The 66,668-nt window shown below is 45.2% G+C and overlaps 2 long non-coding RNA genes across 2 annotated transcripts; both read left to right on the top strand.

Annotated features, from left to right (window-relative positions):
• The first annotated feature begins 32,641 nt into the window (after positions 1 to 32,641).
• Positions 32,642 to 42,885, top strand: LOC140899320 (uncharacterized). The gene is made up of 3 exons (XR_012155284.1): positions 32,642 to 32,689; positions 42,368 to 42,456; positions 42,815 to 42,885. It is a non-coding gene; the product is annotated as an uncharacterized LOC140899320 (long non-coding RNA).
• Positions 42,886 to 50,828: 7,943 nt separating this feature from the next.
• LOC144929514 (uncharacterized) lies at positions 50,829 to 56,878 on the top strand. The gene is made up of 3 exons (XR_013634772.1): positions 50,829 to 50,940; positions 52,293 to 52,358; positions 56,510 to 56,878. It is a non-coding gene; the product is annotated as an uncharacterized LOC144929514 (long non-coding RNA).
• The last annotated feature ends 9,790 nt before the right edge of the window (positions 56,879 to 66,668 follow it).

Raw genomic sequence — 66,668 nt, 5'->3', positions numbered from 1 at the left:
ACGTTGCATGTTGAATGAGGGTGTCAATTCAGAAACGTCATAAGTGCCATTCGTCATAGATCGAGGACTGCCTGTAGACCTGTAGAGCTAAGGCAGTGTCATTCGTTGGTTTATGATGAGACACTGCCTAGTTGTTAGCCCCTGCCTGTTTCCATTCCCTTTTACACAATGCAAATGGTAGAACTGCCTTTCACTGAACCATGTCTGCTAATTTAAAAGTGACTAAAGTCAGAAATAACAACAACAGGCTGGTGTTGTGTGTTACAACCCCCAACCACTGGAATAAACTACCTGGTAAATTTAAAATAGCATTGACGTGGTCTGATTCACAGAAACTTTTCAGCTTGCATCTCAGGAAGCTTTTAGTATGAAAACTTGAGGCTGCTGCTCACTAGCTGCTGTTTGAGAATCAATGTCCTTACTGTGTTTAGTGCTGAAGTATAGGGCTTAATGCTACAGTCTCTCACCAGCAAGGAGACCAGACAAGATGTGGATCTCAGTAAAAGTCTCTCTCAGTCAGCAACAGTTCTAATGAAATACTTTCTGGCTCTGAATCTCTTATTTAATTGTAAGAACTTACCAGGGAAGCCAAGATGCTGCAATCACCTCTTGTTCTAATCCTCAGTGGGAAAGAAATAAAGATCTTTCTATTCCACCAAATTTCTACTGTTCTGCAAATCATTCTTAGATTTAAGGCCCTGATTCTTGATTCCTCTGATACTTGCTTCAGGAAAGAATCCCTTGTCAAGACACCACTAAAGCACATGCTAAATCTTAGGCATTTCCTGAAGCGGCACCTAAGTAAAAATATGGCTTTGAAGAAACCCCAATAGAAGCCACGGAATGGTGACCCCCAAAGACAAATAAGAGCACCCACATTTCTGGCTGTTTTTCCAAGTATCCAAATCTTTTAGATCTCTAAAATTGGGCTTCAGATCTCAAGAAGAGGGTTTTCCCCCTCCCGCCCAAGATTTCTCAACTTCCTGCTTCTGGCCAGATACCACCTTCCCAACTTTTCCTGCAGTATTTTCTTACATTTCCTTTGATGAAACACGTAAGTACAGAAAATGAAAAACAATAGGAAGGTGAGAATGAGTTTAACTAACTTTTTCAACTCTCCAAAAAGGGACGTGTTGACACCGTGGGTTGATTCTTATTTTATATCCAAATCCATTTCACCTGTAAAATAATGATTTGCTCAAATCTATGTAAAGCAACAGAGATAAAGAAATACAGGGTAACTGGAGCAGTTTCTCCACATCCACACTCAGTTGTATCCCAAAATGATCTATTCCTTCCATCCTATCTCTGTACACACTTAAATTGCACATGGAAATCCACCATGTACATAAAAAGTGCAAAAGACAGGCCTGTGAATCAGGTTCCAGGGCATTGCATTCTTGCTGGTTGCGAGACCCATCTGTTGTTTTATCAGAACCTGGCACCATGCAGATGGGCATGATTTCTTTTGTAAGAGTGAAAATAGATGGCAGCCATTAGTATTCAGCTATTCTTAATTCAATATTTTTCCTCATTAGAATGAAATACGTATTCGCACTTTCATTCTATTTCATTTGCTCTGACAGCCAGTATTAGAAGACTGTCAAAGACAACCTAGCCTCAACCAATTGTAAGCACGACCGTATGCTATTTTCATAATGAAGCTATTTGTATGGCCCATGGAATTGTGAAGGAATTATCACAGCTAGCATGAGGTGCCACTGGCTTCCGAACAAAATAGTTAATTAAGTGAAGATCAGTTTTTATTGCAAACCACTGAAGAACCTGGTAGGATGTAAGGCTGAATAGACTGTACATAATGAATTTTAAGAATATGAGCTAGCCCTGTTAGGACAATGATCCATAAGCATTCAACTCAGAAGAAAATGATGTAATGCCATTTTGGACATAGTACTACTCACTCCCACTCCCATTTTGCCCACTTGATCCTTCCTAAATAGATTAGGACCATTGATTTTAACATTCCAGTTATACAAATCATCCCATCAGTTTTCAGTAATACCAACTAGATTGAATTTATGCTAATAAATGAGCAGTTCCAATTCCTCATTTGTTCTCAGACTCCTAACATTAGCATATAGACAATTTAAGGATTTCTTCATTTCATGTTCTTTGGTTTTGTTCTCAACATCTCAATTCTGTGCTGACTGAGTGCTTATATCTTCCCTCTTTTTATCCTCCCTGTAACAGGGTCAGCACTCACCTCTCATGAGTGCCCCTCTTCTGGTTGGTGGTTTCTTCAGCAGGTCTTCAGCTCTCTGGCTGAGTCACACACACTGTCTGTAGATGGAACAAACAAACCCACCCCTTCCGGGGTATACAACCTTTACTTTCTCATGACCCTGGTATGGGGCAGTACCGCCAAGGCTTCCTCCCTGGAGACACTGCCTTCTATAACTGTCCAACAGGGCCCATCACAGTACCCTCAGTTGGTGTGTCCTTTTCAGCAGCCCTCCCTGGGCTCAGTCTTTAAACAGACTAGCAGGGCCCATCACGGTATCCTTGCCTGCTCTGGCTAGGTTCTGAGCTCAGGTCTTGCTTGGTCCCCTCAGCCAGCCAGAAGCACCCTCTTAGCTCCACTGGTCTTCAGAAATCCTCCCTGGACTCAGTCTTGCCTGCGCTGTGCTGCCCACAGTCCGCTGCTCCTCCAGCCACTGCTTCCTCTTTCAGCTCCAGGTAGCAACTGACTGCTCTGCCGCTGCTGCTCCTTTTAATATGGCCCTTCTTGCCCCTGATTGGCTGGTTCCCCTGCATCCACTCTACACTGCCTGGAGGACTTTTCCTCTGCTCTTTTCTGACAGGCGGGGGGGTGAGGCATGGCCACGAGGCCTCCAGCAGGGGGCCTCCGGACCTAGTCCACCCCATCACATTCCTTTTTTGTTATTAGTTTAATCCCCGACTACTCTAGCCAGCCTGTGCCTGAGGAGATTGGGCCCCCTTCTACTGAGGTGGACGCCATCCAAACTATACAGATCCCTTTGAAGGTGGACCAATGTTCCACAAAACCAAAGTCTTCCACACTACACCACTTACCTAGCCAGCAACTCACTTGCAGAATTTTCTGCCTTCTGTCTTCCTTTGCTCATGGGACAGGAAGGATCTCAGAGAGGATAGTCTTGCTTGGGTAGTCTTTTTCAGCACATTTCCCTGAAGTCATCTACTATCTACCAGATAATCCTTGATGCAGTGTCATGAGTGCCAGTATGAATCACTAATGGATCCTTACCCATAGACTTCAGAAGCCTATCCAATCTTAGAGTGACATCTTGTGTCTTGGTTTGGGAAGGCAACACACTATTCTCTTGTCCACCTGTTATCTGCCTGTCCCTTGCAGAATGTTCATTTATGAAACCTCACAACACTTCTAGGAAATACATGAGTATTGATACCTCTAACAGATGGGTAAACCATGAATCCCGTGAATTATTATTTCATAGCACCTGAGAGCATGACTAAGTGGTGTGAAAACTTCCCACCCAGTGCACCTCAATCCTGATTGGAACACTTCCTGCTACTAGAGTCCTTGGTCTTTCTTGACTAGAGCCTCCCAACTGTGCCACACGCTCTTTAAAAAGCAGATCAGTATGTGTTTGCCATGTGCATTTGGACTTGTAACTTGAACTTAGTTGTAAATCTGCATTTTCCCAGATTCATGGTAAAAATGACCCTCATCCCAGTGCACTTGCTACCCGGACCATCTGCTCTGACTAGAGTGACTACCTGATGGAACTAGCTGTGGCTTCTCTTTTATGATATGGCAGTTGTCTTTTGAATGCCTGAATCATGTAGGTGTGCTAAAACAAAATACTCAGGTGCATTCTTTGTGGATTGTTGGTTTTAAAGCTAGTCAGATCCTGCTGGAGAAGATAGTAAGCTTTAAGTATCTTGGCCAAGGTCATGTAGCAAGTCAGTAGCACAACTGGGGGTAGAAACCAAGAGCTCCCTGTTGCCTGCTTTTATAACCAAATTTCTCTTTTTATAAAGGTTCAAATGTATTTACTCAACAATAGTACCACTGGGCTGATAAATAACATTTTTAATGCAGACAAAGCAAGGTTGTCTTTTCTTTGACGTATTGCACAGCTGCACTTTGACACGTGTCTTTCTGAAATTTAAACTCTTAGGCATAAACAAAGATTTTCTTTTCCTTCACCACACCAGGCTTTGGAGCAGCTTATATAGAGCAGACAGCAAGCTGATTAGGAAATAGAATTCACCCAGAACCAGCTATAAGAGGAAAATCAATGTGGTAACCTAATTATTGTGATTACACGTCTACAATAAAAACCATATGAGACAAATCACAATAACTCATAACTTTTTTCTTTTTAACATTGGCTCCAACTGGGACTGCCTGCTTTGCAGAGTCATTTAAAAGATTGAGACAAAAAGAGTAGGTCTGCACTAGATGAGATACCGTTTCAAACAACGTTGATTTCATAAACTGGTTCTCTTGTTCTTCTGCCTCTCTCTGTTTTAAGGGGACAAGGCTAGATTGGTTCAGCCAGACCACAGCTCCAGACCTCCCACAAGCATTGCAACTAATTGGCATAAATGTCTTCTGCATATGAGTATGACAGATTGTACAGGTGGAGGAACCTCAAGGGGTTCCAGTCAATAGTTTAAGGCACACTTTTGCCCAGCATAGACAAGATGAAACCAAGATGTCTGCTCTCCCTTGACAAAGATCCTACAGAAATTTTTACAACAGCAAAGGTTAGCAGCAGTGACTTTTGCAAAAGCTCTCTTTGCTCCTTCCACCCTGGTGGATGTTGGGTCTCAGGTGATGGGGGGAGTCATTCCGGTGTGCATATAGTTTGTACAGTGCTTTTAAGATATGCTACTATTTCAAGGCCTAGAATGGACTGACTTGTATTTGAGAAGCATTGCTGGTAGCCACTAGATGGCATAGCTAAGTAGGAAAAGGAGTATTGCCTGCTCTGTAGATTTCTTTAGGGGGTCTTTTCACGGATTCAAACTAACACAGCTGCTACTCTGAAACCTGTCTTTAGGGGGTCTAATTTCCAAGTGCTTGCTGTAGAATGATCCCTTAGAAACTCTGGTTTTCCTCTCCCACAGCTTGTCTGGAGGGCATGGCCATCATGTCTACAGTTTTCTCCTGTAATCCCATTTGGAAAATATTTAACTCAACAATTTGGACTAGAGGGACAGCTAGAAATGTGTTGCATGTGTGAGCCAGAGGCTCTTTGAGAGCAGCTGGTACAGTTTTATAAGGGATCTCATGAAAGCTTAATTGCAGTTATGTAATAGGAGGGCATAGCTCACCTGGAGGTTGTTGGCACTGAGCTTTCAAATTATAAAAGCCCAAATTTAGGAACTCTAAGAGAGCCAGTAAGGGCTTTGTCTACTTACTATATAGAAGGCATCTTCCATGTGTAGGTTAGGTATTACCTCCATTGTACAGAGGAAATAGCACAGAGCTGATGTAACAAGGTCACACCATGAGTCAGTGGCTGAGTCAGGAGTAGAACTCAGACCTCCTGACTACTAGCTCCACATGCTGCCCTGCCTAAAAAAATCCCTGTAAAGAGCTCTGAGATGCTCAGCTGAAAGGAACAAAGTTATTCTCTTTGCCCAGCAAATGGGGTTCTCATTGGAGGCTGCTGTCTTAATGACAACACAGCATTGTACTGCCCAACCTCATGATTTGGGCAGAGTCAGAATTCAGCTCCCATTTAAAGCATGCAAAAAAATCAGAGTGCACTTCAGAGTGATTATAAGGTAACTTCTCCTCTATTCTTTGAAGTGTAGATGGGGAGCAGGGGTTGTCCAGGAGGGCAGGAGAGATTCCAGTAGTGGGGCTCTTCAGTGCCTAGAATCTGGCATGAACTCCATGGGTAAAGTAACTCTGGAGGCAGGACTTCTCTTAAGAAGCTGTAAGCTGCTGGCCTGTCTCCCCATCCCACAAAAGACTCACTGCACACCCAGAGTCACTTAACCAAACATAAAAAAAAAACCTCAGATATTTTCCAGAACACCCTGGGCTGCAGCTCCCACTGGATTCTCACCTTTGCTCACAGTCCCTACTGCAGAACCTGTCTCCTTCCTCTAGTCTAATGGCATAGGAGTTATCCTTCTCCAGGACCAACCACAAGCACCATCCTCCTGTAACTCTCCATTCAACTGAGGCCAGGCTTGCTGGCTTTTATAATCACTTTCTTTCTTCCCAGCTGGGTCTAAGAATTGGCCAGTGCTGGCTGGCCCCAGGTCCCCCAGTCCTTAAAGGGGCAGACTATTCTGTTACACACCCCAATATTGGTAGGGTTGTACATTACTCCAGACCAACCATGCAGGTCAGGGGAAGGAGTTCCACTGGCTTGGTAAATTGCCTATTGTACATTAATATGCATTAAGTTATAAGTTTATTTGGTCATGGGCCTCCAACCACCTTTTAAGTCTATTTGCAATATGGCCAGACCAAGGCCACGTTAGCTTCTTCACACTCTTCAAACCTGTCTTGCACCTCCATTTGTTCAATCTTGTGTCTTTCTCTCTGACACTATCACCTTTCAGATTTCCACCACAGCTCTGTCTTTCTAGCAAGGCTCTATTCCTATTAGGGACAGAAAGACAGGAAAGGTGGAATTGCTTGACATCTGTTGCTGAGATATACAGCCAGATTTGTTGACGATTGTCCTGTCTGAATACACAACATACTGTAGGGAAAAAGCTTCTGGCAGATCATGAGTCAGAAATATGTTTGGACATAATTTATTGCAGAAATGCACGTACTGACACTGAACCATCAGAAGGAGTGAGTTGCAGAAGCACTGAGTACTGGCTATTCCACATTTATCGAAACAGAATCACCAGAGGTCAGTGGGAGACACTATCATCAGTTCACAGCTGGGCAAAGTTTTTCAGCCGAAACTTTTTTTCTGAAAAATGCAGATCAAACAACAACAGTTTGCAAATTCATGTCAACCTCAGTGAATTGTTTCAGTTGAAATGAATGAAAGAAAATTGGAAGTGTCAAAATGGTTCATTTTGATGTCTTCAAAGTGAAACATTTAGATTTTTTTCAGGCTAGATTCCAGTGCCATTCACATGGCCAGATAAGGAAGCTGTGATACTGCTGCCCCCAATTTTGTCCACTATCCCACTGGTTAGGGCACTCACCTGGGACATGAGACACCTCCCACGCAGCCCCTGCTCTGGAATAAGAATAGTTTAGGACCTTGGGAATGTCTACAGATGTTCTAATCTGACCTCCTGATTACAGTGTAGATATACTCACAGATTGTCAACAACAGGTCAGTGCTGGGATATTAGTCTCCATTCCAAAGCAGCAGGACAGCAGTGGTTTTAACTGTCATTTAAAAGTGAACAATTTAAACTAAAAAAGAAAAGGAGGACTTGTGGCACCTTAGAGACTAACCAATTTATTTGAGCATAAGCTTTCGTGAGCTACAGCTCACTTCATCGGATGCATTCAGAGTCTGTATTTTCCACTGAATGCATCCGGTGAAATGAGCTGTAGCTCACGAAAGCTTATGCTCAAATAAATTGGTTAGTCTCTAAGGTGCCACAAGTACTCCTTTTCTTTTTGCGAATACAGACTAACACAGCTGCTCCTCTGAAATTTAAACTGAGTATGTCATGTAATGGTTAAAGAATGGGATTAGGAGCCAGGACTCCTGCATTCTGTTTCCTGCTCTGCTGCTGGTTTGTGTAGAGTTCCTTTTTGTGCTGCATAGTTCTTCTCCAGGCCATTTCTTCTACTTGTAGAGGTGGGAATACTCCTCACCTAGCTCAAAGTGATGTTGAGAGGATTCATTACTTGTTTCTGACCGCTTTCTTCTGAGAATCTCAAAGCACATTAAAGTATTACCTAATTCTTTTGGTTGCTGCTCTTAACTCTAGTTGTTTTAGGCCTCCATTGTGACATAAACCAACATCACAGAAACTAATAGGTATTCTGTCACAGATGTTAATAAGTATCACGGGTTACTATTATGCATACTTCACTTTGTATCTTGGAACAATTTGCAACACTACTAAAAGATTGGCCTGATGCAAAGGTGAACAGTCAGATATTGGGAGCACTTGACTACAGCCAAATCCACTACCCTAGAAAAAAATTTGCTATGAGATTTTTAACAAAAGAATCCATGGATTATTATTTCATAGCAGCCGAGAGCATGCACAAGTGGTATAAAAACTTCCCACCCAGTGCACCTTAATTCTGATCGCAACACTTCCTACCACTGGAGTCCTTGGTCTTTCTTGACTAGACCCTCCCAACTGCGCCACATGCTCTCTAAAAAATTCAACAACAGATTAGTATGAGCTTGCCAAGTACATCTGCTCTTGTGACCCAAACTTTGTTTTAAATCTGGATTTTCCCAGATTCGTGTTAAAATGACCCTTATCCCAGTGCACTTGCTACAATGATCAACCGCTCTGAGTAGAGTGACTACCTGATATAAAAGAGAAGCCACAGCTAGTTCTGAGATGGTAGCTGTTCTTTGATTGCCTGAATCATATAGGGTTGGTAGAACAAGAATGCATCTGGGTATGTAGGGAGCCAGGGTGGCTTCCCTCCAAACCAGAGGGTAAAGAGCCACCCTTGCAGCCTGAGTGGGCGGGGCCAGGCCAAGCTTCCGCCAATCCCAGGAAGGGGAAGGGTGGGACAGGAAGTACAAAGGGCGGGGCCCTCTGCCCAGTGAAGAGAGCACCAGGGAGGGAGACAGACACAGGCTGCTCCCTCGCGATCCTGCTGCTGACCCAGGCGAAACCCTGGGCAAGGAGGAGCCTGACCGGGAGGAAGGCCTGTGGCAACCAGGGCTGCTAGCTGCTGAACCAGACTTCGTCGAGGTGCTCCAATCCCTACCCACCAAAGAGGCGTTTGAGGGAGCCCCGCCTGAGAAGAAGACAGGACCTGACTCAAACTCCGACCCTGGAGTGGAACCAGGCCCCACCCCCGGGCAGGACGGCCGGGAAATGGCGGGTCCCCCTCCTGACCTGGTGGACTTTAGCCGAGATCAAAGGGAGGATCCTACGCTCCGGTTTGCCTATGAGCAGCTGGCCCGGGTGGATGGTGAGGTCGTGGAGGCGCAGCGCATCACCCAGTGGCCCAGGTTTGAACTCAACCACGAGAGGCTCTACCGTCTTGACCGAGACCCCCAGACCCAAGAGGTCCGGACCCAGCTCGTGGTCCCCCGCATCCATCGTTGGGCTGTCCTGAAGCTTGCACATGACATCCCGGCTGCCAGCCATTTAGGGCAGGAAAAAACGGCGGCCAGGGTCCTGGCCAGGTTCTTCTGGCCCGGCGTCCACCGTGAGGTGAAGGAGTATTGTGCGTCATGCCCGGACTGCCAATATGCAGCCCCGGCCGGGGTATGGAAGGCCCCCCTGGTCCCGTTACCAGTCGTAGGTGTGCCATTTGAGCGGGTAGCAATGGACCTGGTCAGGCCGTTCCCAAAAAGCAAGGACATCCTTGTCCTGATGGACTACAGCACCCGCTTCCCGGAGGCCATCCCCTTGAGAAGTATCACCGCCCGCACTATCGCTGTGGAGCTCGTGAAGATCTTCGCAACGGTGGGCCTCCCACGGGAGATACTCACTGATCAAGGGACCAACTTCACATCTAAGCTGTTCCGCCAGGTATGTGCCCTATTGGGGATTAAGAAATTGCAGACCTCGGTCTACCATCCCCAGTCTGACGGATTGGTCGAGCGGTTCAACCGGACCCTGAAGGGGATGTTGCGGTGTTTCCCCACCCAGGACCTCCGCCAGTGGGACCAGCTGCTCCCTCCTTTACTACTGGCGATTTGAGAAGTCCCACAGGCATCCACGAAGTTCTCCCCGTTCGAGCTCCTCTATGGGTGGCGACCCCGCGGGGTGTTGGACCTCTTGAGGGAGACTTGGGAACACAACCCGTCCGCAACACAGGGTCTCTTGCAATATGTCTTACAACTGCAGGGGCGGCTGGCGCGGGCGGGTGAGCTCGTGAGGGAGAACTTAAACACTGCCCAAAGAGCCCAGGAGCAACACTACAATCGGGGTGCCCAGGCTTGATCATTCGGGCCAGGGGACCGAGTACTTCTCCTGCTCCCCTCGGAGGAATCAAAGCTTTTTGCCCACTGGCAGGGTCCGTATGAGGTCCTCCACCAGGTCGGGCTGGTAACTTATGAGATTCGGCAACCTGGTCACCGTAAGGAAAAGCAGATTTATCACGTAAACCTCTTAAAACCTTGGCAGGACCAGGAAGGGCTCCTAGTGGCCCCATATCTCCCCGAACCAGAACTGGGGCCCCAACCACTCGAGGAGTCGGATAATGGTGAACCCCAGCTAGCAGAGACACTCACCATCGAGCAGCGAGAACAGGCCCTCTGCATTCCCCAAAACGTTCACCACAAAACCCGGGCGGACTACGCTCACCTACCATGTGATCCAGATGGAACCCGGGGTGGTGGTCCAAGAGACAACCCGGCCATTGCCTAGGCGAATGCAGGAGGCTGTAGAGGAGGAAGTCCAGGCGATGTTGGAGCTGGGTGTTATTGAGCCCTCCCAGAGCGAGTGGCGGAGCCCCGTCGTCCTCATACCGAAGCCCGATGGGAGCCGGCGGTTTTGCATTGACTTCTGAAGGGTCAACGCCATCTCAAAATTTGATGCCTATCCGATGCCGCGCGTCGATGAGCTCCTCGACCGGCTCGGGGAGGCCTGTTATATCACCACTTTAGATCTCACCAAAGGGTACTGGCAGATCCCCTTGGATCCCAGGTCCAAGGAGAAGACCGCGTTTGCCACCCCTTCAGGGTTATACCATTTCACCCGGATGCCTTTCGGCCTACATGGGGCCGCAGCAACCTTCCAGCGTTTGATGGACCGGGTGTTGCAACTACACACGAAATACGCGGCAGCCTACCTGGACGATGTGGTCATCTATGGGAATAACTGGGAGGAACATCTTAACCAAGTAGCAGCGGTCCTCCGGGACCACCGCCCCCGAACTCCCCGCCCCTAACTGCTCCCCGCCACCCCATCTAACCCCCCTTCTCCTTCCTGATTGCCCCCCTGGGATCCCTGTTCCATTCAACCCCCCTGTTCCCGGCCCTCTGACTGCCCTGACCCCATCCACACCTCCAGCCCCTCTATCCAACCCCCCTGCTCCTTTCCCCCTTACTGCGCTGCCTGGAGCACCGGTGGCTGGTGGTGTGGCTGCACCAGGACAGGTAGCTGTGCCGTGCAGCACAGAGCACCGGGTCGGGCCAGGAGCTCAGAGCCCCGCCACCCAGAGTGTTGCACGGGCAGCGCGGTGCACTCAGGCTGCGGGGGAGGGAGAACAGCAGGGGAGGGGCCAGGGGCTAGCCTCCCGTGCCAGGAGCTCAGGGGCCAGGCAGAACGGTCCCATAGTTTGCCCACCTCTGTACTAAGGGTACATCTACATTTAAAATGCTACACAGGCATAGCTGTGCCGCTGTAGCACTTCAGTGTAGACATTGCCTATGCCGACGGGAAGTGTTCTCCTGTCGGCATGGATAAGCCACCTCCTCGAGAGGTGGCAGCTAGGGCAATGGAAGAATTCTTCCGTCAGCCTAGCTCTGTTGACACTGGGAGTTAGGTCGGCTTAACTACACCACTCAGGGGTGTGGATTTTTCATGCCCCTGAACAATGTAGTAAAGCAGACTTAATTTTCTACTGTAGACCAGGCTGCCTAAGACACACTGCCTCCACCACACTAGTCTTCATTTTCTGGTTTTGGCCCAAGCAGGCTACTGCAGGAGAGAAAGCTCTAACGCTGTATTTAGCCACTTTCGCTTGAGAACTGCTGCATCCCAAAAAACGTGTTCGCAGTTGACCAGAAGCACGTTACACAAAAAATGAGGTGAAGAGATCAGATCGGCCATCTTGAGGCTGTGTTACAAAATCTCCTCTGACAGCAGTCTAGTGACTTGAGAGGTTCCTCAAAACCAAACTACTAGCTCAAGATGTTCTCAATATGAACTTGGTGCTTTTATTAGCAGATTTGGAGGAATGGTGGAGAGGAAAAAAAAACTCTATACCTTTTAAGGGGACAACCATCTTCCCAAATGGAGAGGAAGTAGAGTCCATTCTGGAGGTTAAAATTGGCACCTTCCCAATCCCCTGAGAAGTATCTTTCTTCAACCCTTTCTTCAGGAACTTTCTACAGCCCTTAGAATACGTTCTATGTGGAATCAGACACTGGAGTGACGTGGGTCCCTTCACCCCCATTCCTTTGTTCGAAACAGTGCTACATATTTTTGGACGCTACAGCAGCCTTTTACAATTGGAAACTTTTGGCAGCATGATCAGGAAGGCCTGCCAGGAAGCCAGTTCCAAGACAACAGCATTCAGCAACAAATCTTCCTTTCAGTCCTTGGCTGGTTGGGAAAGTATTTCTCTCCACCTCTTAGCTCAGCTGTGACTGGTCAGCAGGTCTGAGTGTTTGAACCCAATGTTTGAGCATGATACATAGTCAGGAGCTAGTAAGAGCTCTGGACATGGTGGTGAAAAATGAAAACAGAATTGATATATGTATTCTAGGGAGGATTACAAGTGACCCAGGGGGAAAAAACCCTGAAAACTTTCCATATGAAATGGGTCCCTCCTCCTCTGATGGGATTTTTTCTTCATCAGTGGAAGATCTTCACTCTAGGCAAAGTTTCACTACAAACAGAAACACAGTTCAAACACAGCAAGTGCATGGAAACAGTCTGGGTTCTTTTCTATTACACTTATAAATGGTTTCAGAGTAGCAGCCGTGTTACTCTGTATCTGCAAAAAGAAATGGAGTACTTGTGGCACCTTAGAGATGAACAAATTTATTTGAGCATAAGCTTTCGTGAGCTACAGCTCACTTCATCAGATGCATTCAGTGGAAAATACAGTGGGGAGATTTATATACACAGAGAACATGAAACAATGGGTGTTACCATACACACTGTAATGAGAGTGATCAGGTAAGGTGAGCTATTACCAGCAGGAGAGCTGGGGGGAAAAAACCTTTTGTAGTGATAATCAAGGTGGGCCATTTCCAGCAGCTGACAAGAACGTCTGAGGAACAGCCGGGGGGTGGGCGGGGGGAATAAACATGGGGAAATAGTAGACTGCTGAATTGGAACTAACCTGCAAACTGAACACCATCAACCCAGGCCTGAACAAAGACTGGGAGTGGATGGGCCATCACACAAAGCAAAACCATGGAGTTTTACTAGTTCAGCGTTCACCAGCAACTGATACAAAACCCACAACCTCAACTGTCTCAACCTAATGACACATTTTGCTTCCTCATTCTTGGCACCCCAATTATGGTGTACTTTTGCAAGAGTGTAGGAGCAGTCTCATCTGTTTAGATACTTACTCTGGTCATAAGACCTAGATGTTGCTGCAAACTTTAGGTTAGAATCAACTCAGTTTCAGAGTGAAACTGTCAATCCACCCCCATCCCCAAGTTTTGCCTCATTTGATGTCATAACTACTGTACAGGATTGAAATAACTTCATGCAAATACATACTAAAGAACCTTTTGATGGCCCTACTGAGAGTTGCTAATGAAACATGCAACCATGTGGCATTCACTCCAAAACTAGATACATTTTCTTGCAAATATTTTGAAGAGTTGTAATTGTTACATTATCATTCCAAGTAAACTGTCTGCTTTACTGCTAGTTTTGATCCACACTGAATCTTTTAAGGGTTGGACATCTGGTAATCCTCTTTAAAAAAAATCTTATTGGCAGCAGTATGGCAGAGTGTATGGAAGGGGCTGGGGGAGAACCTGTAGCCATTTGGGTTAACCCAAAACCTGTTAAATAGGTTCAGAATTGAGATTAGTTCCCAGGCATAGTTCAAGAGCAAACAAGAAACAACAAGTCCAGCATGTGAGGCTTTCAACATTACAAAAAGCATGAATTTTATAGCACCTACACGTGTTCTGCATACGTCATGGAAAATCTAGAAAGCCCTCAAAAGCTCAGTCTCAGGCTTTGTCATGATATGAAACAGAGGTAACAGATGGAAGCAGGAGGAAGGCTACAGTAAGATAGTTATGTAGTTGCTCAGTTTAGGAACATGCCCCTTTTAGCAGTTCAGTTAAGGTTTTTGGGTTATTTTTTATGAGCAATAGAAGAAGTGTGTAAAATACATTTTGGAGATTCCAAGTGTTTCTAGTTATTCCTGATATTCTGTAGGGTCGTTTACCAACCTCCCCTTCCACATCATGAAGTGGATCTTCCAGGTCTTCCACCAATGGGAACAATTCTGCATTTAAAAAACAAGTCAGTAAGTCAGTCTTCTTTCTTTGCCCAGTCACATTTGTTGCTTGTACTAAAATGCTAATCTTGCCTCAGGTTTCAGAGTAACAGCCGTGTTAGTCTGTCTTTGCAAAAAGAAAAGGAGTACTTGTGGCACCTTAGAGACTAACCAATTTATTTGAGCATGAGCTTTCGTGAGCTACAGCTCACTTCATCGGATGCATACCGTGGAAACTGCAGTAGACATTATATACACACAGAGACCATGAAACAATACCCCCTCCCACCCCATTGTCCTGCTGGTAATAGCTTATCTAAAGTGATCATCAAGTTGGGCCATTTCCAGCACAAATCCAGGTTTTCTCACCCTCTGCCCCCCCCCCCCCCCACACACACAAACTCACTCTCCTGCTGGTAATAGCTCATCCAAAGTGACCACTCTCTTCACAATGTGTATGATAATCAAGGTGGGTCATTTCCAGCACAAATCCAGGTTCTCTCGGTGAGGAAAAGTACTCCTTTTCTTTTTGCAATCTTGCCTCAGACTCTCCCACCACTGAGCCAAACTCATCATCTGCAAAGCGGGCCACATGCAGTGTGGGCTTCGTTACCCCTACGAGTTTTCTTGAGCAGTCTAGGCAAGGTGTGCACTTACTCTGTGCATCTGGGGTTCTTTTTGTCCATTCCATAGTCCTTCAGTGCCAAGTGTCCAATGCCCCCCATCAAAGAAAAAAAATTAGGAAGTGCTTTCATTAACACCTCTAGATTCTTCTGGTCTCACTCTTGACATGGCTGTCACTGAAATAAGATCCCTCTCTGAAGTTGTAGGCTGCTCCTCCTGGGCCCTGACAAATTGCTGTCAACTGACTGACCATCAGTGCCTAATCAGAGACCTATGCTCTTCCTTTGAATCCCTGAACTGTGATTTTTTTTAAAAAATGGATTTAAGAGTTGACACACCCTGAAGATAACTTATCGGGTAAGAGCATCAAAATCAGATACCACAGCACTCATAAAAATAAAGCAGATTCACATTGTGACTGATTTTAACAAGCAAAAGTCTTATTTTTATAATAGAGTTTGTAATATATTATAGGTTTCAGAATAGTAGCCGTGTTAGTCTGTATCCACAAAAAGAACAGGAGTACTTGAGGCACCTTTGTTAGTCTCTAAGGTGCCACAAATACTCCTAATATATTATACACACCCAGCCCTATGAAAGAAGGCTGCTGAATGAGCCACTTCTCTGCTTTCTAGAGCCCAGCCATCAAGGAAAAACAGGGTAAAATATGTGTTTGGAAATTAGGTGCTGTGTTCTACTCAGATTACTTCCAAATCAGGATCACGGCATTGACATTGATGTGAAAATCATGTGAAAATGATGTGAACAGAAAATGCAGGCTTTGAAAACAAAACTAACATGGCTTTGACTCACTACCTCAAACACTTTCTGTTTGTGCAGTTAAACCTTTAGGATTGTACAGCAGGATAAAAGATTAGAGCAGCAAGATATGAAAAGGACCTATTAGCTCAAATCCACCTCCTTGCCATAGCAGGATACATTCCCCTAACAGAGAATATATCTGAGACCACCACCTACTGAGGTGACTAGAGGAGCCACCTCACCCTAGATGCTACGAGGGCCCACTAAACTATGCAGGAGCTTCTAGGATGCTAACTGATCTCCAGATTCAGGAACTACTCTGGGAAGTGAGGATGCAAGGTTTTAAAATGAGTGATGAGAATCTTTAACTCATGTATCTTTGGAGATTAATAGGGAGTGAAGCAGCGTTAACAGATGGTTGATAGCAATTTTCATATGCTGGTCTGGAAACTGGTTTCAAGAGGTTTTTTTTAAAGTGACTTACTTAAACACTGCCTTAAATACACTAGCAGATTAATAAACCAGTTATTGAAATAGTTCTGCTAGCAGATGTGAAGATATCAGAAAGTACTATAAATGGAACAAATACATTGTGTAATCACTGGACTGGATGTAGTTGCATTTGTTATTGTCAATTAATTTTGTGCTGAAGTTTGAACACACTTCTGAAAGCAAAAGTTTGTTCCAGTACATTTCCACCCCCTGCTGCTGAGGTTACACAGTTAACCACTGATATTTAACTCATGCTACAAAACAAATTATAAACAAAAAACTGCTGCTGCCTTTTTCCTGTTTGCAGACTGTGATGCAGGAAAGAGTCTGGTAACTGTCAAATAAGAAAAGTGAGAAGGGATAAGAAATGCCAAATAAGGCCCTAAACTATGGATACCATCAGGCAAACTTATTTTCTGATCCTGGTCACAGAGCTATCTAAAAGTTACAATATATGAGGTCTAAAAAACAAAAGCTACTAGCTACAGCTATTCACACTGAGGAAAATTAATTTGTGTCAAAAGCCTGTCACTGAGGAGGCTCTGCCCCAGGACACTTCACATTCAGGCATTTTAAGCGCTCTAGAAAAAAGAAAAGGAGTACTTGTGGCACCTTAGAGACTAGCCAATTTATTTGAGCATAAGCTTTCATGAGCTACAGCTTACTTCATCAGATGCTGTAGCTCACGAAAGCTTATGCTCAAATAAATTGGTTAGTCTCTAAGGTGCCACAAGTACTCCTTTTCTTTTTGCGAATACAGACTAACACGGCTGTTACTCTGAAACCTAAGCACTCTAGTACATTCTGGTATGAGATCTCTGCCACTTTGCCCATATTTCTAAGTGGGAAGGAGATCTAGAAGAAGGGGAGAACGATTGTTTATATGAATAGAAGTGTTAGAATAATGAACCATTAATGTGATTAAGGGTCTATGTTTATTTGCTTGTTTACTCAGCATTCTCTACATAAAGCAGAAGTCTCTGCAAAACAGAGTTTTCTCCCTTAAGTTATATTTTCTATATTGGGAGGGTTTCTGTGCAGATATTTAGTCATTTATGGATGTTCTCCTGATGAAGCTTTATACTATAAACTTGCAGTTTGATGGTGATAGGCATAACTATTTATATGAAGAGGGTACATTGAATATGAAATAAAATTGTTGAACTATGCAGAAGGAAAGAAATGTTAAAGTTCTACATGGCTTTTACTAGACTTTTGCAAAACACTCAGCTAGAATGCTTTCTTGTCACTGTAGCTTTAGAATTTGCCTACATTGATAGTGAGGTTGGTAAGCCACAGTGTTCATATTTGTTTGTACAACAATTAGTAGAGCTAGGCTCCAGTCTACATTAGGGACTTTGGAATAGTACCCAATCGCTCTCTTTCCTTAATTTAGATTAGAGTAGCATCCAGAGTCAGGACTTGAAGCCACTAACATCTGTTATTCAGCTTCTGATACTAACATCTGTGATCTCAGTGTCTCCATCAGTAACATGGAGATGATACTCTCACACTTTCACAGGGATATAGTGAGGATCAGCTAATGCTTACCATATGCTTTAAGATGGGGAGCACCATATATATGCTATTGAGATGCCATGAGACCGTCCCCCAATGAGGGAAAAACTGTCCCCCTGCCTTCGTATGGCTTACATTGAGAGAGGATTGGGTATCATTTTAGTCTTTATGGAAAGCTATTTTGAGATTTTCTGCATAGTTGGTCTGTTTGGTACAGAGATGTGTATAAAGCAGCGGTTTCCAACCATTTTTCATTTGCGGACCCCTAAAAATATTTGAATGGAGATGCAGACCCCCTTTGGAAATCTTAGTCTGCAGACCCCCAGAGTCGACAGACCACAGATTAAAAGCCACTTGGTAAAGCATACAGTTAAAGCTTTGATAAAGTTAACATACTTCAGCACTTCATTTTCAGTATTACATGGGATTCATAAATCTACAGTACTACTTTGGTAGTTGACTGAATTTTAAAATCAGATTCCAGCCTAGAGAGAAACTACAATCCCAAAGTGCTACACTTACACTAAACTGAATTAACATGAGTGCGTAATGAAAATGCAAGTCTTAGCCCTCCACAATAGAAGTAGAGTCTTTTTAAGAAGACAAAGAGATAAGTGGCTTAGGGTTCCTATCCAGAAAATAAGATTCCTATCCAGAAAATAGCTGCTAGCCAGTGAAAGCTCAGATTTCTGAGCACTAGTGTCATGGAGGCCATTCTGAAGTTCGAAGGGATTTTCTTAGTTTCCAACTGCCACAGAAATCTGCCTGAGATATCTGCAGCTATCTACAACAACTAACTCTCAGGTCGGGAGTCTGACCAGCTTTTTCAGTGTTGTTAATCATGGGCTTACTGGGGATGTCATTGAAGGGATTGTCACAAACACCTTCAGTATTCTTGTATGGAAATGGATTATTCTTCCACAGCTAACCAATCAGTAGTTAGATAGTGAAGAACTGCAGAGAAGCACCAGACCAAAAAAATTAGATCTCATGGCAAGCAGCTCCATTTTGTTACAACCATTCTCCTGACGTAACCAGCATATTTGTCAAGCAGGCATGGGATGGACTTTTTGTGGAAAAAGGGCAGCAGAAAAGGCCCTCTTCTCTCAACAATTGTGTTTTACCTTTCTTTCTCTTCCTGTTCTAGGCCAACTACCTCCTCTTCTAACTATTACCTTCTCTTCCTTTATTCACTCAGAACTTGCCAAAGGAAATTATAGAACGCTGAAAAGACTGAAGTCTATAACAGTTGAGAGAAGCCAGGAATAACCCTTAGAGAAAACTAGAGAGTTCTTTCCCCATCTGTTTTTCTAGCCCAGTTCACCTGCGGGATTCTGTGATGCGCAAGTGAGATGCAGTAGTTTGTTATACATTTTAAGAGACTCCCCCCCTTACTCTTTTAGGAATTTTAAATAGATGAATAATTAGTTAAGTGAAGGAGCCTGCTGGCCTTGGAGAAGTAAGGTTGGTTGAATTCTTACCAGGAAGGAACAAAGGTCAGAACAGGAGCATGAAGCAGGCGGTAGTGCTGTACTCAGTAAGGGAAGAATTTAGTGTTAATCAAAAGTAGTTCCATTAACATCAGCGAAATGAAGTTAATCTGGATTTCAATGTTATAATCAAAGCAGAATTAATCGGTTTTCAAGCAGTTGGGAAGTTAGGATGTGGTTGCTACATGCTACAGGAGAACTCTTAAGAAGCAGGGTTCCTAAGAATGACTGAGATTTTATCTTTGTATTTATAGTTGTTCATTAGTTGGGGCTGTGGTGTTTTCTGACACTGCCAGAGACTTCAGGTCACCATGACTGACCAGTCCTTGGAAAACATTAGAAGAACTGAATATATCTGCATAACAGAATCCCAGAGTCAAAAATGCCTAAGTGAATGGGACCTCAAGCGGTCATGTAATCCAACCCCCTGCACTTAGGCAGGAGTAATTATACCTATACCACCCCTGCAGGTGTCTGCCTAACCTTTTCTTTAAAACCTCCAGAGATTCCACAGCCTTCCTTGTTAGCCAGTTCTAGTGTTTAACTATCCTTGTAGTTGAAAAAAGTTTTCCTAATCTCCAACAGAAATCGCCCCTGCTGCAAACTGAGCTAGTCACCTCTTGTCCTACCCTCGGTGGACACTGAGAACAATTGATCGTTGCCCTCTTTATAACAACCTTTTACATAGTTGAAAACTATCCTGTTCCCCCTTAGATGTCTTTTTTTAGACTATGGATGCACAATTTTCTAAACCTTTTATTGTTTTTGTTGCTCACCTGTGAACTCTCTCCAATTCGTTCACATCCTTATTTAAGTAAAGTGCCCAAAACTGGACACTATATTTCAGCTGAGGCCTCACCTATGTCAAGAGGGTGAACAATTACTGCCTTTTGTTTTACATACAACACTCCTGAATGCCTCCCCAAATGACATTAGCCTTTTTTGCAGCATTACTCATATTCAATGTGTGATTCACTATAGCCCCCAGCTCCTGGTTCTGCAGTGCCGCTGCCTGAACAGTGATTGCTGCCGGACATGCAGGCTTGTTGCCACTTGATCTGCTGATGTGTGGCACCATAGGCATAGCTTGACTTCTGTACTGGGGGGCAGGAAACTTAATACTAATAGGTATAGGTCTAATTTCCTCTTTTTTTTAAAGTAGTACTTAAATAGCAAGTCGGGGTGGAGGTGGCACTCTCGCCCCGAGCCACATGTGGCTGACCAGCCCCACCACGCAGCAGGACTCAGGAGGGATTGTCATCTCCACATGGCGTCGCCACTTTCCCCCCAAACATTCCATCCTGTCACCCATTCCCAGCTCCTGGCAAACAGAGGCTAGGGACACCATCCCTTTCCATCCCAGCTAATAGCCATTGGTGGACCTATCCTCCATGAATTTATCATGAATGGAAGCATGCTGAGGAGGAAAATGAGGCTGCCCACAGGAGAAAAATGGAGGCAAAGGAAAATGAAATGGAGGCTGCCCACAGGAGAGCTATGGAGGCAAAGGAAAAAGAGAGGAAGCATACACTGGAGATGGAGAAGGCAAAGGCTCAGCAGAATATACCAACAAACCCTAGCAATCCTTCTCCAGGTACCACTTCCCATCCCAGAAATTTCCCCACCTACAAGGCAGGCAATGATACTGAGGCCTTCTTAGAAAACTTCGAAAGGGCCTGCTTTGGGTACAGCATCTCTACAGACCAATACATGGTAGAGCTGAGGCCGCAGCTCAGTGGACACTTAGCTGAGGTGGCGGCTGAAATGCCTAAGGAACACATGAACAAGTATGAACTGTTTAAAACCCAGGCGAGAGTCAGAATGCAGCTAACACCCGAGCATTCCTGTTGGCGGATCAGAGCCCTAAGGTGGAAACCAGACGTGTCATTTACCCGACATGCCTACCACATTGTGAAACACTGGGATGCCTGGATATCAGGAGCAAGTGTTAAATCTCCAGAAGATTTGCCCTTCCTAATGCAAATGGAGCAGTTCTTAGAGGGTGTTCCTGAGGAAAAAGAAAGATACATCCTAGATGGGAAGCCCACAACTGTAATCGAGGTGGGGGAGATGGCAGAAAAGAAAAAAACTAGTAGCAGTTGGGGCAAATATCAGAAGGGGCAAACCGGAACAAAATGGGTGGAGGGAGGAGAAAGGAACAATCCTGGTCACAGTTGGAACGGGATACCAGAAGGGACAAACTCAGACCACACCATACTACCAGGGGCAGCCCAAGGCCCCAACTACAACCCAAGGAACACTCCAGACACCTTATCGTCATGCCACACCGTTCTCCAGCAACCCACCTCGCCCCAGTGACCCGTCAGCTGAACGATGTTTTAAATGTAACGAGCCGGGGAGTGTAAAGGCCAACTGCCCCAAGAACCCCAACAGATTACAGTTCATTGCACTGGAATCACACCAGAGGTCCTCAGGCCCAGATGCCTCCCAGATACCCTCGGAGCAGAGGGAAACTGTGAGTGTGGGCAGGAAGAAGGTCACTGCGTGGAGGAACACTGGAGTGCAAGTGTCGGCTATCCATGCTTCCTTAGTGGACCCCAATTTAATCAACTCAGAGATCCAAGTAACAATTCAACCCTTCAAGTCCAACTCTTTCAATTTGCCTACAGCCAAGTTGCCTGTCCAGGAACGTGGACTTTTGCAGTCTATGATGATTATCCCATCCCCATGCTGTTGGGGGAAGACTTGGCCAATCATGTGAAGCTAGCCAAGAGGGTGGGAATGGTCACCTGCAGCCAAGCTAAGCAAGCTGTCATGCCTAGCTCTGTTCTGGAAACTTCAACCAGGACCCGGTCAGAGGTAATGGAACCGGACCCCATGCCAACATCTGCAACGGCAGTAGTGGATCCAGTCCCAGAGACCCAGACAGAGCCAGTCCCAGAACTGGAACCAGTGGAACAACCAGCACCAGAACCATTGCCGGCACTGAATCCAGTACTTGCAACCCCAACACCAGCGGGCCCCACCGAACCTGCACTGGCAGCAGCAGATAACCCTACACAAGAAGCTCAGCCGAAGCCTAAACCCCAATGTAGTGCACCAGTGGAAAGCAGTTCACAGTCAACGGAAACAGCCCCATCCCCTACATCGCTTCCAGGGGGACCAAGCCTAGGTCCACAATCCAATGATTAACAGTGAGATCTTGAATTTGCTTGGTGTTCTGTGCAGAGCCAGTGTTGTGAGTGGAGCTCCAAAGTGATGTGTTTTCATTCACCAGTGTTGCTGAGAAGGCAGGCTGCTACCTTCTGCACTGATTGGGACAGATTTTCAAAAGTTCATCACCCACAATCAAGGACGCATTTTTGAAACCAAACATGTTGAGCAATTTTGAAAGTCTGGCATGAATTGTAAATGTTGAACACTTGAAAATCTGGCCCTATGTGCTCAGCAGCAGTAAGGAGTCAAGGAGATCTGATTTCCCAGTCTGGGAGTAGATCCTCTACAGTGGAGGGTGATCTGGTATTGGTTGCTAGGACTTCCAAGAGATTCCCCTTCTCCTCCAATATCATCTCCATATTGCCTGGGTTCAGCTTCATTCAAGTACTGATTCTAAGCAAGACAGTAGGGAGATGGTACAACTGAGGTTGAAGACAAAAGAGTAGCAGAGTGTGGTGTCATATTGAGGGATTTGAGACCCTGGTGTCTCACAAAGACGCCCATTGGCTCCATGAAGACATTTAAAAGGATGTGGGAGAAGACTGAGCATTTCAGGATTCCCCTGGGGAGTATTTAGGAGGTAAAAGTACAAATGCCATTCTCTGTGAGAATCCTATGTCAGCCTGTCAACACGGGCTCCATCTCCGAGCTGAGATACTAGAATGCCATGGTCAGCAGTAGGAAATATCACCAACAGATCTAAAAGGACAAATATTTTTTATTATTTAACTTGCTTATTATAGTAGATCGTAACGGCCAATAACGAATGGGGCCCCATTGTGCCAGCCACTGTATAAATGCAAAGTAGTAGATGTGCCTGTCCCAAAGAGCTTGCAATCTAAATACACAAGACAGATACGGGTTGAGGGAGGGGAATAACACACAAGTAGAGTGAACAATGTGACAGCAGCAAATATCACACTAGTTCAACTATTTTTTAATTCTTGTTGTTGGTTTTGGTGGGGTTAGTTAGGAGCGGGATAAGCTAAATGGAAGAAAAAGTTGGGGGAATCAGTGCAGGGAAGAAGAGGGTAAGAGGGGTAGGTGCAGAGGTGAAGAGACTGCAGGGGAGGAGGAGCAGGAGGGCTGGAGCAAACAGCCAATCAGCACAGGGCAGAGAAAGTCCACATAAAACTGCAGAGTTCTCTGAATGAGGGGAGGTCCAAAGGTCCCTTCCTGGCTGGAGAGTCTGGCTAGCTCCTCTCTACAGCCCATATGGGGGTGGGGAGGCACTTCCTGGGTCCTAATGTCCCAAATCCTATGTGTGTGTTTGTGGGTATTCTGCACAGTTCTGGTCTGGGGGAGGGGTGTCCCAGGCTGGGCCCCATTTTACTCCCTCTCCCCAAGTGCAGAAGTCTCTGCTTTGCCTGCTTCTGCCCCTACCCAGTGAACTCTCTGGCCCTGTGCCTATTTTTATTCAGCTCCCTGATCTGTATACTTTCCTGGAATATACTTCCGGGATTTCACTCTGTCCCTCCTCCAGTTCAGCTGTAACGTCTGTCCTATGCCTTTGAATCCAAGGATATGGTTCTCCTGTTGCTTCCCTCCAGGGAGTCAAAACTGCTCACCCGAGGGCAGGGGCCCTAGAAGGTTATCTGCCAAGTGGGACCTGTTTAACTATGAGAACCAGCAGCTGGCCAAGAGAAAAAAACAACAAATTTATCAAGTAAATGTCCTGTAATCCTGGCGGGATCGGGAGGGGTTGCTCATTGCCTCATATAGCGCTGACCCGGAATTGGGTCTGCAGGCCCCAGTCCCAACAGACACTGAGAAACCGCAAATTGGAGATAGCCTGAGTACCGAACAAGAGAAGCAAGACAGCAGTCTGCTGAAAGCCTTCCCCAAGTTCTTTACAGCCCAACCAGGACAAACCTCCCTCATGCAGCACACGATCCTGACAACCCTGGGGAAGATCATCCATGAGAACACTTGGCCTCTGCTGCAGTAAATGTGAGGGAGAGTGAAGAAGGAGGTCTGAGCCATAATAGAATTAGGGGTAATCAAGGCACAGCCCCATCATTCTGGTTCCGAAACCCGATGGAACCCTCAGGTTCTGTATAGACTTCAGGAGGGTGAAAGCCATATCTAAGTTGACGAGTACCTGATGCCTTGGGCCCATGACCTGTTTGACCAGGTGGGTGACGCCAATTACATTACCACTCTAGACCTCACAAAAGGATACTAACAAATCCCACTGGATCTGACCTCCAAGGAGAAGACAGCCTTTGCCACCCCAGCAGGACTATACCAATTTACCAGAATGCCCTTTGGGCTCTATGGGGCACCAACCACCTTGATGGACCACATCCTATGACCACATGCACCTATGCTGACACCTACTTGGATGATGTGGTTGTGTATATCAGTAACTGGGGGGACCTTCCCAACGAAGTAGTGGCCATCCTCTGAGCCTTACACAGCGCTGGGCTCACGGCAAACCACATCAAATGCAAACTAGGCTGAGAAGAGACCACCTATCTAGGATACACCCTGGGCGGCAGTCAGATCCACCCCTTTGTTGGTAAAGTCCAGGCCCTACAGACTTATCTACCACTGTCAACCAAGAAGCAGGTGCGACAGTTCTTGGAGTTGGTGGGCTATTATTGCCACTTTGTCCTCAACTTCTTACTGCTCGCGGCCCCGTTATTGAGCTTCTGAAGAACAGCCCCCAATAAATTTCACTGTATGGAAGATTGCATCTGAGCCTTCCAGGCACTTATAAACTGCCTGTGCCAAGAACATGTGCTGTTCAGCCCTGTCTTCTCTTGAGAGGTTCATCCTCCAAACAGATGCCTTGGAGGTGTGGCTGGGAGTGCTCCTTTCCCAAGAAGTTCAGAGGGTGGAGCACCCCATTATAGGAGGCCCTCACTGTCAAGTTGACTGTAGATACCTTGCGGTATTATCTGCTGGGAGCCCCTTTTACACTAGTGACTAACCATACCCCATTGAATTGGCTGCATACTACAAAAGAGACCAAGTACCATGAGGTGGTACTTGACCTTTCAACGATTCACCTTTTCAGTTTGACATCAAGCTGATAAGACACCCCTAAATGCAGATTTCTTTTCCAGGGTTGGGGAAGGTAAAACTGCCATCTCCAATGCCTCAGAGATTGACTTAAGGGGTGTGTTTGTGTAATGAGATGTAGTGGCCTCATTTTGTCCATTAATTCACTGTGTTGGACGCGGTTAGCCCCGCCCCATCCCACTCGCAGGAACCATAAGGGCCAGGCTCTGCAGCTCTGCAGTTGAGGTCAGTCCAAGGAAAGAGTCTGACGTCCGTTCCAAGGAGCCAAACTACCTGTGGAGCCCACGACTGGCTGGGGCAGGTGACAACACTCACAAGCCAGCCTGGAGAGAAGGCAAGCCGTGGCCCCAGGAGACAGAGGAATCCAGAGGGAGCTGCTCGGCGTGGAGACAGGGAACCAGGTCCCAGCGGTTGTGGAGCAACCCAGCCAGACACCGGTAGGAAGCAGCCCAAGTAAACGAGACACTGGACCTGTTGCATTGCCAAGACTTGAGCCAGCAACCTCCAGCAGGTGACTGGACTAGATGACCTCTTGAGGTCACTTGCAGTCCTACAAGTCTATGATTCTATGATTCTTTGTTTCCCCATCAGCCCAGCTTCAAGGGCCCTAGGCTGGGACCCAGTGGAGCAGTATGGGCCAAGTTCCCCCTATTCTTTCCCCCACACTCAAGGTTGGATGAGCACTAACCCCTAGGCCAAAGGGCCTGAGCTAGTGACTGTGTTTGCTCAGCCCACACCCAGAAGGTCTGAGCCTTTGACTATTTATCAGTTTAACAAGGGATGGGCAAACTTTTTGGCCTCAGGGTCACATTGGGGAATAGAAATTGTATGGCGGGCCATGAATGCTCATAAAATTGGGGTTGGGGTACCAGAGGGGGTAAGAGCTCTAGGGTGGGGCTGGGGATGAGAGGTTTGGGGTGCAGGAGGATGCTCCGTGCTGGGATCAAGGGGTTTGGAGAGCAGGAGGAGGATCGGGGTGCGGCAGGGAGTTGGGGTGTGGGGAGAAGCTCAGGAGCGCAGGCTCCGAGGAGCGCTTCCCTCAAGCCGCTCCCAGAAGCAGTGGCATGTCCCTTCTCCAGCTCCTACATGTGGAGCAGCCCCCCACCCTCAGAGTGGGGCCACACAGCTGCTTCCGGGAGCTGCATGGTGCAGCCCTCAACCCTGCACCCCGGAGTGGGGCCAGGACTGGATATCCCAGGCATTTTCACAAAACTACTACTATTAATGATAATAGTGTGCTTTCTATTTTTATTTTTGCTATTTTAACCCTTTGGAGACTCCAAATATATTTATATGTTGACCTTGACATTCATTTGGATGTGAGTCAGGAAAATGCAAGTATGCTAAGGAATAATGTGTGATTTTTACTATAAAACACATCAGTATAGGAGTTATTGTGTCTATATACCATTGGCCTCTACTGGATAAAGTTAGAACCGTTCAGCTGTGTGTCATAGACCCTGTATTACTAAAGGATAATCTCGTTTGGTTGATATGACAGAGGCCTCTGCTTTTTGAACAAGAAGATCTAAGAACTTTCCGTTCTTGCTACTGTGAAATTCCAAGTAGCCACGTTTCAATTTCATGCTTAAAAATAGGTAAGAATAGACTTGAGGGGTTGTTTGTTTTTTTCAGGTATTCTTGCCTGTTTTGTTCAGGATCAGGGCTATTATTAGTAGAAAAGAGGATTTTCTAAAAATCTTTAATGTAAGATTTGCTGGTGTGATGGGGATGTTCACTCCACACCAGTACTAATGGGGTTAAAGCTAGCAGGAAAGGCCATTTAGCCATAAGCTGCACCTGCTGGGGATCTAAGGGGCAATGCTGCTAACTGAGAATGAAGCTCACCAGGGCAGGAACAGGTGAGGCTTCTATAAAGCCTAAGAGTTGAGGCTAGCTGCTGACTGCAGTCACACTCCTTAATGCGAGGTAGAGCCCATTTAAATCAAAACCCAAACCCAAGTCAACCCTATTGAAGTTCTGGGAAAGAGCAGTAAAGGCAGAGAGTACAGTGCTGAACTGCTGGTTTGAAGGTCCTTGGATTGGAACCCAGAATACAGGGTGGACCTAGGTTCCCCTGGAGGCGACTCAAGGAACCTTACTCCTCCAAACCTTGTCAACGTTCTGTGCCAGAAGCTTACTTCTACTTTAGTGAAGGTTCATTAGCTCTGTATAGGCCAGGCGTGGACAAACTGTTTGGCCTGAGGGCCACATCAGGGAATAGAAATTGTATGGTGGGCCATGAATGCTCACAAAATTGGGGTTGGGGTGACAGAGGGGGTAAGGGCTCTGGGGTGGGGCTGGGGATGAGGAGTTTTGGGTGTAGGAGGGAGTTCTGAGCTCAGATTGAGGGGTTCGGAGGGCAGGAGGGGGATCGGGGCTGGGGTAGGGATGGGGGAAGGGGTGCAGGTTCCAGCTGGGGTTGTGGGCTCTGGGGTGGGGCTGGTGATGAGAGGTCTGGGGTGCAGGAGGATGCTCTGTGCTGGGATCAAGGGAGTTGGAGAGCAGGAGGGGGATCAGGGCTGGGGCAGGGATTGGGGTGCGGGGAGAGGCTATGGGGTGCAGGCTCCGAGGGGCGCTTACCTCAAGCGGCTTCCCGGAAGCAGTGGCATGTCCCTTCTCCAGCTCCTACACGAGAAACTGCCCCAACCCTCGGAGAGGGGCCATGAGGCTGCTTCCAGGAGGTGTGTGGCGTGGCCCACAATCTGGCACCCCGGCTGGAGCACCGGAGCGAGGCAAGCCCCAGACCCCGCTCCCCAGCGGGAGCTTGTGGGCAGGCTTAAAATGGCTTGTGTGCCAGAACCGGCCCAAGGGCCGTAGTTTGCCTATCCCTGTCCCTTCCCCACAAATCTCCCCAGTGCCTAAATAATTTAATCCAGACAGGTTCTGCTGTCTGATTGCAGATAGTGGGTCTGACCAGCACAGGGGTATACTTCCTATGTCTACTTCTACACCATGGATCCATCCTTCGATGTGACAAGCTATACGTGTTTTAGTTTGGCAATCATCTGTGTGACAGCGGTTGAAGGAAGGCATAACTTCACAGCAACCTGTGCCAGCACAGTGATAGAATTTCTATAAAGGGCCCCATTACTGTGATTTCGGAGTGGCTCACAATCGTTATTGTAGTGAACCTCATAATGCCCCAGTGAGTTAGGGAAGTACTATTAGCCCCATAGCACAGATGGGAACTGGTGAATTGCCCAGTGTCAGACAGGAGAGCTGTGGTAGAGCAGGAGATTGAACCTGTGTCTGCCAAATACAAGGCTAGCCCTGGAACAACTGGATCGTCCAGCCTTACGCTTTTGGCTTGTGTATAAAAATGAATGTATCTTCCTTGTTGGGAAAGCTTTACAATATTTTTTAATTTTTAAAAATGGAAATTATAGTGAATTGTGAAAATCAGACCTCTTTTAAAAATGGCCGGTAGTTCTACCAGACAGAGACTGAATAATGCTGCATCATTAATGAAACATTGAGCTTGCCTAAAATGAAAATGAGTGGTTTCTATGATACCAATAGGGGAAAAAAATTAAATAACACAGATATCTGGGGTTTTATTAGCTAAAAATATAGAGACACAAACACAAAATGAATATGATGGTAATCCTCAAAACTATGAATGTACTGGCTTTCAAAGAAAGAATGAGACAAAGTCACTTGATATGGTATACATCTTCAAAGTACATTAGGACCAGCACAGAGGACGCAGACCTGAGGTCTCTAAATCAGTGGTTCCCAAACTTGTTCAGCCGCTTGTGCAGGGAAAGCCCCTGGTGGGCCACGCCAGTTTGTTTACCTGCTGCGTCCACAGGTTCTGCCGATCGCAGCTCCCAGTGGCCGCGGTTCGCTGCTCCAGGCCAATGGGAGCTTGGGAACCACAGCTCTAAATCAATAGTCTTCATTTTCAGCAGAACAGTTGTGATTTCTCTTTGATAAAAGGATACCTAGGTGCGACAGCTATATTTTATTAATTCAGAGGATCATTTAGAGACTGGGAGCAGCAGGAAATTTTAGTACAAAAATGTTAATATAATATATGGTTGTAGGAATTTTGTTAATTGAACCTTCTGATCTGCTTGCAGCATGCAAGCCAATAATGTGTATTGAGGCAGGTTTTATTGTTTTTATTTCCTGATAACAGCATGCTTTTTTGTTCTCTCGTTAATAGTCTGTATTTGTATAATGGTCTTATGCTGTAGATTTTATTTTTGGGAGTTTATGTCTAAGGTAAGGCTTGGGAGGTGGATAGATTAGATTTGTAATGACATGAAATTCTGGGCGTTTCTGTATCTGTGGTGAAATTCACACATCAATGTGCAGGGGCTCTGGCACCTTCCTCATTCCCGTACAACAGAAGCGCAGTCTTTGTACTGTGTGGGAGACGGCCTGCTATGAACAGAGGGCCTCCACATCTTCTCTGTGTGTTTTAGCAGGGCTCCTATGCTACTTCCACACAGCCCAGCACAGAAGAGGCCTAAAGTGAGGGCTGCAAACCCCCAACAGGGGTCATCATGTCATTCCAGCATAGGGCCCAGAATAGCTGCTGAACAGAGGCTGCAGAGCTATTCTATTTTATATAGGTTCTGATACCCTACACCCTGCTCATATGTTGGGGTGGATTCTCTAACCCTCAAGCACCATATATAAGCCCCTTCATTTTCAGTTTAAACCGATTTTTACCAAAAAAATTCCCAGGTTTCAGAAAAAGGATTTAGTTTTTTCTGATTTTCACCCTACTTTTGCATCATTCCAATATATAAAAATAACTTGTTTTATTAGGAAAATACAATCCATTGTGTGAGATCTATGTATTATAATACATTAGTCTGTGTGTACGTGCAAAGCTGCCTGTTGAAGTAAGGCTATGTATTAGTTTAGAACAGAGGTGGGCAAACTACGGCCCATGGGCCGGACCATCCTGCCCGGCCCGTGAGCTCCCTGCCGGGGAGGCTAGTCCATGGCTCCTCCCCTGCTGTCCCCCCTCCCCTGCAGCTATGCCGCCACGCGGGCAGCGTGGCTGCCTCCAGCATGGTAAGGGGGTGGGGAGCGGGGGGGTTGGATAAGGGGCAGGGGGTCCCCAGGGATAGTCAGGGGATGGGGAGCAGGGGGAGTTGGATAAGGGATGGGGTCCCGAGGGGCGGGGGTGTGGATAGGGGTCATGGCAGTTGGGGGACAGGTAGCAGGGATGGGGTTGGATAGGGGGGTGGGGTCCCGGTGGGGGTTAGGGATGAGGGGTCCTGGGAGGGGGCGGTCAAGGAGCAGGGGCGGGGGTTGGATGGGTCAAGGGTTCTGAGGGGGGTGTGAAGTGGGAGGGAGTGGATAGGGGGTGGGGGCCAGGCTGTTTGGGGGGGTACAGCCTTCCCTACCCATCCCTCCATACAGTTGCGCAACCCCAATGTGGCCCTCAGGCCAAAAAGTTTGCCCACCCCTGGTTTAGAAGATACACACAATAAACAAACAGGTACGCATGCAAGTTCTGAAGTGCATATGCAGCTGAACGTACTGATTAATCTCACGCCTATCATGTACACATTTCAAGCTGTTAGCAGATAACGATTTAAAGATTTTACACACTAAAATGGGAAGAAAATGAAAATCTGTATGAGAATATGTTTCAGAACACAAGGAAGTATTCGAAAAAAATTAAAAAAAACAAACAGGAGAAAAGGATGAAGTTGAGTGTATGAGCAGCAAATGGTGGGGCCCAATTATTAAATGTAAATATTTATAGGCTAATAGTTCTAAGTCTACAACAGTAAACTGTTTATTAAAATGAAAAGTTTTATTTGGGGATTAGAGATATATTGTTTTCTTCAACTCAGAGGTGGCTTTGTGGTTTGAGTTCTGTTTTAGTTCTGCAGCAAACTACACTGATAAAACAGAATTTAAAGCATTAATCTACTGAATACTTTTTTCTCCTGTCTTTCTGTCCACCAAAATAAACCCCGATATTTACCCAGAAAAATTATTAATAGACTTTTGCACTGATTTTCACCTGTTTTTGGTGTAGTGGTAACAAACACTGATAAATTCCCAGGAAAAATTAAATAAAATCAAAACTTAAAATGAAGGGCCCTAACTACATAGTTTCATGAATAAGACTCGTATAATCAAGTTTGTGGATTGTGTGAATTCCACCCACAGGATATTAGTTACTGTCTACTCTCAGACACCTGGTGCTATGCAGCGTGGGGCTTTTTCCAAGATTTTATTTATTTATGGGAAATGATATTCTCCAGCATAGCCTCATGAATTACATCTCATTTTCATTCATGAGGAGCAGCCAGTAGCCACACCTTCCCGGGGGAAGGATTAAAGGCAGGATCCTTGGAATCCAGGCCTCATCATCAGAATATAGACGGAGCTGAGCCGCAGAGGCAGAGTAGCAGGCAGTAGTACGCTGTCTGCAATGGGTTGGGCTGCTTCATTTAGGAGGAAGATCAAGGATTCAAGAGTGGTAGGAAGAGAAGTCTCTGCTCTGGGGCGTAGGGATTGGGGTTTGAAGAGTCTGTCAGATTGTGTGGGGGTGGGGGTAAGAGAGAGAGAGCGTGTGTGTCCATCCCTGACATTGCTTATCTACATAAACACAGATGATACCATGCTTTTCAGGCAAAATATTGTTGTTAATTTACATAATACATTAATGTTAGAATCACTCAATAATAAGGCTCTTTGCACGGTTTCATTCTGAAGTAAAAATAGACTTCTTATGAAAATTCTAACCAGGTTAGGATACACCTGATAACACCAATGCTCCCCCACAAAATATATATTTCTCCATTGGATAGATATGTTGGCTGAGAAAGATGAGAGAGAGAGTGGATTGCAGATTGGCAGCAATGGCTGCTTATGGGAGAGATCATTTATATGCTAGTAAACAAAGCAGAAGGTTTTGATGAGCTCTGGAAAAGGGTTTTAAATGATATCAGAAGGGAAGTAGCTGACAGAAATAGAAGCAGATGAGCAGGGCCCCATGGGGGTGTAGTAGAGCCACGGAGTGACCCAGCAACCAGGCATGCTTTTGCTTTATATTGGTGTAAAAGGCTGGCAGTGTTTGACTGAAATGATCAGTCCTGTTGTCAGGTGTGCACCCTGCTGGGAAAGGGAGAGAGGGTATGCTGGCTGAGCAATCTTGAGGGAGGAAGCATGTCTAGGAGCAGCCAAGCCCAAATAGAAGGGGAAGTTTGAGCTGACCATACATAACAGTGTGGCCTGCCCCTTTAAGGTCCTGGGGCCAGCCAGCCTGTTCAATTATCAGATGCAGCTGGAAAAGGATTATATAATTTCTATAAAGGGCTGAGAGCCTGCCCTTGAAGGGGAAAACCACAGGAAGCAGGTGAGTGCCTATTGCTGATCCTGGAGTAAGGGGGCAGAGATGCTATAGGAAAGGCCTTGAGGTTTCTGCAATTTGATTTTGCCAGGGAATAGTTCTGTTATGTTGTCAGTTTTGTGTGTGAAGAATAAAGTATTGTCCTGAGAAAAGGGCCTGAAGTGACTTTTAGGTGTGGTGTTAGTCTTTCCTGAGCTGGGGAGGCAGGCCAGCGGTTTACGGATGCATCTGATGACGTGAGCTGTAGCTCATGAAAGTTTATGCTCAGATAAATTTGTTAGTCTCTAAGGTGCTACAAGTACTCCTTTTCTTTCTTTTTTTTTTACACTTGCTTAGTTATACAGTGACTTGGGAATGGAAAATACTGATTAGAATATTTAACTAATCCCCTTTATCCAGTACAGGAAGCTTCCTTGCACTGTTTTTTCTAGTGCCCTCTAGCTGTTGTTGCTGAAAAATAAAATTCCTAATTAGAACTAATAAAATATCTCTACTTTATGAAGTGCCTTGTGAACAGGTGCCTCTGAGCACCCAGCATACTGCAAATAAACTATACAAATCAAAAGACCACATGACACAATATCTAGTACACACGGTGCAGGAAATAAGACAATCCCACTATTAGTCCTAATGAAGGAAAAACAGCTCTTCCAATAAATGTTAGTACAGAGAAAAAGTAATTTTCCCTTTAACTTTGGGGCTTTTCCTAAGCCAAGCGTGAGGAATGTGAAGCAAATTGGAATGGCCTAGTGATTCAATATGTGTTGTGCTCACATTGAATTTACAGAGAGGGTGCCAATGGAAATATCTACACAGAGAAATTAAGCCAATTTTACTAGTCACAATAGCCAGAAGCAAATATATGAGGAAACAAAGCCACAAATCTTACTATACAGAGCCTGCAGTTAGTAAACTGCAGCCTTGTGAAATATCAGGTAATTAAGACAAAGGAGAAGACTTTTGGGGGCTGCATCTTGCCTTTGTAAAACCAGAAATGGGATAAGTTGGATCTGTGTTCAGTTGATTCAAAACCCCAGTGTTGAGGTGGGTTTAAGTAACTGGTTCCATGTTTGGCTTCTTGGTGCTCAGGCATTCTGTTCACCAGGATATGAGAGAGAGAGGACCTTGCCTTTGGATGTTTGAGGCCACAATCCTGCAAAGACTTACATACATGCTTAACTTTACTACCATGAGTAGTCCCACTGAAATCAATTAAACTTACTCATGGTTGGAGAGTTAAGCATGGTTGTAAATCTTTGTAGGATTGGGGCCTCAGATCTCTGTTGCTGTGCTCTTGGGCTTGAAAACTTCTTTAAAAGGTGCAGTAAAATAAAACCTACGATATCAGCTTCTAGTATCTATCTACCTGTGTGTCTGGCAAAATGATATTCTGTAGGGTTTCCTCAAATGGTTGTTTCAATTTTTGTTTTGTTCAGTGGACTCTATCATAGAGGAATCAGTCCCCTCTGTGAGGGTTAATTCATAATAGAAAAGGAGCAAAAAATGCCCTTCTCATTGTGAAGTATTTAGTCTACTGCCATTTAAAGCTTTCCTTTAATGACTGCATCATATTTCTGATATCTAAATTGACTATATTTAGCTGAGAGTGAAGAACCATGTTCTTTTTATCCCAATCCAAGAAGCACTGTGTTGTGGCAGAGTTCCATTTTCTGAAGCCATGGGACAGCTAAGAAAAGTTACTGACTCTAAGTGACTTTTTGGTCCCTTTCTACTTAATTTATTTGTAGTATGACTGCCAGTTTAGCACTATTTCTTGCTTTGTTCTCTTTCCCTGCTCCATCCAGTAGTCACTTTCGGGATCCTTCTGTGTGGAATACGCTATGTTCTCCTTTGTACAGGACCAGAACCTGGAACACCTTGATTAGAACTTTGCTACCATGATTTATAGACTCTTAAACATTTTTGTGCCAGAGAAGGAGGAAAAACAATAACAAAACCAATTCTATGCAGCCAGCCAAGACACAGTCTGGGGAAAATATGCAGGAGCAGTGGAAAAACTCCTTCAGTTGCAGATACTTAATTTCAAGCATAAAACTAGCTGATGCTCTAATTTATTAAAGTCCACATAATCATCCCATGTTTGTTAAAATATTTAAACACTAAGTATTCTACACTGTGTGGAAAGGCCTTCCACACATTTGCTATCAATATAAAATAATATATTTCAAGATCTTAAATGTATTACCACTTCAATTAAACTTACTCTTGTTCTACTCTTCCCAGTAAACTCTAATCACTGAACAGTATACATCACTACCAAGTTAAAAATCATATTCTGTTAAATAACTCCTTTTTGCTTACACCTTAGATAATATACATTTTTAAAATGTACTTTGATTAATTATTAATGTTCATTTAATTTTTTGTACTTCTCATAGGCCTTGGTCCTGCAATTGGATCTGCACGGTTGCTTTCCCTTCCTCTCCTAATGTGTCCTTGGCTGCATATGGGCAGACTCCCTAATAGCATTTTATGCCAGAAAGAAAGAATGCCTTTGCAGATCTGACTATAGGTCTTAGCAAGGGCAATGGGAAAAACAGACCCATCATCTTTGCTTTCTAGCTCTTGTGCTTTAGCACAATGCTGTAACGTTTGGGTTACAAATCCTGCATGGAAATATTTACGCTCAAACGGAAAACCTGCTTCCACTAGAATTTTAAGAGAAACACAGGATAGAAACCTCTTTTGATCTTAGATTTTATAAAACGTAAATTTACTTGGCAGTGTCCCTTTAGTTTTATAATAATTCTTTACTAGTTTATGATGGAAGGATTATATACCAGAACAGAAATCCAATAAAAATTCTTAGAGATATAGGAAGCTTTCCTGGAAGTATCTGAATGATCCTATTAAATGCATACTCCGCCCCTTGCCATCCCTTATCTCCCCCTCCTTTCTGCCCACTTCTTTCCCTCCCGGTCTCTATCCCCCTCCTTTGAATTTTGCATCTATTATTTTTCTTAATAATTTTTCATTAACTAATTGGATTTTTAAACACATTTTGATTGTAAATTATGTAATATAAATTGATTTATATTTTAAACATTTATGTGAATTGTTTCAAGTATAGCTAAGGCTAGGCAGAAAATGGGTAATATGGTATGAAGTTTATTATAGTGTTTTCAATTTATATTTTAAAAATTAATAAAAAGTTAATAGAAAAAATCCTTTCCTAGCTTAAATTTGTGTCCCTTTTAAAGTGAGATGATATTAGAGTGTAAAAAGCTTAAGTTTTAGAATTTTTTTTGTCATGAGTGATAACATGTGAGATCATGCTGTAGTTTTAGTTGTCATCGTAAATGGGTTCACAGCCAGAAATATATGTCTAAAGCTCCCCCCAATTTGTCTGAACTTTTGGGGTTTGGATAAAACAGAATCCAGTGAGGAATCACTTCATTTGAAAAACCAAACAAAAGAGATTTTGCAAAAATAAAAAAAGCCCAATTTGATCATTAATATTTTTCTTTTTTAATGATTAAATGTTCTTTTGACTCTTATCCTGGGAGTTACTGAACGTCTCTTATTTAATTGGCACCAAGGGCCCTCCATTCCTATTTAAATCATTGAAAGCTGAAAGTGCTCAGCACCCAGAGTCGGAGGTGCTCAGAACCTTGCAGGATTAGGCTTTTTAAGATTGTTGTTTTATTCTGTAAATAAAGTTTTAAAAAGAATGAATAGGCAAAAGCAAAACCAAAAGCATCTCTTGGAAAACAAGCTAAAAGCACCCCCTCAAAACTTATTTTCTAGGAGCTCATCAAAGCGTACCAGCCAATGTAATATTTTAGGTGAGAAAGGAAGGGTGCCACCTTCAAATGGTTGTCTTTTCCGCCTATCTTATTTGCATTAACAGAAACATTACTTGTCACTTTTTGCAAGCAAAAACCAGGAAATGTGATATATAAGATACCAAAAAATATGAAGCTCCTATGCCTGTTTTTTTCATTATTTTGTATCAAGCAAGGCAGGGTGGCTAATCTTCACTTCACCATTCTGCAGCACAGCAGGTTACTGTAGAAATGTTCAAAATCCTGTGTTAAGAGAAATTCCCCCCCTCAAACAGAACGGGGCTTATTTTTGTCAGAAAGGACTGGAACTTTGTTTCCTTTTATTTCCGTCCTGCCTGGTTCAGGAAGTGCAGAGCTCAACAGGTTATTTTTTTTGCGCAGAAAAGTCCAGCCATGTGATATGTATGTAGTTGAACTGCTAAATTCTTCTGCCTTATAGGGAGATTTTAATGTTGCTATTTGTTCTGTTAAGAGCCTAGTTTTGCGTGTGTGTGTGTATGCTGAGCTATATACTACTTTCTCGCTGTGCTGTTAAGGGGAACAATGTAAGCCTTCAAGGTCTCTTTTTCCCCAAGCCTTAAAACTGACTCATTTGATAGAGACAAGGTGGGTGGGGCAATATTTTGTAGAGATGTTTTTAATAGCCGTAGAATTTTTTTGTTTAGCCTGCTAGTCTTGCTGTGAACAGAATATGGCCATTGCTTGCTGTACTGACTTAATATTAAGAATACAGATTCTGGGGTCTAAGTTAGAGCCTTTCCTTTCTGTGGAAAATGCACGTATTTATTATTTTATCTGGAAGTATAAACTCAGTGAGATGAAAAAGTTTCTTAAAACAACGGTATAAAGAAATGGTGGCATCAACATTCTTTGGGCCAGCTATCAGGCAACAAAAGTCAGACAGATATCTGTCCCAGAATTGACTACATTTGCAATCATTTCAGTGGCATTAACAGTTATCAAGATTATCATTCACATTGATGTAGCTTGCTGCTACTTTGAAAAGCAGCAGCTGTATTCACCTCATCTAGCCCTTGCTGCTGACAACAGGAGATACTCTACATTGCTCTGGGCATGCTCTTAAACTCCCTTGGAGACATGGTACATAGCCGATTAGATGGCCCTCTCCCTAGGCACTCTTCTGAGAGCTAAGGAGGGATTCTTGGCTGGAACATGACACGAGAGTGAAAACTTGCTATGACAGGTCAGAGTCTAACCCTCACCAAACTAGAAATGCAAACACACCAGCTGCAACAGAAAAAGCCATCAGCACAGATGTATACAGCAGTGAAGAAGCAATCCAAAACACAATATTAGTGTGGCCATTGGACTGTGTGTTTGCAAAGCGGTTATGGGTGTGTTTTATGTTCTGTCACGTAATCCCTACTTACAGAAATACAGCAGAGCTTCTACTAAGAGGAAAGGACTTTTTTATTTTACAGATAAAATCACTGTAAAAATGAACTGTAAAAGGTCTGTCACTACATGTAAAATATCAATGAAACACTAATTGGTATAGATTGCCATATGCTGATTTAATAGTCTTTCAAATCTATGATAGGTCGAAGATGCCTTTATAGATAGGTAATCAATGTATGATACTTTACTGTTTCTATTAGGTAGGACACCTTTCTCCCTGTCAAGATATTTTTGTTTCTATTCTGATTAAGATGGCTAGAGACATCCCAACAATGCAAGCATTTGTTTCTGCCTTAAAACATTTTTTTTAATAATTAAATTAAAAATTCTTTGGAGTGATGCAATCCTAAAAGGAAGCTTTCAGAGTAGCAGCCATGTTAGTCTGTATTCGCAAAAAGAAAAGGAGTACTTGTGACACCTTAGCGACTAACCAATTTATTTGAGCATAAGCTTTGAAAGCTTATGCTCAAATAAATTGGTTAGTCTCTAAGGTGCCACGAGTACTCCTTTTCTTTAAAAGAAAGCTGTGACTTAGTTCCGTTGAAGCTCGTCAGTCAGTACCAATTTGGTGGTGGACAGGGTAATGATACACCAAGAAAGGGGCCCTTTTGGGCCAGGAACATTTTGTAAAAGATCAGATACAGATTTATGTTGCGATTATCAAAATTTACAGACCTGAGAATCACAGAATCATCTCATGATCAGTACTTGCCTCAAGGGACAATAAATCTTGATGGTTACTGGCTGGCAGTGTTTTCCTATTCAGGTGTTGATGTTGCTGAGAAAGGATTCTGACTTCTGCTGATTCTTTGGGGTCTGGTGATTGGTTAGTCTACTCCAATATGAAACATGAGAGGCTCTGTGCGGAAAAGGATCTGGGATATGAGCTGAGCAGTCCTAAAGGAGGAGTACTATGAGCAGTTGCAGAGGTTTGAGCTAGTCCTTACGATATTTCATTGTTTGTTTTTTTAATAAAGCCAAAATCCAGGGAGAGGCTGAGCTTGGCCTTTATGTAATGTGTGGACTGTTTGTAGAAAAAGTTGGAAAGCACTTGCTTAAAGTCACCAAAATATCAAGTCTTCCCATGCATCCTTACATCCATTCTGATTGCCTTAATCAAAAATAGCTGCAAAGTTCTATTATTGTAAACTTCAAGTGTGTAACAATTTTCTTGTAAAGAGAAGAGGTGAATCTGGAAGTACCTCACAGAATGACCAGAAAGCACAAGCCCCATCAGTATTGGACTGGTGGTGCTCTAAACCTAAACAAATTAATAAACTGAAATCTCCATTCCTGGACGGGAACGAAATTGAACATCTTTTTCAGAAAGATGCAGCCTTTTGTATATTTTTATCTGGTTTGACAACATTGCTCTGTATTCTTCACTTCTTGGGAAGGAAAGGGAGAAACTTAAGATCAGATCACCAAACCTATGTTTCAACCAATCATCAGACAAGAGTTTAAGATAAATCTATAGCAGCATCTCAGGGCTTGTCTACACTTACAGTGCTGCACCAGTGCCGCTGTAGCACTTAGTGAAGACGCTACCTACGCCGATGGGAGAGCTTCTCCCATTGGCATAGGTACTCTACCTCCCTAATACGCAGTAGCTATGGCAAGGGGAGAAAACGGAGCTGTTGAGTGAATGAATGTCAGATAGAAACTGCTATTAAAAGCTTATTTTTTTGGACTTGCTCTAATTTTTTAAATAGTTGTGCCGTCTGCTCAGGTTTCAGTGATACTGTGTTTTAGTCTCAATCTTTTCTTTATAAATCATAGAGGGTCTTAACTGTTCATTGTGCTACAATACTGGATAGCTGCCCAGGGTTCAATTTCCTTTCCTATCTTGTAGCTTTCTACAGATATCTGCAGAACAAAAATTTCTGACTCCTGTTGTCTGCAGCTGGGACCACAGCAAGTTTGGAGTAGTACGGGGGGAGCCTGTGCTACTATAGATGTAGAAAGCTGATTTTCTTTATTTTTAACCAGAGATGGTTTTTGTCTAAAATTGGAGTTGGGCATGCACCACAAAGTTTGGATCTGGATTTGAATCTGAATTTCCCCAAGGTTTGAAGACCAATCTCTAATCTGGATTTTGAGCTGATTTGGGGGTCTGAAAAGTTTTCTAGAGGTGACAGGGTGTGTTGTGGGGGAGCTTTTCTGGACTGACGGAGCAGTGAGTGGTGGTGCTGTTGCTCGGTGATGTGCTGTCAGCATCTGAGGAAAGGAATCCCACAAAACACCCCCACCCACAAGCCTCTGGTTAAACCCCTTTCCCAAGGAGATGGTCAGGGAAGGACTAGGAAATATTTGTTTTCTCAGCCAAACACACCATGAAGGAGGCAACACCACTAGGACAACATACTTTCTAAGTCCGTTTACAGCAAGTGTTGCTACTTTGTTCTGGAAGGAAAGAGTGAGAATCTTGACAGTATAGGACCTTGTTTTGTGTGTAAATAAAGACTTTGTAGTGGTTCCAGTGCATCTTCTTCGCAGAAGAGTTTCTAGAAATACTTGCTACTTGGTGCATTATAAAGGCAAAATATTTGCTCTTAATACATTTGAGTCCCAGTGATGATTCCTTTCTAGCAGAGATCAGATTGCAGTATCCAGCAAGGGAGTGACCTCCATCAGAGGTAAGAAAATCACTCCAAAAGTCTCTTCAGACTGGTAGTAGTCTTAAAAAGGGGCTGTTTGCAATATATTGTTAAGGAAAAGTTAGCACACATGACTCCATTTTGGTTTGGGGCCCACCATTGTCTAAAAGTAAGCACATCATGCACCAGGACGAGTGTTCCTTAGATACTGCATTCCTGTGAAAATCCTCCTCCTTGTCTCCAGCCTGCCTTGACTCCCGGTATCTGTTCTTTGTCTGTCCCTAACTCCCTATCTCCTGGCCTTTGATGTAAGGCCTCCCATCCTGATAATAAAAGTTACTGATGCATTGCTTTAGGACCATGCTGTGTAATTAACATACTAGTTTAGCACGAGGAATACACCAAGCAGGGATAGGTGGTAGATAAGAAAAGGGTTTGTTTATTGGCTAAGATTTCCGATGCACGAGGGCAACATGCTTTGCTAAAAGGTATATAACCTTTGTATAATCTGTATTTGGGGTCTCCTCCTGACTAGCAGGGGGGCACCACGCTCGAGCGTAATAAACTTAAGTGTGTTTTGGGAACTCCGCAGCAGTTTTGTGCGTGACCTGATAGGACACGTCCAGTTCGAATCTAGGCTGAGGCACATGAACAAAGTCCACAACTGCTGCAAATTATACCTATCAGGTATAATTTGCAGCAGTTGTGTGCGTGACCTATCAGGTATAATTCGTAACAATATCTAAAGCAACTATCACTGTGGTATCTAAGTGAACATATATGTTGCTGCTTTATTGAAGTGTAGAGAGCTCTTTGCAGCTTAATACTAAAGTAAACTTTGTTTGCATTAGAGACTACTGAGCATTCAGTGGCGTTTATCAGATTCCAAGTTGCCATCCATCTATGGGGCTTTCCCCTGGCAGAGCCTGCATTTATGGTGTTTGCAAAGGCCTATTGCCAGTGATTTCCTAAAATGCAGAAGTGACCAGACATGTTTCATCTCCATTATTCACCAATGACTGAAAGTGTCACTACCCTTGACTGGGACCTTGCACTGTCACATTTTAGCTCAGAGGGAATTTTTCTGAGTTCCATTAAAGCAGCTTGAAAGATATGGCAATAATGACTGAAAGAGACTAAGGTGAAAGTTAAAATTGTTAAGGAAAACATTGCTTCCAGTTGGGCTCCCCAGAATCCAGAATTTTCCTGAAAACTGTTGGTTTCATACTTTTGCTTTTGCTGCTGCTATGGTTGGTAGCGTGTCCCACCTCCCATAAGCCCTCCTTTACACCTCCTATCTTCCATGGATCCTTCTTAACTTTCATCTCTGCATCCTTCAATACTTGAACTACTGTTCCATGTTTGCTTTTTTGTTTGAATTGTATTGCAAGATTCTAGACTTATTCTCAATGTCCTATATGGCCCTATATAATAATTACCACCTTTGACTAAGAAGCCTACTTCGATTTTCCTTTCTGATATGTTAAATGACCATGGTAGGAATAATTATATAAACAGATAACATATTGACACCTGAATAGAAAAAAGCACTATTAACCAAGAGTAAACTCCACCTAATTACACTAACCTTTTGGAGACTCTAAATAACAGTGCATATACACCCGCCGAGGCACTCACTTAGAAAGTGCAAGTGTTCTGATCTTGCACTGTGCACGTGTAAATCGTAGCTGAGCTGCCAGAAATTGGTGCTTCGGTTTCAAACTGACATGAATTAGCAGTACTTTATCTCTCTGTTTTTAATCAGAAAAGTAACTCAGTCTGGGAATTTAAGGGCAGAAATGGAAGAAGCTGTGGAATGTTACTAATCCTGTAGGGAAACTGAGCTTTTTTCTTTTACATAGGGCAAAGAAATGAAGACTGTCAACTGAAGCCAAATATCGAATATCAGATATAGAATCCTTGACTGTTGTAATCCCCAGACTTGATGGAGGTAAATTTGTTTTGTATTTTAGCTTGTGCTATGTGTAGACACTCTTCTTTTGTTCTAAGACCTGTGTTTGTATGCTTGCAGGGTTTTGTTTTGGTTTAGCTCCAGTCAATTAGGAATAGTTTTAAGCTAAACCACAAATAACCCTCATTTTAAACTGAAATAAAGATCCACATAGCCTTATGCACTAGTTTAACTAAATTGGTTTAAAACCAAGTTTAAGTTAAATTGGTGAACTTACCCTTGTTTGAGAGAGAGACCAATTTCTCTCAGACTTTAGACATAGTTGTACATTTAATGCATCCTTTGCTTAATTTAGTCTCTTATAAACTTTACTAAGTTCTTCTTTTTCTCCCATTAGATAAAAATGTCCCCCAGATGAATGGCCTTTCTAATATTTTGCTTTGGGAGTGGAGTTGTGTATTTTAACAGGTAAATTTTAAGTATAAAACCAGGATTAAATGTGTGTGATTGTACCACTGGGGGACTTGCCAGCATCTAAAAAGTGAAAGATCTGATCCTAGGTCTTGAGGAAAACACTCTGCTTCTACTGACTTCAGGGGCAAATGAGGGCTTGGCTTCTTGCAGATGCAAAACTGTAGTTATTTTATAGAGTAGTTTGATTAAACTCACACACACACACAAACAGAACCTGTTTTGACCCTTTAAGATGTGTGGTTAGTTCATTTCTCATTTGAATGACTCCCTCTGCTCTTCTGCGTTCCCACTGCAACTGGAAACACCAGAACACAATCACCTGGGGACAAGGTGGGGAGCTCTTCCTTTCTTTCCAATAACAAGGAGAGGGATTGGATATGCTCAGACGAATCTCTTCTACTGTTCTCTCCCTTGCCACCTGCATTTACTTAATTCCTGTTTCTAGTCCTATCAGGAACTCAGAAGGGAAGAGATACATACAAAAGAAAAATAATTGGTGAGTAGGAAAGAGAATTGAATGCTACTGAAGCTTGTAAAGCACTAGTGTTATAAAGGTTCAACTGGTGTGTGTGTATCCACTGGAAGTAGATACACAGATTAAATTTCAAAAATTAATAAACATATTATTTGCAGGTATCACAAACAAAAGCCCCCACTCAGGCTAGGGTTGCCAATTTTGGATAGACATATTACTGGAGATTTCATCATATGACATAATCTTTAATTTCTGGAGACTCTAGGACAATCCTGGAGGGTTGGCAACCTAAGTTCCCTGTAAGCTACACAGCCATGAAGTGGCCTATTAAGTACTGCACAGGTGCATAGAGAACCCGGGGAGGGGCACCCCTCCTTTAGCTCCAACCCAGTCCTGGACCTGCTGGGCTGGGGGGAGGGGTGCCCCGCCTCCAGCCCCGGAGCTGCCGCAGCCAGGGCACCCCTCCCGAGGCCAGAACCCAGCCCTGGACCTGCTGCAGATGGGCACCCCTTCCCTGGCCCGAACCCAGAGCCCACACCCCCAGCTGAAGCCCCACCCCTGCACCCCAACCCTCTGCCCCAGCCAAGAGCCGCCTCCCACACTCCGAACCCCTCAGCCCCACCCCCTTAGATAAATCTCTTGACCTTTCTGAGCCTCAGGTCCTCCCTTTGTAATCTTATACCTCACACAGGGAGGGACTGGTGGAGGTGGGCACAAAGTCCCATTGCCTTTACTGTGCCATTTAAAACTACATCCAAAGTACAATGTCCTTTTACATACACAAAAAGATTGGGTGATTTTAGTTGTAGTAATTTTTTGTGAGATGAGGGGCAGAAAATTCCTTAATTTTTTTTAAAAAATGATTTTTTTTTTTGTTTTAGCGGAGACTGGACTGTGTAAGCAGTGTCAGGATGAGCTCCACCCTGACATCTGGTGGTGAGGTGTGGCAAGTTGTGGAAAAGAACTTCAGGGGCCGATCTCATTTGCATAGGCACACCCACCATGCCTAGAATGAGACCATAGCTGCCCAAATGGTCACTTTGGCTGCTGTGGGATCCCCAGTGTCTCTGTTATTGGGGCAGGAAGAATAAATTGTTATTACCCTGATTATGGGAACTTTGCTTGGAACTGTACGTGGCCTTTTGTTATGATGGAGGGATTCACCATCAACTAAGTAGCACTCGCTAGGCAAGGGTCATGGGTTCCAAAACTGTGTGAATGGAGAGAGGCTGGGGACAAGTATTAATACTTGGTGGCATGGGCCCCTTGGTGAGGGCCTTACATGCTGATTGCACTTCCTCCTCTCTCCACTGTGGAATATCAGAGCTAATTTTGATATCATTAGAAGTCTAGTTATAGGCTGCTGAGCTCACTTTGGGCTGACAGTGCACCAGCACTGGGGCTCCCCTACTATAAGCTGAATTCACCTAAGAGCTGAAATCACTGAGTGTTGTGTTAAGTAGTGGGGGAGCCTGAAGATATATTGTGGAGCAGTTTGCGGGGACGGCTGGTGAAGCAGTTTGACGCGGAGCAGTGTGTGGATGGCAGGAGCTGCTTGTGGGCCGTGGAGCTGAGCGAAGGAGTTCGTGGGGCGGCTGGTGGAGCGGAGCGCAGCTGAGCGAAGGAGTTCGTGGGGCGGCTGGTGGAGCGGAGCGGAGCGGAGCGGAGCGGAGCGCAGCTGAGCGAAGGAGTTCGTGGGGTGGCTGGCGGAGTGGAGCGCCGCTATGGAGCTATGGGGCGGTCAGCTTCAGATCACGTAAGGTGCCTCTTACCCCTGTCCCATTTCCACCCAGGTTGGGAGGTAAAGCTCCGCCGATAAACTTTCGAACTCTGGGGCCGCCCTGACCAGGGACAGAGACTTTTGGGGCATTGGACTTTTGGGACTTCGGGTGATTTGGGGTTGCTGGGGTAAGAGAAGAGGTAGACACAGCTGCCTTAATATGCCCTGACCCTAAAGGGACTTCTGATGTGTCTGTGCTGATAGGGACCAACTCCAGTCTCTTCAAGGTACTCGCGGATTACTGCAGAAGGCGGGCTGGGGACCAGTACCTGAATACCCTGATGATCCATACGCTTTGTGCTGAAGCCTATAGGAAAATTGAGAGCGCTAAAAGGGACACATCTGAGCTACCGCTTGGGGCACTGAAGTACGCGGGCACAACCCCCTTAGTAGTGCCTGCAAGGACGGAGCAAGAAGTGCTTGTCATGAGTACCTGTCTGAAAGGCAGTAAAGGGACGTTAGCAGTGATAGAGCAGCCGATGGGAGGAGAGCTCCCTGAAGGAGTGCTGGTCCCCAGTGGAGTCATAACCCTACCTGCTGAAGCCCAGGAAAGGGTGACTATACTGATTGCTAATGAAACGAGTCGTGATATTTTTGTGAAGCAAGGACAAAAGATAGCAGACCTCTTTGAGCCTGAGTCGATTGTAAAACCCCAGTGTGAAACTCAAGTTCCGACAATAGACCCAGCAAAGTTTGACTTTGGAGATTCACCAGTGTCCGAGGACTGGAAAGATCGCCTGAGGAAGAAACTTTGTGAAAGATCCAAGGTGTTCTCACTGCATGAGTGGGATGTGGGATGTGCAAAAGGAGTAGAGCACAATATCAGATTACATGACTCTCGACCTTTCAGGGAGAGATCTAGGAAGATTGCTCTCTCTGAGATGGAAGATGTGCGACATCATCTTCAGGAGCTGGCTGCGAATGGCATCATTACAGAGTCCCGCAGCCCATACGCCTCACCCATTGTGGTAGTCCGCAAAAAGAATGGGAAAATCCGGATGTGTATTGACTACCGCACCCTAAACAGCCGTACTGTGGTCGACCAGTACACTATGCCTCGAGTGCAAGACGCCTTAGACTGTTTGCTGGGAAGCCAGTGGTTCTCTGTGTTGGATCTTCGAAGTGGATACTACCAGATCCCTCTGGGAGAAGAAGATAAGGAGAAGACAGCCTTCATTTGCCCATTAGGGTTTTATCAGTTCGAACGCATGCCCCAAGGGATTTCTGGAGCACCTGCCACCTTTCAACGTCTCATGGAGAAAGTTGTGGGAGACATGAATTTACTGCAAGTGTTAGTTTATTTGGATGACCTGATTGTGTTTGGAAGAACCTTAGAGGAGCATGAAGAAAGACTTCTTAAAGTGCTTGATAGGTTGGAGGATTATGGTCTGAAGCTTTCAATTGACAAATGCCAGTTCTGCAGAACCTCAGTGAAGTATGTGGGTCACATTGTGTCCCAAGAAGGTGTGAGTACTGATCCTGATAAAATAGAAGCACTCACTACATGGCCACGTCCAAGTAACTACAGAGAACTCAAGACCTTCCTTGGATTTAGTGGCTACTACCGCAGATTTGTGAAAAACTATGCTACGATTGTAAAGCCTCTGAATGATCTTACCAGGGGACATCAGTCCAGCAAGAACAAATCTAAGTCCAAGAATAAGGGGAGGTCCCCAAAGCCTCCTGTGTAGAGACACAATGGCCCCTTTGCACCATTTGGGCCACGGTGGGATGAGAGATGTGAAAGGGCTTTTCGAGAAATCATTATTTGCCTAACTCATGCTCCAGTCCTAGTTTTTGCTGACCCAAGCAAACCATTTATCCTGCATACTGATGCCAGTTTGGAGGGTCTGGGAGCAGTCCTGTACCAGGAAGTGGAAGGCAAATGTAAACCTGTAGCCTTTGCCAGCCGAGGATTGTCTGATAGTGAAACTCGCTATCCCACCCACAAGCTGGAGTTTTTGGCCTTGAAATGGGCCATCACTGAGAAATTTCGAGACTATTTGTATGGTGCTCAGTTCCAGGTGTGGACAGACAACAATCCACTGACTTATGTGTTAACAAGTGCTAAGCTGGATGCTACAGGGCAGAGATGGGTGGCCGCCTTGGCTAGCTATGAGTTCAGCATTCAGTACCGATCAGGGAGAAGCAATGTAGATGCAGATGCATTGTCCAGGCGTCCGCAGGCTCCAGAAGTTGCTGTGATACCCACAGATGGAGTGAGAGCTATTTGCAGTGTGAGTCGCCGAGAGCCAGAGGCCCGTGAAGGCTTTCAGGGATGTGTTGCAGAAGCTTTGGGCCTGCCCCCTGAATGCATGCCTTCTGCTTCGGTGAACTATATTGCATTAGACCAATCTCCTTTGCCCATGCTCAATGCAACTGACTGGGAAGAAGCCCAGCGGCAAGATATTGACATTCGTGATACACTACTTGCCAAAAGGGAGGGGCGAAGCCCAGCTGCGGTTGTCCCACCTAACCCGGAGGGTAAACTACTATTGAGAGAATGGACCAAACTAAAACTGATTCAGGGAGTGCTACACCGAATGACCACTGACCCTTTACAAAAACAACGAGCACAACTAGTACTGCCAAAAAAGTACAGAGCCCTGGCCATGAGGGCCCTGCATGATGACTTTGGGCATTTAGGGATGGAGAGGACCCTGGAACTTATTCGTAGTAGGTTCTATTGGCCCCGAATGGCTGAAGATGTTCGCAGGAAATGTGAGACTTGCGCTCGATGTGTTCAAAGGAAAACTCTGCCCACGAGGGCTGCATATCTCAAGAACATCACCAGCAACAAACCTTTGGAGTTGGTATGCATTGATTTCTTGTCTGTAGAGGTAGACAAGAGGAATGTTGGAAACATTCTAGTAGTGACTGACCATTTTACACGGTATGCACAAGCATATCCCACACGTGATCAGAGGGCCACCACCGTTGCTCGAGTATTGTGGGACAAATATTTCTCAGTCTATGGATTCCCGGCTCGGATACACTCTGATCAGGGGCGGGATTTTGAGAGTCACCTTCTGAAGGAAGTGCTGAAGATAGCAGGAATTAAAAAGTCTAGGACAACGCCTTATCACCCCCAAGGTGATCCTCAGCCAGAGAGGTTCAATCGAACCCTATTAGATATGTTGGGAACTTTGCGACCAGAGCAGAAGGCAACCTGGAGCCAGCATGTCGCATTTCTGGTGCATGCCTACAATGCCACAAAGAACGATGCTACGGGAGTCACCCCATATCTCTTGATGTTTGGGCGAGAACCAAGATTACCCATAGACTTGTGCTTTGGTGTATCAGAGGATGGAGATAGCTATGAAACTCATCAGCAATATGTATCCCGACTAAGAGAAAAGCTGCAGGATGCTTATCGCTTAGCTACCGCTGCGGCTCGGAAGAACGCAGACCGCAACAAACATCGATATGATGCTAGAGTGCGTTCGCAGGAGCTCCAGCCGGGGGACAGAGTCCTGCTGCGAAATTTGGGTATTGCTGGCAAACACAAGATAGCTGACAGATGGAAGGCAATACCTTACCTGGTGATGGAAAAGCTGGGAGATCTGCCGGTCTACAAGATCAAACCTGAAGACGGTCCAGGGCAAATAAAGACGGTGCATAGAAACCTTTTGCTCCCTGTGGGGGAATTGGTAAGCACCCCTTGTGAGATGGGCCACGGCAGGGCCGCCGGGCAGAACAGAGGTGCTAGACCAAAGCCGCCATCCAACACAGACAGTGGGCCCCCTACAGCTAACTTACCCCTATTCTGCACATCTGAGAGTGAGTCTGAGGAGGAAGACACAACCCTGGTGTATCCTGGGATGGAGACAAGATTTCAGTCTCGATCAGCTGAACCAAACGAGAGTTTTCCCTCTTCCGCCCTAAACCCAATGGCGGAACTATTTAGGCCCCTTTCTGATACCCCGGTGCTGCTGATGAGACCCCCCTGTGATGACACACACAGCTTATTGGACAATGGGGACAGACAGGTAGAGGATGTCCTGGGCACCTTGGACCCTCCAGCGTTAGAACTAGGAGTGCAGGGGCCTACGCCAGTAGCCGAGGGACCCTCCAGGGAAGCCTCTCCATCCGTCACTCAAGAGGATGTTCCCCTTACTTCGGCAACAGAGATTCTCAATAGACGAGACAGGGTGATAAGACCAGTGAAACGGTTAACTTATGATGCACCTGGGGTGACTAGTGAGGAGCCAATACATTTAGCACACAGGCTTGTGGAAGCTAAAGTGGGCTTCCTGAGGCCCTTTGGAGGAAACCAATGAGTTGGTATAAAGGGAGTGTGATTTGTCGGGACGACAAAGTCTCGGCTGGGGGGAGGATGTAAGCAGTGTCAGGATGAGCTCCACCCTGACATCTGGTGGTGAGGTGTGGCAAGTTGTGGAAAAGAACTTCAGGGGCCGATCTCATTTGCATAGGCACACCCACCACGCCTAGAATGAGACCATAGCTGCCCAAATGGTCACTTTGGCTGCTGTGGGATCCCCAGTGTCTCTGTTATTGGGGCAGGAAGAATAAATTGTTATTACCCTGATTATGGGAACTTTGCTTGGAACTGTACGTGGCCTTTTGTTATGATGGAGGGATTCACCATCAACTAAGTAGCACTCGCTAGGCAAGGGTCATGGGTTCCAAAACTGTGTGAATGGAGAGAGGCTGGGGACAAGTATTAATACTTGTTGGCATGGGCCCCTTGGTGAGGGCCTTACATGCTGATTGCACTTCCTCCTCTCTCCACTGTGGAATATCAGAGCTAATTTTGATATCATTAGAAGTCTAGTTATGGGCTGCTGAGCTCACTTTGGGCTGACAGTGCACCAGCACTGGGGCTCCCCTACTATAAGCTGAATTCACCTAAGAGCTGAAATCACTGAGTGTTGTGTTAAGTAGTGGGGGAGCCTGAAGATATATTGTGGAGCAGTTTGCGGGGACGGCTGGTGAAGCAGTTTGATGCGGAGTAGTGTGTGGATGGCAGGAGCTGCTTGTGGGCCGTGGAGCTGAGCGAAGGAGTTCGTGGGGCGGCTGGCGGAGCGGAGCGCAGCTGAGCGAAGGAGTTCGTGGGGCGGCTGGCGGAGCGGAGCGCAGCTGAGCGAAGGAGTTCGTGGGGCGGCTGGCGGAGCGGAGCGCAGCTGAGCGAAGGAGTTTGTGGGGCGGCTGGCGGAGCGGAGCGCAGCTGAGCGAAGGAGTTTGTGGGGCGGCTGGCGGAGCGGAGCGCAGCTGAGCGAAGGAGTTTGTGGGGCGGCTGGCGGAGCGGAGCGCAGCTGAGCGAAGGAGTTTGTGGGGCGGCTGGCGGAGCGGAGCGCAGCTGAGCGAAGGAGTTTGTGGGGCGGCTGGCGGAGCGGAGCGCAGCTGAGCGAAGGAGTTTGTGGGGCGGCTGGCGGAGCGGAGCGCAGCTGAGCGAAGGAGTTTGTGGGGCGGCTGGCGGAGCGGAGCGCAGCTGAGCGAAGGAGTTTGTGGGGCGGCTGGCGGAGCGGAGCGCAGCTGAGCGAAGGAGTTTGTGGGGCGGCTGGCGGAGCGGAGCGCAGCTGAGCGAAGGAGTTTGTGGGGCGGCTGGCGGAGCGGAGCGCAGCTGAGCGAAGGAGTTTGTGGGGCGGCTGGCGGAGCGGAGCGCAGCTGAGCGAAGGAGTTTGTGGGGCGGCTGGCGGAGCGGAGCGCAGCTGAGCGAAGGAGTTTGTGGGGCGGCTGGCGGAGCGGAGCGCAGCTGAGCGAAGGAGTTCGTGGGGCGGCTGGCGGAGCGGAGCGCCGCTATGGAGCTATGGGGCGGTCAGCTTCAGATCACGTAAGGTGCCTCTTACCCCTGTCCCATTTCCACCCAGGTTGGGAGGTAAAGCTCCGCCGATAAACTTTCGAACTCTGGGGCCGCCCTGACCAGGGACAGAGACTTTTGAGGCATTGGACTTTTGGGACTTCGGGTGATTTGGGGTTGCTGGACTCAAGAACCAAAGGGAAAAGGGCATGCCCCAATTTGCCTGGGGTGGGGTTGTTTTTGCTCATGGGTTGTGTTATGAATCCTGTTGGTGGTGTTTCCCCAACATAATGCCACATTGTTTCTCTCTGTTATTAAAAGACTTTTGCTACACTCAGACTATGTGCTTGCGAGAGGGGAAGTATTGCCTCTTGGAGGCGCCCAGCGGGGGTGGTATATATTTGTCCCAGGTCACTGGGTGGGGGCTCGAGCCAGTTTGCATTGTGTTATTGGAATGGAACCCCTAGATATTGAACCCGGCCCTTGTTGCTGCCAACTCTGATGGGCAGAAGGGTTACAAGTGCATGCCATGTAAAAATTTTATGAAGTATTGCTACTGTGTTCTTTCTCTTTGACTTTTTTTCCTTCTACAAATGGCCAAGTTTGTGCTACTATGAAAAATACATTATACCAGGTGCATTCATTTGAGAAGTTGATATACTCCTTTCTAGGCTACAATGCAGCTGACCCTCTGCACGTGGGAGAATTTCATCCTGAGTCATTAGTGAGAGAAGTACTACATATTTTGATTACATTTCCTTTCAAATTGCTTTTAGTCCATTTACTATACAGCAGATTGAGTGAGTGTCCTTGGATAAGCCACAGTATGTCAGAAATAGGTGTATCTGTACTATAAATTGTAAAATGCCCTCAGAGAGACATTGGAACCTTTGTGAACAGGTTTAAATTATCCTAATGCTTTCATCTATTTGGTCTGAAATAGATTCAATATAATTTTCTGCATTTTAAAATAGGAATAGATCAGTGTTGAATCTGTATACAGTAAATGTATTGATTTTTGCACCCTTCTAACATGCCTTCATTCTAGTAGCACCATCTCAACCAACTGCCTTCTTCCAAGTCTGTTAGTATCATAGGGACATTTCTCTGCCATGAGAGGTATCTAGTGAGATTGTGTAGCACGAGAGGCTATGGAAACATTCAACAAGTTCTTCAGTGAAACAAGCCTGTCATTTCAGTGACATATATAATACAAGGGTTTCTCCTGAAACTGGGTCACCTGTATTATAGCGTGATATACTGCACTGCTTTAAGACACTTGGCTGGCTTTGAATTTATTCTAGTAGGTCTGTTTTGTTGTCTCTGCTACCTACGGTGACTTTGGTTTGGTTAAACATGATTTTCCTTTTGTGTCATTCATACAGAAGCCAAGAAATCACTATATCGAAAAATCAAACAGAACACTGGCTGACAAATTGGTTCAATTGCAGGTAAAGTTACTTCATAACCGGCAACTAAAACCTATATATACATGAGTAACCTCGGTGGTGACAGTGTGTAAGGAAATGCAGGTGGAAAGTCTCTCATGGAACTCTGAGAGCAGCTCTAGTGTTGTTTACTTGCATTAGGTTGAGAGCTTATACAGCTAGTGTAACAATAACACAACCAGATTTTCTAGTCCACAGTTGCTCCATTCCTAACTCCCTTAGCATGGGAAAGTCACTAGCAGGCAGAGCCAGCATAGCTGGCTCCTGCATAATACTCCCCACAGCCTCTGCTCCAGAGGACAGCTGTAACCTGCTCTAAGGCCATGGTAGAGGCAGAGAATCAGGGAAACGTAAATGGCTTCTTGATGGACTGCTGGGCTTGAAGCTGAGCACCATGTAAAATTATGGGTGTGGGAGTTCCAGATGGCCATCAGCTTCTGTGAAGTGTTTGAAATAGGAGTAGCACTTCTAAAAGGAGTTTGCATAGCCAATCTGCTCTCTGTATTGTTCAAGAGCTATGTTTCATTTGCATTTATGCACCAGAAATTCCAGATCCCAGAGCTCACTTATGGGAGGAAGTACTCATTTAGATTGTTTTTTGTAAAATTATTGTTACATTGTGGAGTTCTGATCCATAATTCACCACACCTTAAAAAAAATCCACAGTGCATATAAAACATCTTAGCACTGAAATGATTTACTGCAAAATTGGTTGAACGTTTGGTTTTTATTAGGGCTGTCAAGAAATTTTTAAAAATTGCATGATTAAAAAGACTAATCGTGCTGTTAAACAATAGAACACCATTTATTATAATATTTTCTCAATTTTTAAATATATTGATTTCAATTACAACAGAATACAAAGTGTACAGTGCTCCCTTTATATTTTTGATTACAAGTATTTTCACTTTAAAAAAAAGAAATATTTTTTCAATTCACCTAGTACAAGCACTGTAATGCACTCTTTATCATGAACGTTGAATTTACAACAGTAGAATTATGTAAAAAAAAAAACTGCATTCAAAAATAAAACAATGTAAAACTTTAGAGCCTGCAAGTCCCCTCAGTCCTGCTTCTTGTTCAGTCAATTGCTCAGACAGACAAATTTGTTTACATTTATGAGAGAGAATTCCGCCAGCTTCTTGTTTACAGTGTCACCCGAAAGTGAGAACAGGCGTTCACATGGCATTGTTATAGCAGCGTCACAAGATATTTACGTGCCAGATGTGCTAAGATTTCATATGTCCCTTCATGCTTCAACTTCTATTCCAGATGGCATGCATCCATGCTGATGACAGGTTCTGCTCCATAATGATCTAAAACAGTGCAGACTGACGCATGTTCATTTTCATCATCTGAGTCAGATGTCACCATCAGAAGATTGATGAGAAAACTACAGAACCCAAAGCTCCAAAAAAAGAATCAGTGTTGCTCTTTTAAGATTTCTGAAAGCATGCTCCACACCTCATCCCTCACAGATTTTGAAAGGCTCTTCAGATTCTTAAACCTTGGGATGAGTGCCATAGCTATGTTTAGAAATCTCACATTGGTACCTTCTTTCCATTTTGTCAAATCTGCACTAAAAGTGGTGTTAAAACAAATATGTGCTGGATCATCATATGAGACTGCTGTAACATGAAATATATGGCAGAATGTGGGTAAAACAGAGCAGGAGACATACAATTCTTCCTCCAAGGAGTTCAGTCACAAATTTAATTAATGCATTATTTTTGTAACACGCATCAGCAGCATGGAAGCACCTCTGGGATGGTTGCCGAAGCATGAAGGGGCATATGAATATTTAGCATATCTGGCATGTAAATACCTTGCAATGCTGGCTACAAAAGTGCCACACAAATGCCTGTTCTCACTTTCAGGTGAAATTGTAAATAATAAGCAGGCAGCATATGTCCTGTAAATGTAAACAAACTTGTTTGTCTTAGCAATTGGCTGAAGAACAAGTAGGACTGAGTGGACTTGTAGGCTTTAAAAGTTTTACATTGTTTTGTTTTTGAGTGCAGTTATGTAACAAAAAAAATATATCTGAGTTTCACTTTCACAATAGATTGCACTACAGTACTTGTATGAGGTGAATGGAAAAATACTATTTCTTTTGTTTTTAGAGTGAAAATATTAGTAATGGAAAATTAATATAAAATGAGCACTGTACACTTTGTATTCTGTGTTGTAATTGAAATTAATATATTTGAAAATGTAGAAAAACATCCAAAATATTTAATAAATGTTACTTGGTATGCTGTCGCTTAAGAGTGCGATTAAAACTGTGATTAATCGTGATTAATTTTTTGTTAATCAAGTGAGTTAACTGCGATTAATCAACAGCCCTAAATGGTTCGTTTATTTTTGTGACCCTTACTGTCTCTTTGTGTCTTCACCTATACTGCTGACAAAGAGCCACATACATTGCAGCTAGATGACTGGTTTCATGCTAGGTAAGGAAAAATCATGGGAACACATTTTACAGACATCTTAAATTCCAAGTATGCTGGTCACCACCCATAGCAGTTTACTAAGGCTCAGCAGGATACCAACTAACGTTAACTTTTTGAAAATCTGATGGTGTCATGTGGACAGAGTTCCCGTTTTATTGCTGTCACTTTATCTGGGCTGGTTATTGTCCTAGAAGCAAAGTTTATAAAGGCAACTGTGAGGCCACTTGCAATAGTCAGGTGACAAAGACACAGAGCTTGAGATTCCAATTTATAGAACTGTGCTAAACCGCCTTTTTGGAAAAAGACATAGGACAAGTGTTTTACATTTTTTCTCTCATGAAACAATCATTCCATAAAATGCATCCAATAATTCAAGCACATGCTATGAGTGAATATGTAAATATTTAGGCTTGGCAGAATGTTGAAATTATTTTTTAAAAAATCATATACCAGTGTTTATATTTAAGCATTTTTTATTTTTATGCATTTAAATTTGAAGTTGTGGGAAATTATGGCTGGTTCAGACAAATGGGGGGTTTAGACAATTTGATGGAGTTGATATTCAAGAAGTTAAAGCTTTATAGCCATTAAAACACACATTGTAAACATCACATGTCAAAAGATCAAACTCTAAAATTTTCAAGCAGCATTTTTGTCTATTTGTAAATTCCAATTATCAGTGGAAATATTTTTCAGAAGTTTGTATGTGCCCAGTGAAATCAACATGATTTTGAAAATGGCATAGAGAGTACACTTAAAAAGTTTGCAGATGATACCAAGCTGGGGGGAAGGGGAGGGTTGCAAGTGCTTTGGAGGATAGGATTAAAATTCAAAATGATCTGGAGAAATGGTCTGAAGTAAATAGGATGAAATTCAATAAGGACAAATGCAAAGTACTCCATTTAGGAAGGAACGATCAGTTGCACACATACAAAATGGGAAATGACTGCCTAGGAAGGAATGCTGCAGAAAGGGATCTGGGGGTCATAGTGGACCACAAGCTAAATGAGTCAACAGGTAACACTGCCCAAAAAAAAAAAAAAAAAAAGCAAACAACATTCTGGGATTTATTATCAGGAGTGTTGTAAGCAGGACACAAGAAGTAATTCTTCCACTCTACTCCGTGCTGATTAGGCCTCAGCTGGAGTACTGTGTCCAGTTCTTGGCACCACATTTCAGGAAAGATATGGACAAATTGGAGAAATTCCAAAGAAGAGCAACAAAAATGATTAAAGGTCTAGAAAACATGACCTGTGAGGGAAGGCTGATAAAATTGGGTTTGTTTAGTCTGGAGAGGGGACAAAACTGTTTTCAAATACATAAAAGGTTGTTACACAGAGGAGGGAGAAGAATTGTTGTTCTTAACCTCTGAGAATAGGATAAGAAGCAATGGGCTTAAATTGCAGCAAGGGAGGTTTCAGTTGGACATTAGGAAAAACTTCCTAACTTCCAGAGTGGTTAAGCACTGGAATAAATTGCCTAGGGGAGGTGTGGAATCTCCATCAGTGGAGATTTTTAAGATCAGGTAAGACAAATACCTGTCATGAATGGTCTAGATAATACTTAGTCCTGCCATGAGTGCAGGGGACTGGAATAGATGACCTCTCGGGGTTTCTTCCAGTCCTATGATTCTATGTTTAAAGACTTATCAGGTCTTTTTCTCAAGGCTAAACATGCCCAATTTTTTTTCTTTTCTCATAGGTCAAGTTTTCTAAATCGTTGATAATTTTTGTTGCTGTCCTCTGGACTCTCTCCAGTTTGTCCACATCTTTGCTAAAGTGTGGCACTCAGAATTGGACACAGTACTTCAGCTGAGACCCCATCAGTGCCAAGCAGAGCAAGACAATTGCCTCCCGTGGCTTACATACAACACTCTTGTTAATGCATCCCAGAATATTGACCTCTTACTATTCTTCCTACATTTCCTTCACATCAGGATAGTTTGCAGTTGTTCCTTTAATAATGTGTTCTTGAAAAACTGCAAGGAGCTCTCCTGAACTCATTTTCCCCTTAGATTTTCTTCCCATGGGACTTTACCTACCAGTTCTGAGTTTTTTGATATTTGCTTTCCCTTTTGTTTATTGGCCTTATTCTGCCGCTCATTCTTTTTTCTTAAGAAGCATTAAATCATCTTTTCAGGATCACTTTCACCAAAATTGCCTTCCACTTTGCAAAAAGACTAAACTAAACATTCATCTATAATGAGTAGCTTATAGCAACATATTCTTCCTTTTATTTCTGTTATCCCATACAACACTTAGTACTCTCAATTCGAATGTAGTTGTTCCTCTTCCTGTTTTTCTGGGATGAAATAAAATACAAAATAAATCTGAATTACTTACAGATGCTCCCCAACTTATGCAAACGTTCCATTCCGGAACACCTAGCGTAAGTTGAAATTTGCGTAAGTTGGAAATGTATCTCCGGTCATTATGCAAAAAAACAAAAGAACCCCAACTCCTCCTATTTCTAGATTACGGAAGTTTTTTTATAAGCTTGGATTTGCGTAACCCGGTGAGCGTCTGTACAAGAAAAGTAAAAATAGTATAAATGGTGGACAGTAAATGTAGTTAATTTTTTTTAATGTTTTCAGTTTTAATAATGGAACAGGGAACTTTAATGTGATTATCTGGACGCATCCCTCTAACTATAAATCTTAATTGTATTTGGGATTCCCTCCAAGACCTCTTCTACTTGGCTTCCCAAGAACTCAGTTCAACTTCAGATCGTGTCAGTCAGGTTTCTTTAGTCGGCATACAGCAAAGCTATGCTGGGTTGATCAGACTCAAATGCTTGGGGTACATCAAAGATCCCAAGTTACACAGAAATCTTCCTCCTTTAGATAACATTGACATTGCATTACTAAACATTATATCACACATTTTGCAGTTTGGGGATTGACTTGGTTACTTTGTAGGAACCAATCTTGCTTCGTCCACACGCTGTGCAAGTTAACCTCATGCTACATTCCAGGCTTATCTTGTCCATTACGAAAAGTAATGAGGTGTTCCTCCTAATCTTATCTAGTACAGATATCCTATCTCTAGCCTATTGATCCATTTAATTCTCCACCCATGCTTTCTGAGAAATGTCCTCATCCATATTTAATTACTCATGTCAAGCCAGGCCTACATACTGTATTTTAAAAAATATTTAGGTATTTATTATGTTGCATAATTTAATATGCAGTTTTCACAGTTCGTATTTTGCAACTGTTTGCTTTAGGTTTTTTGAAATTGGGACGCATAACCATGAAACATTGCCTAAGAGGAAATAAATATTCCCTATTCAGAACTTTACAGTATAAGATGATGTGGATCTATGTACTGTTACAATAATTGGGCCTGCAATTTTACCCTAATTGTGAGCTCAACTGTAAAAATGAGTGAAAGTTCATAAAATGTCACTATAGTCTATAACAAATGTTGATGGGGGAAAAGGTGCAAAAGAGACTTACTGAAATTAGTCCAAATAAAAAGGCCTACTAATATAAATCAAGGACTGTGTTAAGATCATGCTTGGTAAACAAGAAAAGCATAGAACTGGATCTCAATGAACCAAAATTGGTGCATTGAAAATTAGGCCTAACTGGTAGACAAAATGAGAGGACGGGCTAGTCCACCCATTCCTACCTTTTTGGGTCCTCAAAAATAAACTTTGGAAAGAAAAGTGAACCATGATGCTAGCTAACTGAAAGAAGAGGAAGGAGCCAGCTTCACCATCATGGCTGCCACCCCACAGTCTCCTGGGACCCCAGACCAACTTTCATTCCAATCTTGAAGGATGTCCTGGCCAGAGAGAGGGAGGCAAGTTACACTGCCACTAGCTCCAGCGAAATGCCAAACACCGTCAGGCACGTGAGACTCTCATCCCTCCTTCCACATGTCCTTTTCCTTCCCTACCTTATTTCTTCTTTTCCTATCTTTCCTTTATCCTTCTGTATAATAAGAGGTTTCAGAGTGTAAGCAGTGTCAGGATGAGCTCCACCCTGACATCTGGTGGTGAGGTGTGGCAAGTTGTGGAAAAGAATTTCAGGGGCCGATCTCATTTGCATAGGCACACCCACCACGCCTAGAATGAGACCATAGCTGCCCAAATGGTCACTTTGGCTGCTGTGGGATCCCCAGTGTCTCTGTTATTGGGGCAGGAAGAATAAATTGTTATTACCCTGATTATGGGAACTGTGCTTGGAACTGTACGTGGCCTTTTGTTACGATGGAGGGATTCACCATCATCTAAGTAGCACTCGCTAGGCAAGGGTCATGGGTTCCAAAACTGTGTGAATGGAGAGAGGCTGGGGACAAGTATTAATACTTGGTGGCATGGGCCCCTTGGTGAGGGCCTTACATGCTAATTGCACTTCCTCCTCTCTCCACTGTGGAATATCAGAGCTAATTTTGATTTCATTAGAAGTCTAGTTACAGGCTGCTGAGCTCACTTTGGGCTGACAGTGCACCAGCACTGGGGCTCCCCTATTATAAGCTGAATTCACCTAAGCGCTGAAATCACTGAGTGTTGTGTTAAGTAGTGGGGGAGCCTGAAGATATATTGTGGAGCAGTTTGCGGGCCGGCTGGCGAAGCAGTTTGACACGGAGCAGTGTGTGGATGGCAGGAGCTGCTTGTGGGCCGTGGAGCTGAGCGAAGGAGTTCGTGGGGCGGCTGGCGGAGCGGAGCGCAGCTGAGTGAAGGAGTTCGTGGGGCGGCTGGTGGAGCGGAGTGCAGCTGCGCGAAGGAGTTTTGTGGGGCGGCTGGCGGAGCGGAGCGCCGCTATGGAGCTATGGGGCGGTCAGCTTCAGATCACGTAAGGTGCCTCTTACCCCCGTCCCATTTCCACCCAGGTTGGGAGGTAAAGCTCCGCCGATAAACTTTCGAACTCTGGGGCTGCCCTGACCAGGGACAGAGACTTTTGGGGCATTGGACTTTTGGGGTTGCTGGACTCAAGAACCAAAGGGAAAAGGGCATGCCCCAATTTGCCTGGGGTGGGTTGTTTTTGCTCATGGGTTGTGTTATGAATCCGGTTGGTGGTGTTTCCCCAACATAATGCCACATTGTTTCTCTCTGTTATTAAAAGACTTTTGCTACACTCAGACTATGTGCTTGCGAGAGGGGAAGTATTGCCTCTTGGAGGCGCCCAGCGGGGGTGGTATATATTTGTCCCAGGTCACTGGGTGGGGGCTCGAGCCAGTTTGCATTGTGTTATTGGAATGGAACCCCTAGATATTGAACCCGGCCCTTGTTGCTGCCAACTCTGACGGGCAGAAGGGTTACATTTTTGGGGGCTCGTCCGGGATCGCCTGGGTCAGTACCCCTCGCAAGCACCTGTTGAGTGATCCACTACATTGGGAAACAATTTATATATTTTTTTTGTTTGTGCTTATATTTTGAGGAAATTACTGTTTGTATAATGGCTAATATGTCAGGTTTGTTGGGCCCTGGCTCAGCAGCTTCTAGCTCGGAGGCTGCAGCCTCGGCTGATGATTGGACAAAAGCTCTGGGGCAAATATTGGAAAAGGTTGTGCTGCCCCATGCTGAGTCAGACTCTTGTCGTAAGTTAAGATTATTTGCTGGGGAGGAGGAGTTTGAACCCTGGTTAGAGCATACCACTGAAATGCTGCAAGAGTGGGCCGTACCAGATGCAGAAAAGCGAAGATGCCTTATAGAGAGCCTTGGCGGCCCAGCATTAGATGTGATTCGCACCCTGAAGCTCATTGACCCTGGGGTCAGTGTGAAGGACTGCCTAGAGGCCCTTGAACACAACTTTGGGAGCGTAGAGGGCCCTGAAGACAGCTACTGTAAGTTCCTTAATTCCCGACAACAAAAGGGCGAGAAGGCTTCAGCCTACATACAGAGACTGGAGAGACTGCTTCAGAGAGCTGTCATGAGGGGAGCAGTGACTGCTGAGCAGATGGATCAGACCAGACTGGCTCAAATTGTAAGAGGAACTCAGTATCAGAACCCGATTCTACTTCATCTCCGGCTAAGAGAACGACGGGAACATCCCCCAAGTTACTCCCAGCTGATAAAAGAGGTCCGAGAGGAGGAAGAAAGGCAGGCTGCCAGTGAGTTTTGGGAAGCCCAAACATCGGAGCCAGCCAGCACAACACCACTGCAAATGGCCAGTGTACTGATGGTGAGCACCAGAGAGGAACTTGCCCAACAAATACAGGTCCTGACGGAATGGATAGCTGAGCTGCAAAGTACCGTTGACCGAGTTAAGACTTCTAGGAATAAGAAGCCTCAAACTGTGGCGATTGAGAAGCCCGCACTTAGAGCCACCATCCCCCCCAGGCGAAGGGGGAAAGGTCAATTCTTCTGCTACCGATGTGGTCAGGATGGACACAGTGCTGCCAAGTGCCGTAATGAAGAAAACCCCTCCTTAGTGTATGGAAAGCTGAGGATCAGTTGGGAGAGATCCGGTAGCTGCCAGAGGGTCTGGGGACGGGGACCCCCCAGGTCTGCAGGATTTGAAGATTCCCCCAGAAAAGACTGTCCAGCTGGGATCCCTGCAGGACTGATAGGGCCTCGAGCAGAGGTCATGGTGAGGATCGAAGGGGTGGAGTGTAAAGCAGTGCTTGACACTGGATCTCAAGTGACTATTATATTTCAGTCATTCTACCAACAGATGCTTAGGCACCTGCCTATACAGCCACTGACTGGCCTTGGCCTATGTGGCCTCAGCATGGATGAATACCCCTATCAAGGGTATGTCATAGTGCACCTGGAATTCCCAGAGGAGGTTGCTGGGGTGAGAGAAGAGGTAGACACAGCTGCCTTAATATGCCCTGACCCTAAAGGGACTTCTGATGTGTCTGTGCTGATAGGGACCAACTCCAGTCTCTTCAAGGTACTCGCAGATTACTGCAGAAGGCGGGCTGGGGACCAGTACCTGAATACCCTGATGATCCATACGCTTTGTGCTGAAGCCTATAGGAAAATTGAGAGCGCTAAAAGGGACACATCTGAGCTACCGCTTGGGGCACTGAAGTACGCGGGCACAACCCCCTTAGTAGTGCCTGCAAGGACGGAGCAAGAAGTGCTTGTCATGAGTACCTGTCTGAAAGGCAGTAAAGGGACGTTAGCAATGATAGAGCAGCCGATGGGAGGAGAGCTCCCTGAAGGAGTGCTGGTCCCCAGTGGAGTCATAACCCTACCTGCTGAAGCCCAGGAAAGGGTGACTATACTGATTGCTAATGAAACGAGTCGTGATATTTTTGTGAAGCAAGGACAAAAGATAGCAGACCTCTTTGAGCCTGAGTCGATTGTAAAACCCCAGTATGAAACTCCAGTTCCGGCAATAGACCCAGCAAAGTTTGACTTTGGAGATTCACCAGTGTCCGAGGACTGGAAAGATCGCCTGAGGAAGAAACTTTGTGAAAGATCCAAGGTGTTCTCACTGCATGAGTGGGATGTGGGATGTGCAAAAGGAGTAGAGCACAATATCAGACTACATGACTCTCGACCTTTCAGGGAGAGATCTAGGAAGATTGCTCTCTCTGAGATGGAAGATGTGCGACATCATCTTCAGGAGCTGGCTGCGAATGGCATCATTACAGAGTCCCGCAGCCCATACGCCTCACCCATCGTGGTAGTCCGCAAAAAGAATGGGAAAATCCGGATGTGTATTGACTACCGCACCCTAAACAGCCGTACGGTGGTCGACCAGTACACTATGCCTCGAGTGCAAGACGCCTTAGACTGTTTGCTGGGAAGCCAGTGGTTCTCTGTGTTGGATCTTCGAAGTGGATACTACCAGATCCCTCTGGGAGAAGAAGATAAGGAGAAGACAGCCTTCATCTGCCCATTAGGGTTTTATCAGTTCGAACGCATGCCCCAAGGGATTTCTGGAGCACCTGCCACCTTTCAACGTCTCATGGAGAAAGTTGTGGGAGACATGAATTTACTGCAAGTGTTAGTTTATTTGGATGACCTGATTGTGTTTGGAAGAACCTTAGAGGAGCATGAAGAAAGACTTCTTAAAGTGCTTGATAGGTTGGAGGATTATGGTCTGAAGCTTTCAATTGACAAATGCCAGTTCTGCAGAACCTCAGTGAAGTACGTGGGTCACATTGTGTCCCAAGAAGGTGTGAGTACTGATCCTGATAAAATAGAAGCACTCACTACATGGCCACGTCCAAGTAACTACAGAGAACTCAAGACCTTCCTTGGATTTAGTGGCTACTACCGCAGATTTGTGAAAAACTATGCTACGATTGTAAAGCCTCTGAATGATCTTACCAGGGGACATCAGTCCAGCAAGAACAAATCTAAGTCCAAGAATAAGGGGAGGTCCCCAAAGCCTCCTGTGTAGAGACACAATGGCCCCTTTGCACCATTTGGGCCACGGTGGGATGAGAGATGTGAAAGGGCTTTTCAAGAAATCATTACTTGCCTAACTCATGCTCCAGTCCTAGTTTTTGCTGACCCAAGCAAACCATTTATCCTGCATACTGATGCCAGTTTGGAGGGTCTGGGAGCAGTCCTGTACCAGGAAGTGGAAGGCAAATGTAAACCTGTAGCCTTTGCCAGCCGAGGATTGTCTGATAGTGAAACTCGCTATCCCACCCACAAGCTGGAGTTTTTGGCCTTGAAATGGGCCATCACTGAGAAATTTCGAGACTACTTGTATGGTGCTCAGTTCCAGGTGTGGACAGACAACAATCCACTGACTTATGTGTTAACAAGTGCTAAGCTGGATGCTACAGGGCAGAGATGGGTGGCCGCCTTGGCTAGCTATGAGTTCAGCATTCAGTACCGATCAGGGAGAAGCAATGTAGATGCAGATGCATTGTCCAGGCGTCCGCAGGCTCCAGAAGTTGCTGTGATACCCACAGATGGAGTGAGAGCTATTTGCAGTGTGAGTCGCCGAGAGCCAGAGGCCCGTGAAGACTTTCAGGGATGTGTTGCAGAAGCTTTGGGCCTGCCCCCTGAATGCATGCCTTCTGCTTCGGTGAACTATATTGCATTAGACCAATCTCCTTTGCCCATGCTCAATGCGGCTGACTGGCAAGAAGCCCAGCGGCAAGATATTGACATTCGTGATACACTACTTGCCAAAAGGGAGGGGCGAAGCCCAACTGCGGTTGTCCCACCTAACCCGGAGGGTAAACTACTATTGAGAGAATGGACCAAACTAAAACTGATTCAGGGAGTGCTACACCGAATGACCACTGACCCTTTACAAAAACAACGAGCACAACTAGTACTGCCAAAAAAGTACAGAGCCCTGGCCATGAGGGCCCTGCATGATGACTTTGGGCATTTAGGGATGGAGAGGACCCTGGAACTTATTCGTAGTAGGTTCTATTGGCCCCGAATGGCTGAAGATGTTCGCAGGAAATGTGAGACTTGCGCTCGATGTGTTCAAAGGAAAACTCTGCCCACGAGGGCTGCATATCTCAAGAACATCACCAGCAACAAACCTTTGGAGTTGGTATGCATTGATTTCTTGTCTGTAGAGGTAGACAAGAGGAATGTTGGAAACATTCTAGTAGTGACTGACCATTTTACACGGTATGCACAAGCATATCCCACACGTGATCAGAGGGCCACCACCGTTGCTCGAGTATTGTGGGACAAATATTTCTCAGTCTATGGATTCCCGGCTCGGATACACTCTGATCAGGGGCGGGATTTTGAGAGTCACCTTCTGAAGGAGGTGCTGAAGATAGCAGGAATTAAAAAGTCTAGGACAACGCCTTATCACCCCCAAGGTGATCCTCAGCCAGAGAGGTTCAATCGAACCCTATTAGATATGTTGGGAACTTTGCGACCAGAGCAGAAGGCAACCTGGAGCCAGCATGTCGCATTTCTGGTGCATGCCTACAATGCCACAAAGAACGATGCTACGGGAGTCACCCCATATCTCTTGATGTTTGGGCGAGAACCAAGATTACCCATAGACTTGTGCTTTGGTGTATCAGAGGATGGAGATAGCTATGAAACTCATCAGCAATATGTATCCCGACTAAAAGAAAAGCTGCGGGATGCTTATCGCTTAGCTACCGCTGCGGCTCGGAAGAACGCAGACCGCAACAAACATCGATATGATGCTAGAGTGCGTTCGCAGGAGCTCCAGCCGGGGGACAGAGTCCTGCTGCGAAATTTGGGTATTGCTGGCAAACACAAGATAGCTGACAGATGGAAGGCAATACCTTACCTGGTGATGGAAAAGCTGGGAGATCTGCCGGTCTACAAGATCAAACCTGAAGACGGTCCAGGGCAAATAAAGACGGTGCATAGAAACCTTTTGCTCCCTGTGGGGGAATTGGTAAGCACCCCTTGTGAGATGGGCCACGGCAGGGCCGCCGGGCAGAACAGAGGTGCTAGACCAAAGCCGCCATCCAACACAGACAGTGGGCCCCCTGCAGCTAACTTACCCCTATTCTGCACATCTGAGAGTGAGTCTGAGGAGGAAGACACAACCCTGGTGTATCCTGGGATGGAGACAAGATTTCAGTCTCGATCAGCTGAACCAAACGAGAGTTTTCCCTCTTCCGCCCTAAACCCAATGGCGGAACTATTTAGGCCCCTTTCTGATACCCCGGTGCTGCTGATGAGACCCCCCTGTGATGACACACACAGCTTATTGGACAATGGGGACAGACAGGTAGAGGATGTCCTGGGCACCTTGGACCCTCCAGCGTTAGAACTAGGAGTGCAGGGGCCTACGCCAGTAGCCGAGGGACCCTCCAGGGAAGCCTCTCCATCCGTCACTCAAGAGGATGTTCCCCTTACTTCGGCAACAGAGATTCTCAATAGACGAGACAGGGTGATAAGACCAGTGAAACGGTTAACTTATGATGCACCTGGGGTGACTAGTGAGGAGCCAATACATTTAGCACACAGGCTTGTGGAAGCTAAAGTGGGCTTCCTGAGGCCCTTTGGAGGAAACCAATGAGTTGGTATAAAGGGAGTGTGATTTGTCGGGACGACAAAGTCTCGGCTGGGGGGAGGATGTAAGCAGTGTCAGGATGAGCTCCACCCTGACATCTGGTGGTGAGGTGTGGCAAGTTGTGGAAAAGAATTTCAGGGGCCGATCTCATTTGCATAGGCACACCCACCACGCCTAGAATGAGACCATAGCTGCCCAAATGGTCACTTTGGCTGCTGTGGGATCCCCAGTGTCTCTGTTATTGGGGCAGGAAGAATAAATTGTTATTACCCTGATTATGGGAACTGTGCTTGGAACTGTACGTGGCCTTTTGTTACGATGGAGGGATTCACCATCATCTAAGTAGCACTCGCTAGGCAAGGGTCATGGGTTCCAAAACTGTGTGAATGGAGAGAGGCTGGGGACAAGTATTAATACTTGGTGGCATGGGCCCCTTGGTGAGGGCCTTACATGCTAATTGCACTTCCTCCTCTCTCCACTGTGGAATATCAGAGCTAATTTTGATTTCATTAGAAGTCTAGTTACAGGCTGCTGAGCTCACTTTGGGCTGACAGTGCACCAGCACTGGGGCTCCCCTATTATAAGCTGAATTCACCTAAGCGCTGAAATCACTGAGTGTTGTGTTAAGTAGTGGGGGAGCCTGAAGATATATTGTGGAGCAGTTTGCGGGCCGGCTGGCGAAGCAGTTTGACACGGAGCAGTGTGTGGATGGCAGGAGCTGCTTGTGGGCCGTGGAGCTGAGCGAAGGAGTTCGTGGGGCGGCTGGCGGAGCGGAGCGCAGCTGAGTGAAGGAGTTCGTGGGGCGGCTGGTGGAGCGGAGTGCAGCTGCGCGAAGGAGTTTTGTGGGGCGGCTGGCGGAGCGGAGCGCCGCTATGGAGCTATGGGGCGGTCAGCTTCAGATCACGTAAGGTGCCTCTTACCCCCGTCCCATTTCCACCCAGGTTGGGAGGTAAAGCTCCGCCGATAAAC

The sequence above is a fragment of the Lepidochelys kempii genome, chromosome 16 (genome assembly GCF_965140285.1).
Source record: "Lepidochelys kempii isolate rLepKem1 chromosome 16, rLepKem1.hap1, whole genome shotgun sequence".
Classification (NCBI taxonomy): Eukaryota; Metazoa; Chordata; order Testudines; family Cheloniidae; genus Lepidochelys; species Lepidochelys kempii.
The sequence above is the reverse complement of the archived record's forward strand: the minus strand, read 5'-3'. Positions and strand labels throughout refer to the sequence as shown.